The following is a 72089-nucleotide window of genomic DNA, read 5'->3' on the forward strand; positions in this document are numbered from 1 at the left end:
TCGATTATAATTAATATATATGGTTAATTCATTAAAACATTGAATTGGAATTTTGAAGTATACCAGCTAGTTAAGGAATAACAACAACATTTTAAAATACTGAGATTTTTATACCATTTAAGGAGTAAAATTCTGTGATACAAACTTAGCATGAGAACCACCCCCTTTTTTACCGTGAATTGTTAAGCAGAAGATTTATTTTGAAAAGGTCGATGCACCTGTCTGAATCGAAATTCCAACAAAGAACTCGTACCTACTAAGGGTAATAGTCCTCAAAATGGTTTTTCATAAAATGTAAAATGGATTAGTATATTTTAGTCAAGTTTTTATTATACTCAACAATTTTCACAAATTATAAAATGTTTATCGATCAATATTAATTAATATCGTTTTCAAATCATTTTAGCGATAGCCAAAATATCATTATTTACATAAACTTACTAGGTATATAATTACATGAAGTTAAATAGGTAACTGAAAAGCTGCTCATTCAAATTTTAATATAGATGTATTAATATTTTTCAAAAAGTCACCGGCTTAACAATTTACATTTAAAAATGGTGGTGTACGTTCGAAAAAAATTGAAGTTTACAACTATCGCTGCAGGACACTTCTTAAATGGCATAATAAATCTATGTAATTAAAAATATGTTCTCGAAGTCAACTATAACCCTAAGAATCGGGATGTGTTCAAATGCATAATTAAAAGAAAAATGAGGGTAAGCATGCTTGGTGAGTCGCATATGAAACGAATTATTATATTATCATGTATAGTTTTTTCCTTCGAATAATTGCATTCTTCTCAAGAATAATTTATGGATCCGTATTTATGTATGCTACACCAAGAAATGTATTGCACATCCTCCCAACGTGGTTTTAAAAATATAAAATAATATATGCCTTTTGCAAAACCCCCCTAGGATTAACATGCTACATTCTATAAATGAATTATTGAAATATTATAGCTATTATATATTTTCTCAACCGATAACTTAGCCAAAATCATTTTATATTTAATGCTTATATTAAACTTTTATACATTATTCTACCGTCATAAAATATACATTTTTTATTGATTATGACGGTATACGGAAAATTGTTTTGACATTTTTGTTTAATTTCTGATTTATTGAATTTATTTTAAATTATTATGCTTGCATAATGTGAAGTACATAATATTTTGTTTTGTAGATAAATCGTTTGTCATTTCAGACTACATTTGATTAAATATTTCTGAATAAATAATTCAAGACCTTTAAAATACTATCCTGGTCATTAATGTTTCTATTGACATATTTTTTTTTTTTGTTGTCATTGGAACAAATAAATTAAAAAGTATAATGATGACCATTAATCAAACATTGATTTAATAGAAATTTATTATTCCTAAAAGTTTTAATTTCAGATTAATTTTGTAAATCATTTTAAAAACAAAAATAGGCGCATTTGATATTATGTCTGTTAATATATTTTTTTCATTCTAAGTTGTGTCGTTTCTCTCTATAATAATATAGGTACCTAACAAAAAAAGCGATAAATCAACTGTAAATTGTAATCATAATTAGAGATATTTTTTCTACTGAATAATACAATAGGAAACATTATAGGTACTACTTATATGTTGGACAAAAAAAAATATTAGACAGATTGTATGCCAAATATATAATACGTGTATTGTGTAATAAAGAACGAAATAATATATAATATAATGTGCTGCGACATTTGTTCCAAGCGTAGAAGAACACGCAAAACAATAATCACGTCTATAAGAGTCACACCATTTAAGTGTTGCCTTGGAATAACATTGGAAAAGCTATTTTCGACCTCGAACGCGGGTAAATGTGAAAAGTTTAACATGGTGGTGGCCGCCGTCTATAGTATAAGTAAGTCAGAAGAGGATTTTTGTTGTTCTGTAAAAACTTTGTTATAGCTTTTCCGCGGCCGTTATTATGGCATGCGAATAAAAACAGAAGCCCGGCGGGTGTATTTAATGAAAATTCCAAAGATATAATACAATTTAATAACGGCTTCAAGCCAATCGGACCACATGTTTTGCGCACTCGGGTTCGGTTAGTTACTATTTTCCTATGGTGTGTCCAGAAACCATCACTTGGTGGCTATGGCGGCGGCGGCGATGGTGGTGCGACTGACGGTGGAGGCGGTGGCGGTTGTAGTGGAGGTGGTGGTGGCGGTGGAAGAACATAAGAGGGGGTCACGAGTTTAATAAGAAGCTTAAGGGCAGATATCCGTACCTCTTCTCATCCCCACATAACTTCCCACTCATGGCCCGTTTCGCATCCATTGGTCTATTGTGCCTCTAAATTGAGACGTATATACTTCATCTCTCTCTTTGCTTTGTCTCTCTGTCTCTGAGATGAACCGACAGTTTTGGAATTTCTATAGATATACACAATTATTTACAAAAGCAATATACCCGATTTCGAGTTATTGTCTTTATGCCATCTGTACAAAGTATTCATTCCTCACACAATATATAATAATAATATATAGACATGTCCTATAATAATATACAAGTCCCTTTATAATAATTATTATTCAATCATCCTCATTTTCATATAACCATGGAAATCAGCAAACCTAGTGTAGGTACTTAAAAATATAATATTTATTATTATAATGAATAAGAATATAATATAATTAAAGCAAGTTTGCGAACTGGTTTAATTATTAAACTTAATTTTATCACAAGTTTGTGATCAAGCATACTTTGTACTAATAAGTATATATTATATAGATAGGTACTAGTTACCCAAATCTGAGGAATCAACGAAACAAACCACAGACGTTTTTACCTTTGAGGGCTTCATTATAAATGTTCGTAATTATACAGTACTTATACTTACGTTATTAGAGATATATAAAGATACTAATATAGTAATATGATTCTTGAATGTCTTTCTTTTTTCTTTTTTTTACTCGTAATCACAGCAAATGATGTACATTTAAATGCTTACCTTTAAATGGTAATGTATGGTTATTGGTTATAATTCAATTTTAGTAGCAATAAATTTCAAAAATAAATAAATAATTAAATTACTATATTTTTACGCATATGTACATGTCAATTCATTCATTTTGAACATAATTTTTAATTAATACCTGTACCACGATATATTATGCCAAAATATGTATGAAATTGAATATTTCATGAAATCAGCAACGCTTATAATCGGTAATTTGGCTACCTGCAAATTCGCACGGAATCGGTAATGTCACTAATTCGGCGTCATAAATAATCAATATTATGCCATCGATTTACGGTCATATTTGTAATTTACCTAAATATGATAATAAATCTTAACCCTATTTACAATTAATAATTAATATCACTTTACCTAATTCGAAACTTGTATAATATTATTCATAGGTTCGAGATACATTTCATAATATGTATTATATTAACTATTGATTTATCATTATTAGGGATAGTATTAAAAAAAAACAAGTATAAAGTAATAGTTAAGATTAGCTGGGTTGGATATAAACTTTTGCACCCTCTCAAAGCTACACCAGTACACCACAAGAAAAATGAAAAAACCATGGACATAAATTATTTTCATAAGGTAATCTATTTAGTTTATTTGCTCAGACTAGTGAATATAATATATTATTATATATAACACAGGTGACGAATGTAAATAATAATATGGTACAGGTTATCCATTTGGGTACATACACTAAATAGTATATTATGCATCAAACGTTTTAATAATGTAGTAGGTAATAAGAAAAACAAGAATTTTAAAATATTTATAGTATTACAGCTGCTGCTGTAATAATATAATATGCAACTGAAAATAATAGAAATATACGATTTAAATTTATATATGTTGCGCTTTAGTTTATTTAAATTAATCGTAGACGTGACGTAAGGTAGCCATTTCCCTGCAGTAAGTTGCATTAAAGGAAGAGAGGCGCAAGCGCTTATTAAACCTCAGTTTTCGTTTAGCGCCGTTGGTGGTAGCACATTGTCGGAACACGCATTTTGTCTTGGGAAATGTATATATATAGTGCGTATAAATTATACCGAACATTAATAATTAAGTTTATGTAACATGCATTTTAATTTATTAGTTTGACTAAACAATAGTTTTAAACCCATTTTAGTTTTTAACCACCATCCATAACCATTGTGGTATACACCGCACACACACTCAATATTGCTATTTAGACATACGCGCGGCGTATACATCAAACGGTGATTAATAGTAGGTAAGGGATTTGTGTGCAATCGGTAATTTACACAGAATTTTAGCACTTAAAACAAATGGGTAAGAGTTTTATTGAGAAATTCGTTTATTTCTCCATCCCTACCTAGGTACCTATACCTATGTATGCGCCTGGTAAACGACGGTCATAATAATCCATGGTCGCAGTTCGACGCGCTTTGGTCGTTGGAATTGAAAAAGTCGTAAACCAACAGTATACCTAAGTACACACTAGAGTGAATATTGCTGGACGTCTTAGATAGGCGGGTACCTCTAAATAAACATATCATTTTCCTGACCAAATCGTCTGTATGCAATATATTTTAAGATTGCCGAGTTCATCTATACCTATAGCTGTTTGCATAAAATATTATTTTTGTCTCTGGTCCCATTTCGGTTTTAAAAATTACTCGACCCAAAATTTAATTTCACGTGGTGAAACCAAATGGGGCCTTATGAATTATTTTGGTGAAAACTGTAACCTATATATATATATATATATATATACATATATGGATGTACGTAGTATAAAATAATAATATATGATGCTAGAAAGAAAGCCAGCACTTTTCTTTGAACACAGTCTGGAAAAGAAAAAAACTCGTTGACGGCGCGCGGATCGGTGCAGTATAGACGATATATAAAGAATCAATCTTTCCCCTTGATATCCATCGTTTTATAAATATATATATAAATAATATATTGTGTATAGTAATAAGATCGAATTTGATTTTATTACGCCAACAACATTTGGAAAACGCGGTTTCAGTCCCGTCTATTGTGCAGCGTTAGTTTTTTTTTTTAACAAGGACGTATTTTTTATGTCCCATATTCTCTCATTCCATTACCTTTTCTATTTTTTAAGACTCTCTCTCTCTATATATATATACATTTCCGGGTGAGCAAAATCGAACTTCTCAACTTCTCCTTCCACACCGACGTTTGTTTGCCCATAGGAAGTTTATTTTATGTACTTGTGACTTTATCACATAAACAACATCGAGTTGTTTTCCTGCTGAGGGGTGGATACTGGGATACTCCTCCGCAGACGAAATGCATTTGGCCCTCGCTTTTTTTTTATTATTATTATCAGTAGACCATCGCACAGACATAACGATACTTCCCCGACCGATGATATTTTTTGAATTTTTTTTCATCCATTCAAAATGTATATCGTATTTTATGTTACTCGCGTGCATCGAAACTCAACGAATTTCACTTATCACGACACCCCTCCATATTATTATATTGACTGTCATCCGAATTGGGTACAAACAATGCAGTTTGGGACCTCTAACGGTGCTCATCGCGGTAATGTGATCCATTCCAATTGAATACCAATGTCTTATCGCTTTGCTATAAAAATACAAATCATTACTTTCAGACATTTATTGATTATCGTTGTGATATAAATTACGATTTTTTATTGTTAATATGTTATTTTTTAAATTGGGAACATATTATTCTGTATAAGACCTCTAAAAAGATAGGTATTTAAAATATTTTTATATTTAATTTAATTTAAAAGTTTTTATTGACATACAAATATATATATATATATATATAATATATAATATATATTACTTATATTTTAAAATATATAATTAAGTTTTCTTAAATACTATAAACTAAATTAATAATCATATAAGGCATACATTGATTAAATCCTTATAAATAGGAAACAAAAGCTAATATTTACTTTTATTTAGAACAAAACTAAAATTGCCCAAATATAAATTAGATAAGTACCTGCATAATATTATACATATAATCGTTTTATTTTTCATATCATAATAATTATTCACTGCGCACTGCAGTATATTAACTTATAAATTTTAGAAAAGTATTCTACATATATAAATATATTTTCACATGTTTTATTAATATTTTTTAAATATTTATTTCTATATATGAAGTGCATGCAACAATAGGTATATGACTATAGGATGGGTTATTAACTTTTTATTTATTTTCTAAATTATTGAAATGCACGAAAACAGCAATTTCTAGTTGTATTAATATATAAAACTCGTTTAAAACGTCTGCAGCAAAATTTCGTTTAAATTGCATTTTGTGTCGACTCGGCTTTGAATTGGTATCCCGATTAGAGTGGTTAAAGTTGAATAATTCAATATAACAAAGAGTATATAAAGATTAAGTAAAATATTAAAAAGGGTATTGTGGGTGCTCGAACTCTGCAGCGAGATAGAAATAAATGTATTAAATAATTGTATTGTTTTAATTCGAGTTAATACCATTACTATACTATATCAACCCATCAGCAGGTGTAGGAGGGTGTTTAATTTTAATAATGCCACCACCACTGAATTATTAAACTTTAATTATAAAAGTTCTTAAAATGTATTTAAAGTGTATTTATTCGAATGATAATATGTGTTCGTTATAATATAGGTAGGTATACCCAATCCAAAACGGCAATAAAACCTTTGTTATACCTCTGTAATTTTCACATTTACACAATGATTTTAATATTAATATCGTATATTTTTATTGCATGAAAATTGAAACCAACCGCACAGCGCGTGCATCTCATCTGCACCCTGCAGTTTTATTAAAATGCCCACTCACTTCCCCCCTTCCCCCACCCCCCTCCACATTACTCATTGTGTATTCGGAACGGGTGGTCGTTTTGATGACGTGTCGCGGACGACTGCAGCTGTCTATAATATAATTGAGAACAAACCAAATTGGCACTCTTTTATTTATCGCAGACCGCTGTCCCTTCCAACTTTCTCTAAACAACCGAACTCCGCCTGCAGTAGGCTTTCGAATTAACCTTGACGTGAATCCCATGGGAAATTCCCAGTTCCGGTTGTCGAGTATTTGCATTTAAATTATCCTTTTCATCCGACATCATTGCCATTCACCGAACATTTTAAGCGCGCGTGCATTTATCGATGCATTTTTACACGGGACTATCTGTTCGAAATGGGTCAAATTGTTTATTTAATGCCGGTACGTGACTTGGCGTATACGACAAAAGTTGTATAATTAGTTTTTGTTCACATATCATTACGTATGCTGTATTGTATATATATATATATAGGGTGGTTATACTGGTATAACATTAGGTATATACCTGGCTGATTAAAATAAGTTTCGAATGCGCGTTGTTTGGCGGATTCGTGTTATTTAACTATACGAGAATATTGTATAATATTATATGTGTACGTACCTCATAATAACTAGATATAATTTATACTGATATAGGTTAATAGGTACTTAATATAATATAAACACAATCGTTTTAAATTACATGACAACGTCTCATCGTATATTACATAAACGAATTTGAACGCATAAATCAGGGTAGATAGGTATGGTAAAATTAGTATATTCTATAAGCAAATATGTATTTTATAACTGTGTTATTAAGTTCGTGTTTTGTTTTACGATCATATTATTATGTGTATAAAATATCAATGCACAACAAAACAATATTATATTGAAGCAAGATTATTACTTCAAAATGTATACAAAAATATACATTGGATGTGTTTAAATGTTATAAATGAATTAATAACAATCTGTTTATCTTCTCACTTCTCAGTAGTCAGCACGATAGGTAAATTAATAAAATATACAGATATAATGTGATATACATTTGAAATACAAACTAAATTAAATATTTCCGGAGTGTTATCAAAATCGTTCTATAGATATTATTGGACTGATATGCTAGCAGAAAAATATGCGAATTTTAATTCGTTCGAATTTAGTGAAAAATTATTAGTACCTATAGGTAGTAATGAACTGTTTGAACTGTTACAAAATGTTGGCTGTTAAAATGTACATAATTCATAACTATTGTGTAGAGTTATACAACAAATGTATACAGCGTATAATAGAAATAGCTCTATCTACACATATATTGTTCAACTATTTGTTTTTGATTTTTAATTTATTGGATAAAATTCGCTGATTGAGGTACAGGGCAGTTAGAATAAAATGTAATTTTTGTAAACCTGTAACCGTTCATTACTCATTGTATAAAAATTATAATTTATTAACATAGAAATAAGACACTATTTCAAGTACGAGTACTCAACATATGACATTAATTTTTGACATGGTTTTATGAGACTTTGAACACAAGAGATTGCCTTGATCTCTACCATCTTTAAACATACATCATGGTTTATTAATTTTCAATTTCATTAATATAAACATAATCCATTTACTACAATTAAATCAATTCCTACAGGTTGTTATTGCCTTGGTAAGAATCTGAAATAATCTTAACACGACATCAGTTTAACGGGGAAAAAAAACTTTTAATTGGATTACTAACTGAAATTACAGTTTCTGGTGGATTTGTTTGATAAAAAAAAATTAATTCCCATACTACACTATCTAGAATTCGAGAAAGTAAAAAAGTAAATATTTTTAATGGCATAGTACAAAGAAAAAGTGAGTGTTGTCGAGAACAAAATCTGTGCCTTATCTATTTGTATAACTTTGTACAAACACTATAAACATTATTTTCTCTTTGACCATCAAAGCAAATATAATAGTATATGATTTCATGTTATAGATATAATATTGTTTGTTGAACATTAAATTCTTTGTAAAAGCTTTTAATTAATTATTCTGATAAAATTGATTTAAATAAATTGTACACTTTTTGTGTAAGTAACCGTCTTAAGTAATTGGTCATTTGTAGTACTTGATTACACATAGATATTCAAAACTTTAATATTCTTAACTATATAATTATTAATTATCATCCGCTGGTTTTATAAACACTTTAAATTATTTAACCTAGTGCCTATCAAATTTCAATGAATAATTAGCAAGTAGCAACAAGTGGAAATCACATATTTATTGCAGTAAAGTATTTTTGATTTAGTAGAGTAAAGAATTTAGGTATTTGTAAGCTTGTAACGCATTGATAAAAATATAATATAATATACCATTTATTATAATTTAAATAATATAACTTCCTAAAACGAATCATAAAAGAGTTGTAAACTCTGAACTAGTATTAAGTTACTATAAAAAGTTACTATATCCTAAAAAGTATACTTTAATCTCATAGCAAATTTCAGGAAATTAATATTATGGACACTTCTAAGTGATGGAATATTCTTAATAAATATCAAATTACAAACACCGTTTGAACTCCCAACTATTCCATATACTCAGCAGAAGCAATCGCTGATTTACTAGAAATTAAAAACAAAAAATAAAATAAAAATGCACAATCTTATGTGACTCGCTCTGACTTTTTATAACTGTATTTTATAGAAATTATAAGGAAATAATTTATTATCATTATAAACAGTTATTAAGAATATATTTTTTATTCTTATCTTGTTTTAGACCCTTGGCGGAATGGGCCTTGAGTGATGGAGACGATCATATTACAATTCTTATTATTGTTTTTACATAATATGAATACAAAAAATACAAACTACCTACAAAGTTATATGTAATATCTACATGGATATATAGGATGTAAAAAAAATATAAGAAAACATTTTTAAAATTGGTTTTGCAGTTAGACGGTAATTATATATATTTTGTTAATGGTAAAAATTGATTGAGGATGGTTGTTCAATATTTCAGTGAGTTGTTCAATTTAAAAATGTATTTATAATATATATTATATATTGACGATTTTAGGAAATTATGCCTGTACAAATAGTATAGCCTTTATGAGTATAAAATAGCCCGTGTCATTGTCATTGTTTACGCTGAAATATAATAAAAAATTTAACGTATTGTTAATATATATATATTATATATATTATTTACCTAATTGTATGATTTTCATTGTTTCATGTAGATTATATATTATGTATAAAATTGTTTGCAGGTGGGTATAATATGTAGTTTATATATTATGACTACCTAATTAAACATTTATATTTATACAAGGGTAGGCATTTCAGTGGCATTTCTTTTTTATATTAGGTACTTTAGAAAATTGTGGATTTAAACAATTCAAAGAAAAAGTTATTTTATATTAACAAAAGTTTAATGCATATCTGGAAGATAAACATACATTTCTTTTTCCAAATTAAAACAATGTATTATGCAAGTAAGGTATAGGTACCTTGTATATACTTTGTAGGTATATTCTATAAGACGTGGTTAGGTAATGAAAAAATAACTAACGAGAACATAAAAATAGTCTATTTACGCCAATTATATCCAAACCTTATAAAACGTTATTAGTCGTGCAAAATTACATTTATTTTTGTTTAACACGTTTTTGTTCCATTTTAATATAAATAAATAAAAAAAAATGGTATTAAAAAAAAACTAAATTAAATGAAAAATATCGCAGTCGGCCCGAGGCTTAAATATTATAGAGTATTTTTTTTTAATAAATGAAATATTATGCATTATATTTGTATAGGTACATAATATAGATATTATAAGTGCATATAGTTCAAAATTTTTTTTAACGAAATAAAAAAAAATATTTAAAAAACTTTGTAATTTAAGCCTTGTGTACTCCAGAAAAACCTTAACTAGTGCATTTTTATTCACATAATTATTACCTATCACAAATATCGAACTGCAGGTATTTTTTTTTATTATTTCCAATTTTATCAAATTTATATGACTTAGGCGTTTAAATATTCATCGATGAAAACCATATTATATAGTATTATTACATCAAATATTATTATTGGAATTTAACTAATTTTTTTGTACTTAGTTCATTTTTTTGTGTTTTTTTTTCAATTTTAATGAGATACTGCTTATTTATCTTTTTTATCTTTGTGTATAAAAAGAAAAAGAAACTTTACAAAATTCAGTATCTCCATAAAGATTAACACATAACGGTTGTAGTTAGTACCACGGTATCTTCTCAATCTCAATAAATGTTTTTGACCAAAACTTTTAGCATATGACGTATCTGATTAGTTCCGCGAGTCGCGACCATTCATTGATAAAATATAAAGTGTACACTTTACATACTGCAAATCCATTTTAGCTTAGATTACCAGGTAAATATGCAGTATACACATTGAGAAATTATTTTACTAATGAAATAAGCCGTATCGTGCATACTGCTTTATTCTCTAGGACATGCTACATAATATACATGTACATACTGTGTTTTCCCGTAGTATTTGACAACATTTTGGTTGATAAAATATTTTATAATGCATTTTAAATGCATTTCTAGTTGAGTTACGATGTATTTCCTGAGGGAAAAAACGCGGAATTATGCAACTATACCGAATATGAAATAATCTCAATTTTCAAAATTTGGTACTGACTGCTTGTTCCACTAGAAGGACAGAGTAAGTGTCTAGATAAGTAAATTTAAAAATTTATTGACATTTGTAAAAAAAAAAATTTTTAAAAAGGAAAATTTTTATCAATAGAACAAAATATTTTGAACATTTTTAATTTTCATGTATATAAAATAATAAATAAAAATATTTGGTGAAAATTGCAAGTACCTACCCTTGAGTTTTTGAATTACAATAAAATAAGTAAATTCCTATGAGATCTTGTTAATTTACGGTTGAATATCCAATGTCTAACTTCAGACGCTCATAAAAAAATACTGTGGATTTACGCTTAAACTTTTATTTTATTTCCACTAACAACAACTTATGTGAAACCTTGTATTAGATTTTTAATTTTTTTGACCAAACGAAAAAAAATTTTGTTCCCCGACACTTTTGTAAATTACTGAGCATTTTTCACTTTTGATCAACTTAACCCAAAAACATCAACAAGATTCACTTTCCTACCAGAAAATATGCTGAAATAGAAAATCAAAACATTTTTACTGCCCAAAAGGGTTATGACGGACAAAAAAAAAATAGACATCATTGTAAAATCAACAAGCAATTGCCGAATTCCGTCCCGGGCTGCTGAAAATGTCCGAATTCCGTCCCGGGGGTGGAGAAAGTATGTCCGAATTCCGTCCCGCGGGTGTAGCGGCTAGGTTCGAATTCCGTCCCGGTCAAGTATTATTGTATTAAACAGGACAGTTTAATAATAAGTATAAATCATATCAGTGAAAAATAATTATGAATATTCACCTTGTGTATCCCGTACCAAAACCTATTGCGAGTCATTTCATTCGAAATTCAACAGTTACTTTTATACTTCAAAACTATATTTCAATTAAAAACTAATAATTTATATTTTCATTTCCGGTTAGCTGATATATTTGGCCAGATTCTAGACTTCAGTAAAAAAAATAAGATAATTAGACATAAGACTATTTTGCCGGATTCTACATATTTAAACATGCCAGCAAAGCGGAAAGGAATTCGGACATAGTTGCTCCACCCACGCAAGGACGGCACCAGAATTTTTTTCCTAGGGGAGCAATAAAGGGAAAGTCAATTTTTTGAAGAGGCAAGCTCAACAATAATTGTACTTCTATCAATAGAAAAAAAAATAATGATTTATGTATCTGTGAACACTATTATAGTGAGTTTCTGCATTATATAATAACATATATTTAATGCGTCATAATAGAAATTAAAAAAATAAAAAGTGGGTAAGTGGATGTTGCTCTGCTGTACAGTAGGTTACAATGTAGGTCAATGTATAAAGGATTGTATTAAACTTGAATTCAATGATATAATTTCATTGTATAAGAAAAACGATTCTGAGCGGAGACGGTTTGTCAGTCTGGATATTGTTATTATTTATTATATCCTGTAAGTTGAATTTATATTATAATAGGTATTATTATTTTTTATTCGTTTCTATGGTGATAAACAAAGCGTTAGAAATTAAAATCCCATTTTTAGCGGTTTTTCGTAATTTGTCGGTGGTTTTTCCTGTGGCATTAAATAACTATTGAGAAAATTGAAAAATGACCTGTCTAAAGTACCATCTTGATCCAATTTTCTAAAAGATAAGGTAATATAATATGTTGAAATCGAAGCACTCCTTCTGGTAGATATTTTGTATACAGGATATAAAAAAATAAATAAATAAATAAAATAAACACCAATGTAAAACCACTCCGCTCAGAATCTAAAATGACAATATTCAATTAAGATTTAAATATAAAAATATTTTTAACCGTATAAGTGTATTTCTGCATCATTAACGTAACAGTCGTCGTTGGTGGCTATCAACCGTTAACGTTGTTGTTAATTTTTTTTAGTTTTTAAGATTTAACATTTAAGTGAAATCAAACAACATTTACACCGACGAATATTTATACCAAGTCTCAACGAATGAAGGAAATACGACCATGCACAAGTATACACACACACACACACACACACACACACACACACACACACACACACACACACACACACACACACACACACACACACACACACACACACACACACACACACACACACACACACACACACACACACATACACACACAATTAACAGAATGACGACTCGTGTGGGAAGTGGGAAACCCGACTAACTAATAGGTGAACGCCGCTATTTTTAAACATTTTGAACGACCACATTTACTGATTGAGGCGAGTTAAAAATTAAGATAGTAATCTCATTTAGTATATATGATTATAATATAATTTCTATCATAAAAACGGTAACACACCAGTAAAAATAGGAGTTAAAATATCTGTGGGACGGCGCCAAGGGGGAGAGAAGGGTGATAACTTATCCTGGGGGGGAAAGAATTGCCCACCCTTGCCCCCCCTTGGCGCCGTCCCTGCACCCGCGGGACGGAATTCGGACATAGTTTCTCCACCCCCGGGATGGAATTTGGACTTTAGTTTTGGAACCTATGGGGGTCCGGGACGGAATTCGGTACCAGCCAATCAATACAATTATCGCTACGCTCAGAATCTAAAAAAAAAAAGGCATGGGGAGGATCATCCCCCCCACCCCGTGTCTACGTCCATGGATTCCTTATTGTACCTACGAGATCATGTTTGTGTTTAAACTGCATTATTTTTTTTTTCCTATGTATATATGCACAATAGACGCGGTTTTGTTATTCGTATAAGGTACGCCTTGAGTATATAATATTATAAAGATCCCAGTGCACGGCGTGCAGTATACACATATTCACGCACAAACTGGCACACACCTCTTTATGTACATTGGTATATCATTGCGGGAAATTAGATGAGGAATAATTTAAGGCTTGGCCATGCATTACCGGCGTGAGATTGCGCATTAATAATTTTATACACAATTCGGCAGAGTATTTCAGAAGGGTTATGAATATTTCATAAACGATGAGCCCTTGGCGCGCGCACACACACACGCACATGCCGCCACTCGCAATCGGAAGACATCTCACACACACATATATATAAACGGGTAGTATACTTACCTACTTTTCTCCCTCGCAGATCATAGTTTTTGCGCCACTTAAATAATAATCAAAACGCTATCACTTATTCACACGTTACACTTTACACGCGTTCTGCAGCCCTTAAATAGCATTCGGCGTCTATTTATCAGTGAACCCTGCAGCCAGTATAAATAGTCTAACCCTGCATGCAGGGGTCGGCAATAGTCGGCCCGCGGGGGTGAAATAACTGGACCGCCAAAAATATTTTTTATTGATGCTGGTTAGGTTTCCGCTCATAACAGTTATTTGATCTATTTTTATGATTTATTTGGATGTGTTTTGGCTCCACATACATATGTGAAACTTCGTTCTCCAAAATTACGTCTATAAAGAATAAATAATACCGTTCAAGATTAACTTATCTCCATTACCTTGAAAACACTCTGCGCAGTAGTTGTTATCCAAGAGTACCAAATTTTAAAAACTAACTTATATTATATATTGTAATAAAAATTAAATAATTTTCTTTAAACTGCTTAAACTGTATTTTTACACAAAAATAAATACATTAATTATTAACATAAGTTTTTTTTTCAAATTATCTTAACCGCCATATAATTGAATTGCCGACCCTGGTTATAAACTTTAACCTTTCCAGTAGGTAAGTATAATAGTAATCAGTCGTCGCTTGTATAAGGTAAAAATCATTTTTTAAATAACATTTGTGAAGATGTGACTAAACATATAAAATAAACACAAGACGATTTTTTTTTAGCATATATGCATAACCCCAAAAATGTATTTATTTTTTGCTGCAATTTAAATTCTGAAGGAATAATAATATAAACCCTCAGGTAAAATATTAAAAGGATAGGATCAACACACATATATATGTATATTGTATATATTTATACGGTACCTACCTAATAAAATTCCGATGAAATTAGTTTCATACAAAATGTCCCCGGGAGATAAAAAGAGAGTTAAGCCCATGTATATAGAAGGAATTAGTTTTTTTTTAAAAGACATTTTTGAAGGAAAACATGACTATTTCAATAGTCCTTCTATATATAAAAAGTAAAAATATACAATATATTTTGTTAGATATTTCGGTATGCGGAACTAGACGAAAAAATCGTGGCTTCGTTACTTTGTGCGGGGGTAGGTATTTATTATTATTTTAATCAATTAATATTATGTACCGCCATAAATATAATATAAGACACGAATTTTCAAATACCAATGTATAGAAACAAATTATGTTCATTGTTCATATAACAATTAATAAGCGAATACGCAAAACGTCTATATAAGTATAACGACATTAACGTTATACGTTGAGTTTGTATCTATATATAGACGTTTTGGGTAGATAAATGAAAAGCCACTAACAGTTTGCGTACACAACGTTTAGTAAATAGTAATAAGTAAAATACATTAATAAAACATAATATAAGGTATGTTGTTTTGTATTGTTATAAAATTTCAAACCGAGATATTTTAGTGATTATTCGACCTAAATACACAAAGTGAAATCCGACAATATTTCCCGACAAATGACATCAGCCAGCGCACAATACACGCATGACTATAGGCGGTTCCTTCCAAGTAGGATTACACCTGTCTATAAATAATAATTTTAGTATACTACCGTATTGTAATATTATTATGAAACTCTTTCGGAGAATTAATCGTGAAAAGATTATAATATTATAGGGGATTTTCTTCAACGCATAAAAAATAATCCTTTCAACATTTTCTTCGACACTGCGCAAAATAATACTGTAGTATAGGTAAATAGACATAATACGTCCTATTGCATTAATATGGGGTATTGCAAAATCTCTTTAATTCGTTCTTCTAAAAATTGACACTAAAACCTATAAAATCGATAAATTTAGTATTTATGCGTAACACAATATAGATCAATAGATGAACTTTGGAATCCCAAAATTAATATCAAATGTCATATATATATATATATATATATATAGTTATTCAAATAATTAAAAATATCTTTCCTCGCAGTTAGGCTTTTAATACTTAGTCTTAAAAACTTGTCTAATTTCTAAATGATTTTTCCAACTGACTTTAAAAGATTATAAGTTGTTATATAGATATACTGTCCTGTTTATCATCATGACCATCCAGTGAACAGCTAATTTTAAAAAAACAAAATGTATTAAATCCTTTCTTGACTTACGTCCGAATAAATATTATATTAATTCTTTCCAAGATATTGAATTATAAATTTACCTTACAGTACCTAATCTTCCACTTGTACTGTTGATTGGCCAATGCTATTTGTTCTGGTGTTTGGAATGTTTAAGTACCTATACCAAAATACAATATTTTCAAATAGGTACTTAGTTTTGTTTTGTTATACCGTTTATGTGTCCTGAGGTGATATAGTCTGATGTAGACTTAATTTTTTCAAACTTGCACCGCTCTTTTTTACTGTAAATTATTAAACAGATGATTATTTCGAAATATTGATACATCTAAATCAATATTTGAACAACTAAATTCTATGCAAAGAAAGTAATTAAGTATACGAGCATTGCTACATAATGAAGTGTGCATAATACATTATAGACTATATAGTAATATTTTTTCACATTAATCTAATACTCGCACATATTATTGTAAATATAGTCTAGCGGCTTTTAACGGTAAAATATCATTTTTAAATTTTTCATATTACTTATGCACTTGAAAACTAGTTTTAAAACGGAATAGAATAAAATATAATAAATGTTTATAGTTTTGCAATTATTATGAATCAACTAAAAGACATTAAAAAGAGTATATTCATAGGTCGTGTGTAGAATTTTAAGTTAATTTCGTATACTTACTCCTCTGTGGCTTTTAAGTAACCTAACTCTAACTTTTACGTGATGTGTATATATATAATATATGTATAATGTGAATTGCGTGATATGATATAGTAGATACACACATATTATTTTATATATTATGTATGTGTGTACTGTGTATGTGTAGCGAATAAAAGTATAAAATGACACATGGAATAAAACAAAATGTAATGCAATTATAATATATGACTTATAATATGTATGTATGTCTATGAGTGTGTGTATAATATATATAATATATATATACGACTTAAATAATTTATGTATGTATGTATGTATGTATGAGTATGTATACTTAAAAACATATTGTTACATTTAGTTTTATTTCGTGTATTATTTTCAATTTACAATTTTATTCAGAACATAATACTGCTCTGTCTCTTGAATCATATTAAAAATAATACAATAAGGTTTTTTTTCAATGAAACACTAAAAACTATGTTCATGAAAAATATTTTTTGTGTTAACTTTACAAAAGTAATTGAATCGTTAATATATCGTATATATTACGGGCAAACCTCAGAAATGCTCTGGTACAACACAAACCTCCCGTGGTACTTGGGCAAAACGTCATATTTCGACTTTTTCCTGGGCAAACCTATGTAGTTACGCTTACGGCCTATATAATTTTGGATAAACCATACCAATTATACATTTGAGTATTTCACAGTAGACACAATCTTTTAGAATACATTCGTTGCGTATATATAAATAACTATAAAATAATCTATAATATTATAATATAATTCTGTGGCTTAGTGCAAGAAGAGCCATTGTCACATTTGGGCGGATTGGAGATTATTTGACCAATGTCATTAATATTTGATTATGTAAACATAATTTATGCTACATGTATTAAAACGGTCAATGGCTCTGATGTACTATATGATTAAATTAATACATACATTGGCCATTTTGACAATATTCGATACAAGTAGATAGGTACACTATATACAGTATAATATTATAGCCCTATCTCGACATTGGCCATTTCGAAATCAATCAATACAATATTTATAAATATATAAGTTACTAACATTATGTGCAATTTACTATTATTATTAGGTTTTAATAAAAAAATGAAGATGTTATTAATTATTAAAAAAAAATGTTTCTATAAGTTTTGGGCCAATGTGAAAATAAAGTAAAACATTTTCTGATTTCGTAAAGTATAAATATTTCGTTAGTACAAGAATGAAAAACAAATTTAGTCATTGAAATTCCAAAAATTTAATGTTAGTAGGTTATTCTGTAATCCAAAAAACCCAGAAATATAAAAACGCATTTTTTTTTATAGTTATTTTATGTTCAAATTTGAACGAAATTACATATTAAATAACCAAGAATAGCGATTTTAGTTATTTTGTTGTAATTTTATAATATTAATTCAACTTACCGGCTTCCGTATAAATAATAAGTCAAAACAATATATATATAATATAAAATATCTACACTAACAAAATGTCTCCGCTCAGAATCGTTTTTCGTACGCAATGACATTATATCATTGCATTCGAATGTAATACCATCCATTATACAGTGACCCATTTGTAACCTACTGTACAGCAGACCGACATCCACTTACCCACCTTTTTTCTTTTAACATTGACCCTTCTTGCATCAAGCCATCGAATTATTGTATTTTATTATGGCAATGGTAGTATTATTATGTAAATTTTAAAAATTGAAAAAAATCATAAAGAAATTCACAAACTAGCTATTGTATAAATTGGCCAAATAAAATAATACATACGTAATAGTATATCGTGATAAAATGTATCATGATTTGAAGAATAATATAATCATTAGTTTGTATATAGGTACTTATACTGCAATAATTTAGTATACACTTCCGAGACTTCCTAGGGAATTTATGATGACAATGTGATTTAAAATGATTTTTTTAAATTAAAGGATGGGAGGTTTTTAAACAAAAACATGGGGCCTAATTATTTGTATATATGAGTGCAGAAATGGAAGGTAGGAGCTCACTAATAAGTACCAGAGTATGTAATTAGTTTGGGAGCGAGTGTTTACAAGAGGAAATAATATACATCAAAATAAGGGGAGATTATGAAACCGAGGATGTTTTTGGGGTCGAGGGTGCGTGATCTCTTACTTTTAATGAAACCGCGAGGGAGTTGCACTGCACGTCTGCACCCATTGGTTGTTACAGAACAGACTAATTGAGTTGTTGGGAAATGATATGAAATTGGAGTATGCTAAGATGCCGTGGTCGCTGAGGAATTTTCTATTTAATACATGTTGGGCTTGTAACATTATGGGTAGGTAGGTCCCAATTTTTTGAATCCACTTCTTAGTTGGTGTATACCAGATACCAGCTATCATATAGTATACTATAGTATATTATATTATATTATGGTGCACAAAAGTACAGTACCTATATAAGTACTATATAGTATTATCGTATATAATAGGTATCTATACACATAGGCGCAATTTGGACAACTGATTTTGGGGGGGGGGGGGGGGGGGCTAAATTTATAAAATCAATACAGACCCGCTAGGGCTCCGCCCCTCCCCCCTCACCACTTGTTATAATTTTTACGGTAATAATATATTACAAAAACATTTAGTTTGGTACTCAACAGTAAAAACAAAATACTTGATAAATGAAATACAATAATATACCACTCAAGTACTCAACAACTCGATGCTAATTAATTATTTATTTTCAATTATAAAAATTAAAATAACATAGTTACCAAGTGTTAAATTTTATAATGGCAAACGGTGATTAGACACAGTGAATTTATTTAATTTATCTTCATTTTAATATTACTAGAAATGTCCTTTTCTTTATATGTCATTGAAAATCTATCTTGATGCATAGATGTGCGTATTAATTTTTTGTCTTCCTCATAGCTAAAAAAGACCCCTTATTTTCCCCTTTAGGGATTGAATTTCCAAAAATCCTTTCTTAGCGGACGCCTACATCATAATAGCTATCTGTATACTAAGTTTCAGCCCGATCCGTCCAATGGTTTGAGCTGTGCGTTGATAGATCAGTCAGCCAGCTTACTGTTTTATATATACAGATGACATCTCCGTAAATCCCATATTCTAAAAATAACTAATATGCGATAATAATATTTAAGCCCGCGTGTTACTACTATGATAGCAGGTTATCTATACTCATAGAACAATACTATACTCAAGCTGTCATTCAACGATGTATCAAATTATATTCATATCATTAAAACTAACATTAATAACAACAATTGATTATATATTTTATAAATTGATATTAATTATTACTTGTTACTTATTAGAAAACATACGTACACTGATTATCGAGTTGGCTAAAAAATTCCATATTTAATTTTTTTTTTTTTTTTTTATTTGATAATTTTTTTTATTAGGTGGATTTAAGAATGAATATATTTAAGAACTTAGGGGGGCTTAAATAAAATTAGAGGGGGCTAAGCCAGCTCTAGACCTTCCCTCAAATTGCGCCTATGCCTATACATAATATTATATTGTTCAAAATCGAAATTTCTTTTTTTTAATCGATTTTAAATTTTATAATAATACACATATTATAATATGACTTATAATAATATGGCGTATATGAACTCCTTTTCATAGTTATCTCGCAAGCGTGTTTGCAGCCTTGCAGTCATGCCATACTATATAATAATAATGTATAATAAGTAAGGTACTCGGAGCGTGATAATAATATTATAATCAACAATGCACTCACATGCAACGCGGCGTTTGCTTCGCATTCGACGACGAAAATAATATAATTTGATAATAATACAATAATAATATAATAATATATAAACCTGCTATAACCTAATGTATACTTTGAAGTATGAACGGGGATGGAGAACCTAATACTTATGTGGCTATATCTAGCACACCGTGCACTTTGGATAAATAATTTTAACAGCATGCGAAAATTTTTTTATTTCATATTTGTTCGATCTTGCATTTAATGAAAAATAATACTGAAAAATTCTTAATTATTTTTAAATAATATTCATACAATTTTGAAAGCTTATAACAACTCACTTCCCGATATATTTTGTACTTATTATAACAAGTGGCTCATTTTACATAATAATACGTAGGTACACTAATATTATTCGCATTGACATACAGTGTTATGAAAGTCTTTTGAAAGTCAAAGTTACCTCGGCGAATGCGATCAAATCAAAAAAATATTAAACTGTATAAATATATATTAAGGATAAGTAGGCACATATCGTACATTATATTTCTGTCAGTCGGATAACTACCACCTGTACGCTGTACCTACCTACGCCATATTAATGACGAATACGACTGTCCATTTTCGTCGTCGCCAATCCTGTCACAACATAATGCGTAATTCACTAATGCCTATTATATTCCATACCTGCCCTATTGTCTCTAGGTAATAATATAATAATATCATTGTAATATTCAGTTGACGAATACGATCTTAAAACTGAGCGCATCGCGTCACGTCATTTCTCCGCAAATGCATAATATAATTCATAAGTGCGAAATGCGATTCCTTGTAAACTGTCTATCTTAATAGTATTCGCACATTATTATTAGATACATATGACATGTTTTGTGCAGTGTGTATAAATCATGCATAGTAGTGCCGTAGGTAGTGTCATAGTTATGGGGTGGGATGGCGGGGATAGATCCACCACCAGAGATTTTAGATTCTGAGTGGAATGAAGAATACATTGTTACAATGATGTTTTTTTTAAAATTATTTTTTGTTTCTGTATACAGCTTTTACAACTTTATAAGATTTTCAACTTTAAGGATTGAATTTAGATCTAAATCTAAATCTATAATATTTATAACTTATAACTATTCAATTTTTAGATGACCGGGGTGACGATATATCGGTATACCTACCGCACAAAAACTTGGTAAACCATATACACTATACAATTTATCTACTCCATTCGTCTGGAAAAATGTAAATTCGTGTAGGTAACTACTAATTGTAACAGATCAGCTTTAGTTCTTATTTTTTAACACCAATACACTTAGACATTTATTATGTAACCTATAATATTACACACACTTACAATTATTTTGGTTTAATTTTGATATTTAACAGTTTTTAATTTAGATTAACAGAATTTAGATTTTAATTTTATGAGGTAAAAATAGAAAATTCTCAAAACTTTTTTTAAATTATCAGAAAAAAATAGGTAGGTCAGTGGGTGTCGCTCGGCTGTACAGTAGGTTATAAGTACTAAGTCACTGTAAATGATGGTGTTAAATTTGAATTCGATGATATAATATCGGTGTACAGGAAAAACGATTCTGATCGAAGATTGTCAGTCAGCCTATAATAATATATTACTAAGTATACTTGATGATGTTATTGTGAATATAAAGTAATTTATTTACCTATTTACCTATTTTCAATCCTTAGCTATAAAAGTTGAACATTTTATAAATTTTTAAATACAAAATCATTTTTATATTTTGCCAAAATTCGAACTTACAATGCTTATAAAAAAAATTTGGACTATATTAATAATATAAGAATACCTTAATATTTTTCAACTGATATTGTAACAATATAATATCAGGAGACTTGTATTAAATTTTCAAGGATTTTGACCAAACGAAAAAATGTATTTTACATTTATTAAAAAAAAAAACTAAAAAAATTAAAAATTGAAAATGTCGAAAAGAGTCGAAATATTTTAAAAATTTTTGAAAATGTTATCAAGTATAAAAAAAAATGATAAAATAAACTCATATGGTGTAAATTTCAAGTATTTATGGTTATTACTTCATTAGTCATTGAATAAAAACAAAATAAGAAAATTGTTGAATGAGAATTTGTTAGTTAATGGAAAAATATCCGATGTTTACTCCAAAATTTAATTTGACTTTCCGGTAGACATTTTTTTTTGATGAAGGTAGACAAACTTATGAGGAATCTCATTAATCTTATTAAAAAATCTAATTAAACATTTTTAGATTCTGAACGGAGCGATGAATGTATTGATTTTACAATGATGTGTTTTTTTTTTTATTTTTTTTTTTGTGTCTGTGTACATGACAAGTAGTCGAAATAAAGCTTCGATTTTCAACTTCAGTATCTTGTTCGATGAGAAAGTGAATATTGCTGGTGCATTGGGGAGGTCAAAATTTCTAATAGTTTTCAAAAGCGCTGAGAAAAACAACATAAAAATTAAGGAATAATGGTAATTTTCACGCAAAATCGGTTTTTCGCAAAATCGATTTTGGTTTTTGGTGTAACTCTAATACAAATTAACGTACCTATATACATCAAATGTTCACTGGTCGTTTATATATATTTTCTATACACGATAACATTTTCAAAATATTTTGATTTGTTTTGAACTGTTTAGGAACATTTTCTGTTTCCAATAGTATTAGTCTTTTTTCTACGAATGTCAATAAACTTTATTTGTTGGGAAAAATCTTAAAATTTAATACAAGGCTCCTGATATATTGTTACAATAGAAGTTGAAAATTATTAAAAATACATATGCACAATTTTTCTTTACAAGCAAATACATTTATAGGTAAATACATAAATTACTTTATTCACAATAATATCATCAAATATACTTAGTAATATCATAGGCTGACTGACCGTTTTAGCTCAGAATCATTTTTCTTATACCCACTTGTAATCTACTGCACAGCAGAGCGACATCCACTTACCCACTTTTTTTGCTTTTGCAGACAACTTATATGAATTATCAAAGCACAGTGTAACATTTAATTGTAACTTGTAACTTTTATATTAATAGTTACAGGAAAATTTGTAACTTGTTACAAGTTACAAGTTAAATTGTAATTTACAAAAGTAACTGTGTTACAACTTTACAAGTTACAAAAGTAACTGAGATACATAACTGAGTTACATGTAACTATGATATGGCCAACCATGTTGGTTACAGTATTACACCATAAAATAGCCACCTGGTACCTGCATGTTTATACCATATTAACCTAACCTGTGCAATTTATAGCTCATAAGTCAGGATATTTCTAAAAATTAGTAATTCGCTACACTAACATCGAATCATTATTCTCGGGATACGACTGTAAAAATAAAATTACACTTTTCATTTTTCATTTTTCAATGCTTTTATTTAATATTCTGTACCGTGCAGCGCCACACGAATTTATAGACTAATAATAATAATATGTAACATTGAAGAAAACTTTTTTTATTTTTTTTTTTATTCGTGCCAATTCTTCTAATAATTTATGTATGATCCAAAATATATGTGCAGAACCCCATCAAACATATTCACCCTTTATATTATACATTATACGGTAGGTATTCATGGTTACCATTAAAGGCAGCGTACCTATATACTTGTGTTGTTCCTTTTTTTGTAGTCGAGCGTATGTAAGAAAATATTTAATGTGGCAACAGCATCAAAACTCTACTGCTACAAAATTACGTTCAGCGAGTATTTAATTCTTTTTTTTTTTGTAGTTTTATTTTGAATATTTTTGAAGACCTATAAAAAAAGTGTGTATGTAACGAATATTATTTTAATGACACAAATAATGTGTTTTCATTCGTCCAATCTGAACGTGCCGTCACTATAATGTTATACACGACCATTAAACGACTACAACACGAGTCTTATTCTATTTTAAGATAAATTATATACTATACTGTATTATGATTTTATGATGTGAGAGAAAAAATAATTTATGGAAAACACCTTGTGTCGTTTTAATCCAATGAATTATTTTCTACAACAATAAGAAAACGCTTTAAATGCATATTTTACTATAATTTACAGTTGATAATATTATTCAAACACCTGATCGTAAAAAATAAAAAATATTGAAGCCCTGGGTATGCCACTGTCGAGGAGCACATATTTTATTTGCCTTCGTATGTAACCGATGAAAATGGCTATGATCTAACATAAAGTCAATGAAAAGAAAACATTACTTACTTACTATACGTATAATTAGGTTAATTGTTTCTCCTTGTTAGTATAGAAACCTTTGTTATTTTATAATGTTGACTGTTGTACATATAATAAATGTTATACACGGTAACAGATTTGTTGTACTATACCTACTTAAGAATATATATAGTGATGATGTAAAATTCTGTTTTACAAATGAGAACTCCTCTCTCCCTTTTTTATGTAAATTATTTTATGGATAATTTTTGGAATTAGTTGATGTACCTAATTCTAAATTTGAGTGAGTAATTTCTTAGTTATCAAATTGTTTGTACTGAGGATAATACTCCTTTAAAGTGGTTTTACAACAATATAAAATAGACGTAATATTGGACCATTTTCACAAATTATAAATGTTGATAGATTAATATTAGGTAATTATTAAAATGTTCAAGACGTCACCGTGGCCCCCATATAAACCAAACCCATTATAATGGACTTATTAGCATTTTTCCTTGGTATGTACAAAGTTAAATAACTCAAAAACTACTCGTACGAATTTTGATTCTGATAAGTCAAATTGTTCAGAAAAATTATCCACTGAATAATTTACAGTTGAAAAAGGGGGAGGGGGTTATCGTTTAAAAAACAGAGGTTTGTATCTCCACAGAACAACTTTTAAGTAGTACAAAATATGATGTTTAACTGTATTTCAAAATTTCAAAAATCATATTTTAAATAACTGCATTATTGCAGAAAAAAAGGTGGTGAACATGCTTGGTGAATCACTCTGTATATACCAGTTTAAAAGAAACATTATTTACTATGTAATTAAAAATTATGGGTTTATGTTTAATTGTTTATACTCCTCTAGGCTATAGGCGGTATGAGTAGCAGTGACGATATTATGTAATTTTAAATTCTGAGCGGTGCGCTGAATATATTTATTTTACAATTGTACCCACATAATAAGTGTTTTTTTTTCATATATTTAAAATAGAAAACATTTTGTAATTTTCAACTTTAATATAATTTTTTTGGTAGGAAAATGAATCTAGTTGGTACTTTTTGGGGGTCAAAATTAAAAACTTCAAGTATTTTTCAATATGGAAAACCTAAAAAAAAAATAGGGAAAACAGTAATTTGTATGCAAACCTATAGTTTTTGACCAAATCAGTTTTCTTATTTTCTTGTAATTTAAAGATGAATAGTATTGTAGATACTTTAAATTTTCACCAAATGTGTGTATTTTCTATACATGGTATAATTTTTTTTAAATGTTTTGGGCTATTTATAGACATATGATGACATGTTCTATTTTATAGCCTTTTTTCTATTTATGCCGATGAAAAAATTTCGTTCAGTCAAAAAGCTTGAAATTATTTGAATACAAGGTTTTTATGAATTTTCAGTATATTGCTATTTAAAAATATCAAAAATCTACATGCACGATTTTTTTTTATATACACTAAAAGTTCTAATTTGGACGAAATAAGAATTTAAACGAAGAATAACGATTTTAGTCATTTTGTTGTAATTAAATAATTTTTTTGTGAGGATTTGAAACTTTTGCATATAATAGGTATAATATATTATTATATTTTATATTTACAGTGACATTTTCAAAATATTCAGGACAATTGTACGCAACTGTCAATTTATTTATTTATTTTTTTTAAAATTATTCCTGACATTGTCATCTTAGCTTTTTGTTAAAACGTATCTATCATTTTTGGCATTTGAAAAAATAGATATCAATAGCTTAAGTCATCAAAAGATGATAATGTTACAATATTTAACAATATGGTCCGTAGTCTAGAACATTATAATATTTGTGAACTGTGAACAATTAGAAGATATAACAATAATTAATTATATCATAATAGAAAGTTAAGTTGGCGTACGCAGATGGTGGGTCACTTAGTCCGTAGAATTTCACACTGCTAGCGGAATTTCTGTGGTTGAACAATTTGATTACTAATTTTTTTCTATACTCAATTATTGTGACTAGCTGGAAGTATCCGTGAAGTGCGAACAAACCATGGAGGATTTAATATTGTCAGACTCAAGAACTCAGAACTTTAAATAGATGCATCTATTTATACCACAAACCATTTCACTGCGTTCTACGGCAAATCGGTATCGACTCAAAATTTAATAACACAATAATAGTACAATACAATCAAGATTAGATTAGGTTATCGCGGTTACAACCATTGTAAAATGTATGTAGGTACCTATACATTTTTAATTTTTCGCGATTTAAACAATCATGAAAGTTCTCAGTGGCGTACACATAGATATTTTCGATGGGAGGTGTTACATAAAAAAATTATATGCGTAAATCAAAATGTTTTTTTTTTAATTTTATAATTTTTACGCATCTATATAATATATGCATATAGTATAAAATACCAAGGGGGTGGTTTGAACAACCAATCTCCCCCCTCCCCCCCCAGTGTGTACGCGGCTGAAAATTCTATTATATATAGGCGCATAGCTGATAATATATTTAGATATTTTATATTTCTATACAATAATAATATTATCTATGTATATTATTGGTCTTATTATTAATAACTATTATAAATTATAAATTATTATAAATAGGTATATCTATATCGAGATTAAGGCCGTGGGTCGGTCTTAATGCCGACGCCCGACGGAGAGGTATCTTCGAATCCGTAAAGAAATTTTAGACTATACTATTATGGCAGTGTCATTTTGCACTGTCTGTTACTGACATTTAGATGCAAACCGTAAAAAAGAAACTCGTTTTAAAAAAAAAAAATGTACACCACCGCATCAGTTATGAAAATGGTATGTAAAACATATGTAAATCGCATCACCACAACGAGGGCGGTAGGAAGAACAAAGCGACAATATATATAATATATTATATTTATATGGGCGTATATATAGTCTAATTATTATAAAAAAAAAAAGAAAGAATATCGATCCCATCGGTTATAAATCGAATTTCCTATACGATACACATATACTATTAGGTATATATATTATATTATATAGGTATATATGGTAGGGATTATATAAATATTTACCATATTTTCATATAATATAGGTGGAAGGTGGTCGGTGCACGATTTTTTTAACAGTACATACCGATTACCCATCTCGGAAAGTGTTGACGTTTTTGAAAATAATTTTCAACATAACTTAAGGTCATTATAAAACTTAATTATTGGAAAAAAATCAGACAAACATTTTATCGTCACCGCTACCATTTTTTTAAAAAAAATATTTTTACTCTTGAATTAGGTAAAGCATATTATGCATTTTTTATTTCATTTTCCGAACCATATAATATATACATTTGACTACTTTTCATAAGTAATTATAGAATACCTATTCAACGTTTAGATGAGGATACCAGGCCAGGTACCCCGCAAAATATTGGACCACTTCCACTTCGACAATCAAAGTTTAAATACTAGTTGGTAACTAATAATTAACCACTCGCTGGAATTCAATTTTTATGCCTCCATAAAAATCCAAAGAAAAATAATCTATTGGGAATATAGATAGTAATATGCAGGTCATTAAGAGGATGTCAGCGCACTATTTGTTTTCTCTCTCTGGCCCACGCGCAACATAGACAAAATGCATTTACGCAGAACCCTCTTTCCTATGTTTTTAAGTAATCTTAGGGTAAAATTACCTATTACAAAAAAGATAGAGAATACTGTTTTGTAATAATAACTTAAATAAATGTAAAAAAAGTATTTTCAGTTACCTACTAAAACATTCAGATATAATGAGACATAATAGTGTTTATTGTTTAAACATACTGTATAGCCATTAGCCTGGGACAAAAATTTAATTTTCATTTTTATCGATTAAACTATTTTTTTCACAAAGATATGGAAATTTTTATTCAGTTGATAATATAATTATTATTGTTGTGAATTTGTGATGATAATAATAATAAAACATAAATTTTATTTAATTAAGCCATTAAGATTTTATATAGCTGATTAAATATTATGGCCCTCAGGCTTCACCCAACTATATTAGTTTAATTGTATTCTCTCTAAGCGTAAATACCAAACGTAAATATCTATTTATTAAATTTTTTATATGAATAATTTTTCTGTAAAGATTCTCGATAGGTACCAATATATAGATTAATTAATAATAAGCAATATATAGGCAATAACGTTGAACCAAACTAATAAAAAGTAAACTTTTAATTTTCTGAAGTCTGCAGAATTAAAAATATGAAATATAAGAGTTTTGTACATTAAATGTATTTATTTATTAATAGGTACCTATTAAGAGGATGTCAGCGCACTATTTGTTTTCTCTCTCTGGCCCACGCGCAGCATGTACAAAACGCATTAACGCAGAATCATTATTTGTTTTTAAGTAATCTTAGTGTAAAATCACCTATTACAAAAAAGATAAAGGGATAAATAAAGATAAATTATTGAGGGAATGACATATCGATTTTATATTTTATTGTTATTTGACTTAGTATTCGACTTTCAAAATAAACAAAAAATGTTGTAAATTTAAATTATGTTTAAATTGTTTTGGTACAATATTTCGAAAAATCGATATATCATTCCCTTAAAAATATTATTCTCTATTTTTTTTGTAATAGGTAATTTTACTCTAAGATTACTTAAAAACAGAAAAAATGATTTTTCGTAAATGCGTTTTGTCCATGATGCTCGTGGCCCAGAGAAAGAAAAATACTGCTCTTAAAGTTTAAGTTTATAAAAGAAATCATTATAAATTAAAGTTTTTCATTCCATGAAGAACTGAGCTATTTACTTATAGTAGGTAATCAGAAAAAAAATAAAACGTTTGAAACTATATTTATTATGTGACTTTATATAAAAATCATATTATTTTACATTTTAAGTTATTACCATTGAAGTAGCGTTACTGAACCGGATTTCACTCAAACTGTCCAGCCTAGTAAATTTGTATTTATTATATTATAACCATTGTACTTGACTATGCCGATTGATAATATTTATTTTTATTAAAAAAAAAAGTTATTGATAGGACCCGCTCGATTTTGTATCAAAATAAATTGTTGAAAAAGCATTTATTATCGCCAAAAAATGTATTTATTTAATTTAAGCTTGAAATATTATGTAATTTCGTCCAAATTTGAATTTGAAATGTCAGACAACATAATTGTGATTAATGTTTATATAATTTAAAGATTTTTTGGTTAAATTATTAACTATTTATGAGAATTTTTGTTTTAAATTTTCATTCCTTAGCTATAAAAATTGAAAATTTTATCATTTTTTTATTAGAATAATTGATCATTTTCGAGGTTTTGATAAATTATGTCAAAATGTCAACTTCAAAGATTTATAACAAAAGAACCGTGTCTATGGATCTTTAATATTTATAAGCTGCTATAATTATAACAACTTATTACATTTATAGATTGACTATTGCCATTTATAAAAAACTAAAAAAAAATTTTTTAATTTAAAATGTCTATAAATATTATATCAAAACTAGTCAAAATATTTTAAAAATTCTATCATGTATAGAAAATGACAAAATAAACATTTGATGAAAATGTCAGGTACCTACCTACAGTTATTACTTATTAGTTTTTGAAAAACGACAAATTCAGAAAATCGTTGTATGATTATTTGTTAAATTTTGGGTGATTATCCAATGTCTAGCTCCAAGATAATTAATTTGACATTCCTGTTTCATTTTTTTTTTATTAATGTAGGAAAACTTAAGACAAAGTTATATTACATTTTCAAAGCTCAGATAGAAATACTAAACATTTTATGAATTTCTAACTAGAAATCATTTGCTAATTTTCGTGATTTTGATGAGTTTTGACTTATTAAACTTCAGACGCTTTTTTCTACAAAAAAAATACAAATATCATTGTAAAATAATTCACCACTCCACTATGAAATTAAATACAATATAGTAATAATAATCAAAAATGTTGTAATATCATAATGTGTTATCTTGTTTTAAATTAACATAATTAATAGTTTTTGAAAAAAAATAATCATTAATAAAAATATTTTAAAAATACATTTTTATATTAACATTTCAAATTAAATACACATTAATACACAGTAAAATTAGTAAAATAAATTGACTTAACTAAAAAGTAATTAATTTTTCCTAAATATATTATACTTATCACTTATTCAACATTTCATATTTTTATTTTGAAGCATTTATAATATTTACTTATCTAAACATTTCTACAATAAATTAGATTTTGATTATGATTGAAAGTATTATTTTAGTATTCCTCCAATTTGTAACATTTCGTCAACATCGACAATTTTTTCTCGAGGTTTACCATGTTTTAGTCCTCTTTCCACTTCAACTTTGTCAATTTTCATCCACCCATTCCAATCGACAGTAATTATGCCTAAAAAAATATTTGGATATAAATTATTTTTTTCTATTTACTATTCCAGAAATTATGTTCAAGCTAATATGATGATACCTTTATCTTCTAATACTTTTGAAATGTAATCATATCCTGGCTTTCGTTCACCAAGCAGGCCTTTATCAAAATGTTGACCAATTAACGTAGCTGTTTGAAAAGCATTACTCATAGTCGACAATATTACTCCCACGGGTCCCGAAGACAACCAACCAACACTATAAACACCTTTGGAAATAAAATATATTTAATTATATAGTCAAAAAATTAAAATTAATCACTATACCTATACTTTGAGGTACTGTTGAAGACATTTTATCAAAAGGTATGTCAGGATCTGCTTGGACACTCTGATATCCAATACTGCGAAAAGCCAATTCACATTTTAATGTATACTTTTCATCTGTAACCATTGCTCTTTCTCCTAAAAATATTTTTGTTTGTCAAGAATTACTAATATTCATAAAACTACATTACAATTGTTGCACCTTCTAAATGGTTTATAGCTAGTTCAATTCCTTCTATTTTTGATGTACCTAATATTGAGATAGGTGTTCTCAGGAACAATAGATCAAACAATTTATTTCGAACTTCTGTTTTTTGTGATGCATCATACATAAGTTGTATTAATCGTTTACGAGGTCTTGGTAAATCTGTAATAATTACATATAAAATATAATATATATATATATATAAAAAATAAAAATATAATATAATATAAAATAGGTAAGTTTTAATTTATTTAAAAAATTACCGTTAATGACTTTATCTATATCATTAATTTGGTCTTCAAAAAAATGTGTGCTCACTCCAGGTAATTTTAACATTTCTCTTAATTCTTTAATTGTAAATGCTACTTGTAATGGACCTCTTCGACCCACAAGAGTGACTTTTTTTACTTTACTTTGTGTCAAAGCCTCTAAACTATATTCTGTGATGTCCGTTTTCTGAAAAAAAAAATAATAATATTTAATTTAATTTATTTAAGGCTATGATTAATAACATCAACTGTACCAACTCTAAGTTCATCAACAGGTGTTAATAATATTCTAGCAACATCCAAAGCAACATTTCCTTGTCCTACAATAACAGCATGTTCAACATCCAAATCTACTTTAATATTTTTATCTGCTGGCAAACCATTATACCACCCTATAAATTTTGTAGCTGATACAACATTGGATAAATTTTCACCAACAATATTTAATTTTCTGTCTTCGTCAGCTCCATAAGCCTAAATAAATAATAAACATTTTATTATAGTAATATATAAGATATAAATAAATTATTTAACTGTCACATGACTTAACGCATTATTGAAACTTACTAATACTACGGCATTATATGAATGTTTAAGTTGGGCTAATGTAATATGACAGCCAAGTGAGACATTTCCTATAAATCGTATATTTTCATTTGATGCAGTTTTAGTAAATGTGTTAATAACATTTTTTACTTCTGGATGATCAGGAGCTACACCATAACGTACAAGTCCAAATGGAACTGGCAATCTTTCATATATATCAATCTGACAGCCAGGAATTTTCTAAAACGTAATGAATTAAAAAAATTTGTTTAAATATTAATATGGGTTTTATATTACTTTTAGTAACTGTTGTGCACAATAAAACCCTGCAGGGCCAGCACCTACAATGCCTACTTGAAATCCGTTGACGTCTTTTGAATACTTCCTTATAGCATGACTTAAGTACCTCCATCGCATCTGTAATCTCAATTAAAGTTTTTATTGGTATTATATAAAATATTACTAATGTATTCTTTAAATAATAGGTAAATTAAATTAGATTATCACATTACACAATTTTATTATAAACAAATAAAAATTATTTTCAAGCATTATAAAATAAACTTTAGTAAACAGTTCAATATTGTACTAAATATCAATTACTTTTTAAAATTGAATGATAACATTTACTGAAATAATAGTAGGTGTTCACTATTTAGAAAGTATATACTTTCTCATAAAATGAAAACTTAATAATTTCATAATTTCAATCAAATTGTACGCAGTTTAGACTAATCATAAGATTTATTATGCTTGGTAACTAAATCTTCAGAATATATTTTTATAGTAAAAAAAAAGAAATCTTAATAGTTAATACATCCAACATGGTAAGCACTAAGTTTCTTTTGAAAAAGTTAGGATGTTTATCTTCAAACAAAACTCTAAACTAAAAATGTTGTTAATAAATCTTTCTGCTTTTCAAATTACTTATACTTAATTCAAGACAACTTATAGGTAAGTACAAGTCCGGATAGGTCATGAATAGGTTGAATTCAGTGGGCTACATAAAATGTTGTAATATATGGCCGAGAATAAAAATATATAATAAATATTAGTTACATCTTATTGAAAATTTGGCTGTTACCTTTTTTAAGGCCAGTTAATATCCTAAAACTCGGTGGTATCTGGCGCTGGGTAATTATAATTATTATACTTATTAGTCATTATGTAAAAAAGTAAAGTAAAACTAACTTTTTTTACTTTTGTACCTTATTACGTCACTTAACTATTACATGCAGTGGAAGATCCATAATATTATAATTGTTAAAAAATCAAAATTAACACTATTTAGATACAACTACCAGACTACCTACATACATTTTTATCACATTGATGAGAATATTAGAAATTGCTAAGTAATAATAATATGTAATTTACATTTTTTCTGTTTTGTGACTTGATACAGTGTGGTACTAATGTATTTTTCCCCGAACACTCGATGAGACACAAATAATTACAGTTTTATGAAAGTAATCGTTAAAAAAATTTTTTAAGAGTTCCATTCCAATAAAAATTAGGTATTGTATTCAATAGTAAAATAGTTTTTACTTACAATTCGTTGATTTAAAAATTCAATAGATATAAAATCAACGTATTTTTGATGGTTCAAATGAAAATGTTATTTATTTATTTGCGTCAAGTTTACAAGAAGCGATTATTTTAATGTGGCATAACCGCTGGGCAGTGGGTATTGGACAACTGTAGTTGGCACAATATACAAATGATGCGAGTGATGTGTCGAGTGTCCAGCCACAGAATAATATCATTATGGTTATAGAATATAGATAATAGATAATCTTTAATCCGTTATCGTGATGTGCATAGATAATATATTATCTATGGTGATGTGTAATTTGTTATCAAAGTAAATTGTAAACATCACAGACTGTGATAAACATAAACAACTTGCAACTATAATCAGTGCAAATATTGTTGATAGTTGAAAAATCAAAAAAGTCTGACGAAAAAATTGGCAATTGAATTGTTTACAGGATACTGTTAGCAAATAACATTATTGCTTGAAAATCGTACGACATGGAAAGACGAATCATATTCGTTTAATCGTTTACATCACAATGTTCAGTGATAAATTTAATGATAAATTATAAATGTTATACCTATTATTATACTTATTAGCTTCCAGCTGCACAGAACACTTTGCACTGTCTACACGGTAGACACTGTACTACGTCAGATTGATGGCGATGTTCAATCAGTCGCAGGTCTTTGCTGAAAACCATTGAACATGACGGGATCATTCATGTTTAGATTAATACCATTCAGTAAGTTACGCAAAAAGCTGGCCAAACTGTCCAACAGTGTGTCAGAAAATCGCAACCACATCCGTTTGTTTGCCGAGTCCATAGCTTATTGTGTGGTAACCGGCAGTCTGGGATGGCTGGCATACGAGTTTCACGAGACGGTTTTGACCATTGAACGTTGCGTACAGAAAGATCCAATGCTGTTGAACTACAAAGCACCAGAATATATATTTGTCGACCAAGCCACATTCACTGGTAAACTTTGTGTACTAAATACCATTTATGTTGTACTGCTGTGGACTATAGTAGATGCCATTTATCATCAGATGGTCTTTGTGTGTAAATATTATTTCACTTCTATTTTTATGATTTCAATTAAGAATCGGACATAGGTAAAACCTGAATCTATGGACTTCTGGAGAACATTTAAGCAATATTGTAAAATTACTGTCAGTTCATATATCAAAACACCCTTGTATTATGTTGTATATAAGTACCATACATCTATATTATATCTTCTGCTTTTTATGACTACAATAGTGCCTAATACCTCTACTAAATATTAATCAACAATGTTTTTAGCATTTCATTTGTAAAGATGAATTTAATTTTCTGTCGGTGGCACAAACTCAATCTAATTACCTAGTTATCTTTAGTAACCTATCCCGCAAATATACAGGCAATAAGAAAAGCACATGATGTACTAGGGATGCCTTTAAATCATCAAAGTATAATTTTTATAATTAATTTGTGATGGCCAATATGTATTTACCTCTTAATTAATTTGGCATTTGGAATAGGTACAATTCAATATTAGTTACCTTTTTTATTTGTTTAATATTGTTGTCATTTGATTATTTTAATTATTTCTCATATATTTTCATTTTATAAATAATTGTCAATAAGTATTTAAACAATTTAATCCAATTCAATATCAGCTTTCACAATAGATAAAACTCTGGATAAAACTAATACCTAGTTTTAATATGAAACATTGAAGTAGGTATACAAACACTATTCTGTGTATAATATATACTTTTATGTGTTTTTAAATATTTAATTTAATTTTTAAATGTAATTTTGGATTGTTATTTATTAATCTTATATAATTATTTGTATAGAACTCGATGAGTATCAAATTATTGATAGTAACAGTATAATACAGCCAACAAATCCTCCGGTATTTTTTTTACAAAAATGGAATGATTTCAAACATAAAAAGGCTTGGAAACTTTTGGAAATAATCAACAAGTACAAAAATTCTAAATTATCCTGGGTAGCCACTTCACAATTGACCACAATGACTGATCATCTAAAAAGTAAATATAAATTTGTAAAATAAATGTTTATTTTGCATTTTTTCTTTACTTAAAATTTTTTTTATATTAGATTCAGATTTCCAACATTTAGCACAAATGAGTGAAGCCCATACTTTGGTCGGTTTGGCTCGATCAACTAATGCTAATCCTAAATTCTTCTTACCACCTAGAAATTTAAGCTGGACAAAAGATGTATAAATTATATTAATAATAGTCATTGTTTTATTTTTCTGGAATAATAATAAATTAATTTTGATTTAGGAAATATTATACAAAATCCGTGATTTGTTAATTAAATTAAATGAATTAAATGAACACAAATGTTTATCTTACTTTATGGCATATGCATTTAAAGTAAGCAAAACCATGTTTTGACATTTAATATTTTTATTTTTATGTATTTTTAGTTATATTTTGTTACTTAATACTTATTTATTTTTATTAGGGTAAACAGCATGACTATTATCACTTGGAAGATGTACCGCCAGATTTTGGAAGTATGCAAATAGACAATGATAATATATTACAGTTAAGCATAAATGCTTTACGTCACCATTGTAACAATGAAACAAATGTTACTGGTAAATATTTTAAATCAAACCTATTTATTGTAATAATTAGAAATTAAAATTGATAAAATTATGTTATAAACAGCTATGGTAAAATTGGGAGGTCTTCAAATTTTGATGGCAATCTATCAGTATTTAAAACACGATGAACAAGTAGCAGAAGAAATCGGAAAATTGTTGTCAGTTGCTTCTTTAAATAGAGATCTTATCCAAGACATTTTCTCAACCGGTATAGTCTAACGAATATTGTTTCAATAGATATTTATTATAGATGTTCAAAGTAAATATCATATTTTAATATAACCGCAGTAAAAAAAAATAGAAAAACTATTCAATATTTATTATTTAGTTTATTTGTTTATTACTTATTCTATTAACGGTTAATATTGTTATACATGATTTTAACTTAATTTATAAATCATTAAGGATGGATCAGTATTTTGTTTGAATGGAAGAATCACAAAAATTTTAGAATTCAGTCATGGGCTAACCGAACATTATTAAATATGGATGATGAAGATCCAATCAACGGAAATTATATGTTTGGAAAGCAAACAGTATTATTATATCCAAAAAATAGATACAATAGAGATGCTAAAATTGATGTTGTTCTTGTACATGGCCTACTAGGTGGTGTTAGCTTTTCATGGCGTGAAAAAGATTTACATATTAATGAACCTCTTGGCCTTTTTGGTAAATATAATATTATAATATATGATCACAAATATTAATTATTTAAGGTTACTTATCTGTAGAGGTTGGATTTATATTCTCTTAAAATCTTTAAAATATGATGTTTTTATGTCGTTTAAAATAGGCAATATATTCTCTTAATATTCTTTTAAAATACCAGTTATGTTTTAAGTCCTTAAAAATGCTAATTATTCTTTCTATTTGTAAAAAAGTAAAAAAATAACAAAATTCAGTTTAAATCTATTGTTTATTAAATTTTATTATTAATTTGGTTTACAATAACATTTTTAATTTAATTTATTTTACAATAATAATGAATAACTACCTATATATTGTTCTATATGTTCCTGAGTCATTTTAGTACGCCGATTTGTGAGAATGTTTTTATGTATGCTGAAGGACAACTCGACATCAACAAATGTCACTGGAGAATATCGCAAGTCGGCTACCATAGTCGGTGAATAGTTTTCCGGAAGTTGTAATGTATTCTTTCCTCTAAGAACTTGTCGAATATTTTCAAAAATTTGTATCCTTGGTTTATTTGTTTTTCCTTTTTTACTGGTATCTGCTCAAATTGTGTAAAAGTATTTTTGATAATATTCATCATATCAACTAAGGGCGTATTTGATTTTTCCAAAATGTTGATAGTTGTAACAATTTGATGAAAGTTAGTTTTAATTAACATTAAATCCTTTTTTTACAGGGTGTACCTAAGTATAACATGTTTTTAAAAATATATACAAAAATAAAATCATCAAAATTAAAAGTATTTATAAAATATTCTCTAACAAATTGAATATTTTCTAACCCCAAAAATATGCTTTTTTATGCAAAATATATTTTTCCTATGAATTCTGTGTTTCATGAATAATTATGATATCTTACTCCCATTTAACTGCATACACTAGAAACAAATATGTAAAATCATAAAAATCCGACCTCTACAGTTATCTGGTTGTAGGTCCTTTACATATTTGTTTATATATACTTATTAATGATTTACCTCCTTATTCTTGATAATTGTTTTAGGCTCAAGCTTGTTTTATATATATATAAAAATCATAATAGTAACAATAACCAACATAGCAATTTACGTTTGAAGTATAAATTATATTTTATTAATTAATTTTTTTTTTACCATCTTGTTGATCATTTTTGGGAATATATTGGATTATTGTGTATTTTTAGTTTAATCTAATAATTTTAATTTTTACCTGAAGTTAAAGTTATACTATAGTATTACTATTTTAATAATAGATATGAATAACAAGAATGAATCTCATAACTTATCAAATACTGCTACACTAAAAGGACCAGTTGGTGAAGATATGCAAAACTATTTGGATAGTTACAAAGAAGTCAAAGCCAGAGAGTGGGACTTGATTGGAAGTGATTTTGAGTTTGTTTTGAACGACATACCACATAAAGAAAATGTTAAAGGAAACGGGCCTTACTCATTAAAAGGGTAATATTTTATTTTTACATTGATATTAAATTTTATTATATATATAACTGTTTCTGAAAAGGAATAATTCCACTGTACGACAAACTGCTCTCAATGAAGGTTATAGTCAATGTTGGCCGTCTGATTGGTTACCCACTGATGAAGAAGGTCTTCGGGTGATTGGTGTCGATTATAGTACTACATTATCTGAGTGGTTGCCATCTTGTCCTTTAAAACAAAAAAAGTATGATTTTCAAACTTGTTTCTTGATGAATATTTAAAAATTGTGTGTGTTCTTAGTCATCGTACACTTGAAGGGCGCACAGACAAATTGATGCATCAGTTACTAGCTATTGGTATTGGAGACCGACCAATTATTTTTTTGGCTCATTCTATGGGTGGTCTTTTAGTAAAAAATATGTTGGTTACAGGTAAAATGTCTACTTGTAAGAAAATATAAATGCAAATTAAATGTTTTAAAAAAATTATTTTAGCAAGTAACAGTAATGATCCAAATGTGAGAAAACTATTTGAGAAGACAAGATCTGTATTCTTTTTTAGTACTCCACATCATGGGTCACCATTAGCTACATTAAACAGTGCATATCGATTCTTTTTATGGCCATCAGTAGAAGTGGATGAACTAAGAACTGGTAATTTAACTTTTATTAGTCAATTTTAATATAATTTGTTAATTGTTTTTTTTTTTTATAGATTCACCTAAGTTAGTATCCCTCCATAACGATTTTCTAGAATGTTTAAAAGATAATCCAATGAAGATTGTTACTTTTGCTGAAAGCCTTCCAACAGAATTTACTGCTTTAAAAGTACCTATACTATGCGTACCTAAAAATGCAGCTGGTAATCTTCAATTATTTTATAAATATAATATAACGTAACAACTAAACAATTTTCCTATAGAAATAAATGAATCATGGAAAATATTTAGATACCTTAAAAACTAGTGTAGTTTAATTTAATTGAAAGCAAATATGCTCCAACTTCTAAGATTAAGACAAATTAATAAAAGTCACAAATAATGCATGATAACAAAAACACAAATGAATCACTAACTGCTGAAAGGGGACAAGTCCATTTTTATCAATTTCAATTTTGTTATCATTTTTTATTAAGCACGTGTAAATACATCGTTTATTGCAGAAAAGGGTCAAATTCCACTATCCAAACGCTAAATATAGTGTTTGGAAATTTCAGCTTACTACAGAAAAAGGACATGTTATGATTTTGTTTTTTGTCTCTCCTGAAAAGTTACAAATAATGGACCTATCCCCTTTCTGCAGTTAGTTATTCAGATGGGATACCTATCAAAATCGGTTGTTAAAAACTCACCTCACTTCAGTAACGCGTATCTAAGGTTTTTTCACGTGGGAGGAAGGGGGGGGTGGTAAGATATAAAGATTTTAATAGATATTCAGTATACATAATGTGTAACATATATTCATATTATTATATTATACATGTTGTATTGTGTACAACATTTGGTCTCCAGTGGTGGAGAGGAGAGGTATATCATCAATTTATTACAAATGTTTATCGGTCAAATCTTTATATTATAGACATTTTATATATTTCCTTTACTTTGTGATCACCACCCCCCTCAAATACGTGCCTGCTACTAAGATTATAAATTAAATGCAGGTATAGTTCTTTAATCATATTTGTGTTATACTTATATAATTCAATAATATTACTCACAATAAGTGTTGTCATGCAATTCATAATCATTGTCATTTAATGGAGCATAATATGTACATTTTACATTTTAGTAATTTATAAATTAAACATTTTTTAGTCTTATTTTATATAAATTTAAAACATTTTTTTATTTAGATCCATCGGTGGGTGAGCTTTACGAGTTGCCTTTAAACCATATGTCCATCTGCAAAGCCGACTCTAAGTAAGTATAAAATATTGTTTGTAATTATAATTTATTTGTGCTAAGTTAAAATGTATTCGTGTATAAGTGTATAACCCAACATCCAATATTTTTTGTATAATTGTTTTATATAAAGTGGTTTAAATGGTTCCTTTAAACATAGGCGCAACTCAGGAATTTTTCTGGTGGAGGGGGGTGGCTAGGTTAGGTTAGCATCACAAATTCTGATATATGATATTTAAAACTAAAATACGATTAAAAAACTGGGGGGCTATGCCCCCCAAGCACCCTTAACGGCACCCATGGCTTAGAACAGAAATTAGTGGTTAGTGGCAGTCTTTAAAGTAAAAAATATATTTATTTTTTCTTTCTATAAAGCATTCATAGATTGTGTTGACATAAAAAAATAATCAAATACAATTTGTTTTAACCAATATAACAATTAGTTATCATTGTTTTTACAGATTGTCATTTGTTTATCAAAAAACATTAGCTGTGATAAAAACAGTTGCTGCATACAGTAGTTAATTGGAATAGAGATTAGCAAAAATTCCAATTAATATGAATAATTTGTAATTATATTATATTGTTTATATCTGACCAAAAAAATATTAATGTATTATTTTTAACTAATGGTTTTGTTTTATATTAAAAATATTGTTGAATAATTATAGTTTATAGTTGATTGTATCTGACATATTGGTATTTATGACATATTATAATGATCTCTTGTTTACTTTTTATATGTTTAATATTTTTTTTTTTATCTTTACACCGTTTCTTCGACTGTTGATTGCTTTAATGATTGTATCATATTAACCAGCTCTTGATATAGAAAACAATTCCTGTAATATGTATTACTATATAAGTATTTTATAAGTGCTTAGTGTTTACCAAAATGGTAGATGATTAAAATAATCTTAAATTACTTATATGTTTTTATACTTTATATTATATATTTTAAAATCTAACTTTGTTGTAGTTCTTACCGGTTTTTTGGTTTGCAAATATTTCGATGATCCAACGGAACACCATATAAATCTCCAAATCCTGGATCTTGATAATATATAAAAAAAAGAAAGTTAATTTTCGATTAAAAAATATATACTATAATTAGTGGAGGGTTGTACCAGGGGGGGGGGTTCTATCCCACACCCATTGTCCCTTAAATCCCTTTATTTGTGTCTTTGGTACTACCACCACAATTAATTTAAACGCCACTTATAACACCCCCTTTCAATTAAAAATTCTTAGGCATGCCACTGAAAATAATATAGGAAGATATTTATTTTATCTTGAACCAAATTTTATGTTTTTATTATTGCTTCAGGACAAAAAAAGTATTGTACTCTGTGAATATAAATATTCAGTTGTTCATTAAATGCTCTACTTTCAATTTTTGTGTTTTATAAATTATTATTTGTGAATGTGAACTATAAAAAATGCTGAGTATTGAACCAATGGTTGATTATTTATAAGTTCAAACTTATGGAAAATTAGTGGAATTGAACACTACAACTAAGTGAGCTATTGAAGTCTAAAAGTATTAAAAACTAAAATACTTAATTAGGTATTTTTATCTTACATTTTTACATTTTCAGGACAAAATTCAAATGTTTGGATTAGAGTTTTACAGATGCAAGTTGCCATTTACTAAAATAAAAAAGTGCATTTATTTTTTTTAATTTAAATATAGTGATAAAAATGTAAAAAATATTATTTTAAAAATCACAAAAACATGAAGAAGATACTAAAAAATTGTATCTCATTAAATGACCTTGTACAATTATTTCCATGAATGTGTGTTGTGAAAAAAAATATCTATGTACCTAGCTAATATCATTGATTTTATATACTGTATAATGTATATATTATATTTGAAAATTTATAATCAATGTTAATATCTTGCGGTCAAACAAATCATATTTGTTTTTATGTTGATTTATTCTATTACGTTTTAGTATCTATAATAAAAGTGTAATAATAATATAATCGTAGGCATAGCATGATGCATTTATATGGGGGAGGGGGGAGGCTATAGCCCCCTTGGTCCCTAAACCATTCTACTCCTATGAGTATTATTATAATATACAATTTAAAAATATATGATTACTTTTACAGCTACATATATTAGGTGTTTAATTGTAGCTGAATATATAAATGATAATACAAAACATTTAAATATGTAGATGTACCTGCAGACTGTATAGAAACAATCCTTAAATAAATTAGTTTCATAAGTGTCAATTTGGTTTCAATAAAACTCTTCACTTGAATTTGTCTATTAACGTTCATCATTTCATGAAATGTTTTCTGAAGTTTTTGTATATCTTGTGTATCTGTAACAGAAAATAAAAACCATCATTAATCATTCCAAAGTTTATTATGTCATGTACCTACTGTACCATTTACTAACTCCTGTAATTCAATTGATCGTTGAAACAATGGTAGTTTTATATTGGCTAAAGGAGATCCGTTATGGGGAACACTATAAAATAATATTCCCCTGGTATTTGATATGATTTTGTGAGTTTGCTGGTTTTCATTAGCTGTAACAATAAAATTTATATACCTTTAAAAAAAACATTAATCATTAGTTTACACATCTAATGCTGAATCAATAAAATGAATACCATGAACTAATATTTGTTTTATGAACAATCCCCCTTTAGAATGACCAACCCACGTGATGGGATGCTGTCCGACATGCACATTTCTTAGAAGTGATATCATCTCCAAGCCTCTATCTTTCATGGTTGTTCTGTAAAAAATACAACAATTTGATTAACTATAATAATTAGAGTAATAATATATTATGGTGTATTATATTGCAATATAATATAATATTATAATATACAACTAGTCATTTTAGTCTATTGATCGTGGGTGTCATTACCAATCCACTATATAGGTACTCGATATTATAGGTGTGAGGTCTCTGTGGAAACGCTATAACTAGATGTCGAGCGAAGATGTGTAGAACAAATCAATTTTCATCTGGTCATGATGTGTTACCTTGTTGGAGGCTGTATAATTTTAGGATATACGGATATACCTTTAGAATGTAGGCTATGTGAGTGAAATTCTATTTTTAGATTTATATATTTAATAAATATTATTTATACTAGCTTGATTCTACACACTTTGTTGCCCGTAAAAGATGACAACTCTTAAAAAGATTGAGATTATTCAACTTATTTTAGGTGTAACTTGTAAGTTCAACTCAGCCACATTGGCGCAAATAGCGTTTGGGATTCGAGGGAGCTAAAGCCTTACTTTGATAATATTGAATTAGCTTAAAACAAAATGTAGGAAATGTCTGTGGGGGCTATGGACATTTTTGTGGGGGCTTAGCCCCTAAAGTCCCCCTATTTGCGCCTATGCTCAGCTACCCTGGTAAGCAATGTGTGAAAATTCGATTTTATGCATGCTTGTACCTGTTCTGCCCGAATAACTAATGGCAACCAACGATAAATAAATACTAATTTCTACTAATTATTTCTCCTATAGTCAAAAATGACCATTTATAAACAAAAATGTCCATCGTAAATATCAAAGTTCCTGTTGGAGCACCTCCCCGAGTTGTGCCTACCCCGCCCAATTGTGAATCCAAACCATTCAAAGACCCACTGAAGCACACACAATTTTTTTTTATCAAAATCTGTGCAGCTTATTTTGAAGGACTTTGAATACATACGCAGAAAAATTAATATATATATATTTAGATACGTTGAATGTTGATCGAAATTTTAGGTAAGTAAACTTGTAATTTATCATTATCACAATTAAACGATTAGTTGAACAAACTTGCCCCGTTGATGTGGTTGTAGGTAGGTAATTGGTACAAACGACAACACTGTGCCATGTATCAATTGTTATATTATTATTGTTATTAGTTCTTTGTCCTATAATAAATATATTACTGTCATACATTTTCGCGTGGTAGGTTCACAGCGAAAATGTATTTGAAAAGTAAAAACAAATACAAAATTGCTGGTCAAATAAATCATGTCACATTACTAATGTGTTATACAATAAATGGGTGTGATCGTGTGGATGCACATTTTAACACATTTTAATTTTAATTTTAACAACCAGTATAAAATAACAGGAAATTAGACAAATGATATAGTTGTGCACCTGAATAGCCTATACACAACGCCGTGTTAAAATATTATTATTATTAAATCTTATAATAATATTTGCAGTGAGTCTAGTGGGATATAATAATATACAATTGCTATGTATGGCGTTTAAGGCGTGTTTACGAGAGGGTCCGGGTGGGCACTGCCCCCCCCCCCCCTCCCCCAGACAGACTGTGCCTCCAACAAAATCATGGCCAAATAAAAAAAAATTCGTGTGGTCTATACTCAGTATCTACCTATAGATTTTGATTATTTGTTTTATATTTTGTAAGATTTGGTAGAAAAATTAAAAAGATAGTAGTTTTAACTTTTATTACAGGATGTTATCAATGAGTATGATATAAAATTGGAATCAGGTGTTTCTGTACGCTTTTATGAAGCATCAAAAATGTCTGGAAGTTTTTATCAGGGTTTCAAAGAAGATTTAAAAAGAAAAATGAAAAACCGTTATTTGTTCATTGCTATGGACATTGTAATTTAATATTAATAAATTCAATCGGAAGATAAAATAAGATAAGATTTAATTTTTTTTGAACATTTTCAAGTGTATACTCATTTATCACCCCTGTGGTGAAGGAAATTGTACTAGGCATGCAATTTTGAAAAAAAAAAACTGAAAGTACCTAGTGACAATACTAGACGAGCCGACGTAAGAGTCAAAGGGTTATGGAATCTTAAATCAAATGAAAACATTTGAATTTATGTTTTCTATGTAGATGTTAGATCATATTTTAAATTTAGTGTTAAATGTAAGCACTACCTATAAATCAAGATCGCCTGGATGGTTTATTAACCATCAGTATCTAACAAGAATTGGCAAGAAGTATTAACTTTGATGATGTCATTGAGTCTTTGAAAGTATTCAAACCATATGATAGATTGATAGAAGAATGGATTTATAAACAATTTATTTTTTAAACAATTCGAGAATCGACTGTATAATGTTTAAAGTTTCTACAATAACTATTGTATTATAATTAATATTCATTTTTAATATTTTTTTCGAATTACAGCAAAATAACAAAAATCGTTTAAAAGAGAAATCGTATAATTTTACCTGTGAATATATATGCTTTTAACTATCAAAAGAAATTTGTATCATGTACAAATCTAAAATAAACTTAAAAAAATTGAAAACATCATGTTACGTCCATAAATAGCATACAAATAGCCAAAATATTTTAAAAACTATATTTGAAAAATGCTAATTGTATAAAATACACTTATTGTACACTTGTTGAAAGTTGCCAGATTTTTCTAAAAACTGGTTTTTTCCTATGAATTTTGATATTTCAAATTATTTTGAAAAATACTGTGCATTTATTTTTCCTTTTAACCCACCAACGTACTAATTAAATTTCTCATTTTCTACCAGAAACCACTCAAAGTTGAAAGAGGAGTATTTTTTTTCATAGATTATTGTATTAAATATATCTTACCTAACTGGTTTGCTTAACCATATGGGTCTCCACAAATAAGGGTCGGTACTGTAGCTGATGGTTATAACTCGGACATATGGACAATCCAGTGGCAACCAATCTCTGGGCCAACAATTAGTAAACTCTTTGATCTCATTGCCGATAGCCAATCTTTCAAATTGATTCATTGTGGATAATCCGGAATTCCTGACAACCACGGGCTCAGGTTTCTGATCCACTTGTTTCCACACACCTTGTTTCCATGTCTTAAGTTTGTCACCCCTAAGTCCGTGTATAAAAACCACGTCCATGAAAGTTGATTCAAGTCCCGGGTCGTATAGTACTTCACATTTAACTTCACATCTTTTGGGACCATCGACTTCTGATTCAATCCAATTCGGTTTTTGATCGATCGTATTTAACGCAATATTACATTTTTCTATTGCAAATCTCGCCAACCACCAACTGTTATTCAAAAGCCATAATACAAATGAAATAATCGATGCAGTTTCATAGAAAAACATATTCTTGGTCTTCACCCAACATAGTACAAGCATTTGCTGGTATGATGCGATGTCAGGTTTAAAGTAACAGATGACATATGCAATATCTTGAGCTGTCTTCATAATATTCCTATTATGAATTAAATCATGTCTGTATTAGTACTGTTTAAAGAATAAATAATTTTTAGATTCAAAGTTATCTATGGACAGTGATATTTTCACAGCTAGTCAGACCAGCGCCCCGAAGCAAAAACCCAAGTCCAATTTGTAACGTAAATTCAGAATTTATAATCCAAAATGTCACTATTGTATCAATGGGTGCTGGGCGTACGACATATAATAGAAGCTCTGTAAGCATTCAATAAAGATCTACTTTTAATATACCTAGTAAAATCAATGGTAATACGACAGAATACAAGAAATAACAATGCGTAGGTGGTATAGGTACATAATAACATATAGGTACCCATATTATAGTATTACGGTAGGTAGGCTGAACTAAGAATTGCCCAAAACATCACGTAAGCGGTAGGTACCTATGGGTACTATAAAATTAATAATTATTAAAATACTATACATATAGGTACCTACTATATTATTATCATTTGAAATAGGTATATGATAGTTATGAACTTATACATTGATATCGACGCACAGTAGTACGGTGTATACTGTATACTTAGGTTTGTGGCATGAATAAATTGAAATTAGTTTAAATATTATTTTGAACATTTCGTGATCTGCGGAAAATGATAATATTATATTATGTAATAGCAATAAGTTTCAAGTCCCTACGGGCTACGATTAATATTTCTTGAATTAAGTAAGAAGGTACATCAAAATAACTAAAACAGTTAATGAACAATTTTTATTTTACTTTTAAATATATAGTTCTGACAAATTTTGAACTTCAAATGTGTATAAAAATATTTCTAGATTTCTGTAAGAAAAACTTTTGAGGTAACTTGTATTCAATTTTTGCAACATAAATCAAAAGTTTTTTACATTTTTAAAATTTTAACTTCAAAATAATTTCAAAAATGTTGTTTTATAATGGCTTCATATTATTATCCAATAATTTTTTTTTATAACACCTCAATTGATATGGGTGTTTGCTGAAACTCAAAAACTAATACTAATAGAGACTAGAAATCCCCACCAAATATTTATATTAACATTTACTAGAATAATGTACCTAATTTTCAAAATAATATATTATGTTGACTCTTTTTGTGCTATTAAATACAAAATATACTCTTAATTCGTAACCTCGTTTAAAAAATATTGAAAAATGAAAATATACATTTGATAAGCGTTTAAATTCATCAAAATGACAAAAAATTGAAAAAAAATTTGTTTGTGTGAAATAAAAATATTTTATTTTATCATAATCAAAGTAGGTATCAAACATAATATATTATAATTATAATTTAATCTAAAACCATTTAAGTTATTTTGTTGAATTAAAAACATTTTATTCGTATAATTACTTGTTACAATTCACTTACACTTAAATTATAAATTTCAATACACAATGACAATTTAAAAATATTTATGCCGGATTGCATGAACAATTGGTTGCTCTAAATGCTCAATAAAATGTAATGGACCAATCGTGGACCCCTAAATCATATTTAAGGGACCAGTAGGTCTTTATTGATTGTTTAGTGCGATTGGTTTTGCAACTCGGTAATACACTAATCGATTTTCAGCTAATTATAGATACATTAAATTTTAAAATATTTTTGGTGTTATTTCTACAAATATAAATCAACATTTTGGGTGAAAAATCTTGACAGTTTTAAACAAAACTCCTCATATTAAGCTGCACTTACCGCAATTCAAATATATTAAAAATATACATACACCATTTATTTTTATAATTGTTTGATGTTCAAATCTTTACGAAATTTGATACCTAGGTAATTAAATAAAAATTACATTTTTAATTTTTTTGTTGTTATTCAAAAATAAAAATCATGGGGACTTTAAACTTGTACGTTTATTATTATATTTTACTATATTATCTACACGTTAACTAAGAATTTTAAAAATACGTAATTATGAATTTAGAGTCATTATTATTTACCGTTTTAAGGAAGACAAGTCGGAATCGGCTCAAAAGCTTATAATAATAACATAATAATATGATACAAATATAATATACCTACTAAGTATTTGATTAATTAACAATATTATAATAAAATGCAAGGTTTTCGGCAAAAAATAGTTCAACCCAGGTTCTATAATATAATTTGTCCATATTACTGATAATAAAATAAATTAATAATAGCAATATAAATATAAAATAAAATATTTTCAATAATATAATATATTATGCTTACACGACGACAAATCTCTGAATTATTTTTCATATAAAATTACAAGGTAAAATCGACATACAGCAGGGTGAGTTCCCCAGTTTTTACTGTAATAACTTAAAAAAACCACTCAACGTAATATACTACGGCATAATGTATATAGGTATTCGTTTAATCCTCATAAAAAAATAACTTAAAATGGTAGATAACTTACTGACTCTGACACGTCAACGCAGCTTTTATTGCATTTGGAAAATACTTGAACCAGCTATGGTCGGTGCTGGAAAGTCGATCGTCCATTCTGAAATCACACATTTTATTTTGCTTACATGTACTTACTATTACGTACCTCAAAAAACATTCTCCAATAGTTTTTTATCTTAAGCTATATTTTATGATGTGAAAATATTGTACCGACAACATTTTAAAACTGTTATTAGTACTTATGTAGAATTATTAAATATTATTAACATATTGTTTATGAAAATCGTAAAGTTCTCGGTTAATTACAGTGCTTAATATAAAATATGATACCATGTCAGGTCTTTTACGATTGTTGTATTTAATAAATTGGCTTTAAATAAGACTAATTTATAATACTGTACTTGACTGCAACTCGCGGTTTTATTAATTTGACATTGAACTCAAAATGTATGGTTTCTTGCTTGGCTCGATATTATTGAGAATAGAAAAAGAAATTGCGTAGGTATTCTCTTGTAAAATATTTTTGAAATTCGTTAAATGCAGGTTTACAAATAATTAATGAAAATTTCAAAACATATAATCGGATAACTGGCAATCTTATTTTTTTTTTTTATATATATAATATATTTTTTTATTTAAGTAAAATACATTTTTATTAAAATCATGTTGATATATTAACCAGCTATAGGTTTTTTTCCCACGAGTAACAAATAAATATGTTTCCATGTAGCTGCACGACATTAAGTTAACACTTTATGCGTAAAAAACGTAAAGACTGCGTACAATTTATCAAATTCATGGAATTACAGATAATAAAAATAAATTTACTTACGCGTCATTTGCAAACAGTCACATGCGTACGAACGTTTAACAATAACTAACCGAGTGGCGAGCCAATAGTTAGTCTGACCTTCTTAACAGCTGTACATCGCTGCAATATGATGTTCTATAACAACCGCGTTAGTGCGTGACACATTGAAATTAATTGACAAATCGAACAAGTGACAATGGTGTTATTGTATAGATCACACGTGCAGCTGGAATATACTTGTGCAGTAGGTACGATTCCTTTGGCAACACTTGATTATATTATGTAAATCATAGCTATCTATGTTTTTAAAAACTTCAAATTGGTAGGTGGTTTTTATAAAAAAAAAAAAAGATTATTTTTGAACTTTCCGCCAGTATCGAGACTCTAGATCAATACTACCCATATGCAATGTGCCAATGTCCATGGATAATAATATGTTTCAACTTATTTAAATGAATTTAAACCAAACTATTTTATTAATCTTGATCTAAATAAAAATATATTAACTTTACATACCTATCTACTTACCTGGGTATGTTGTTATTATTATTTATTCACACATAAATGATTTTACGTATCTACCTACATTAAACATACAAACTTTCATCAAAACTGCACAACTACGCTCACGAATAATTCCTTATAATGTCAGTAATACCATTATTGATTATACAATATCAATGGTAATACAAATCCCTATACTTATATTATTCATGTCATAATTTTATAATATTACATTTTACCTATCTATAAACTATTAATATCTGGTTCGGTGTGGGGCGGTGGTTGCATCTTGTCACGAAAGTGTTCTGAGTGCAAACACCAGCTGGTGTCACCAGTTCCCGGATGGGTGACCACCGAGGTTTTTAGTGACACATACTTGCCACGCATACACACGTGTTCGAATACAACCATAGCCTCTCTACAATCAGATAATGACCATAGATGCCGCGGGCTCAAGTTCAATAAAAAAATAAACAAAAAAAACTACTAATATTATTTAAAATTAATCCGATACAAACATTTTTTTGTTTAAGCAATTAATTATTTATAACTTTTTAAACACCTTTATATTCTCAGTTATTATATTTACATGCAAATGTAAAATGCACATTATATTAAGTTAATCCGACAGTTAGATACATAGGTGTAAATGCATTTTTAAATGTGCATTCATTTTACCATAGTAAAATTGAAGATATCGATTTAACTCTAATTAAAATATAAAATAAAATAAATAATTCTAGCTTAAAGTTTTGAAAAAAAGCAGGTTATGGGCCCAGACACATTATCTGGATATACTTGGACTTCAAAGGAACTACTCTCTATTTAAGTAATTTTTGTTATTCTTCAAAGGTATATAAACAGGAAAGTCAGGATGAACGATTCAGTGAAAATAACAAAATTATCAAATATGGAAAAATTCCACTTTGGAAATTTCAAATGAAGGTAATTTTCAACTCATTTGAATTAACGCCAATAATTACGACAGAGTGGAAAATGCCTAGTTCTAGAATTATAAAGACAGAAAAGAAAACTGACAATGAAGCTAGAGTTAGATGGTAAAGGTCAACTAATGACTGGAATAGAGCCGACGGTAAGGGTCAAAAATTAATTGTTACTTCAGTGGACAATGGTCCATTACAAAATTTGATTAACCGTGAGTGTGCGTTTGAAATGTGGGAAAAACTTCTCAGTATTTACGTTAAAAAGTCCGTAGAAAGTATACATTTGTTTCAACAGAAGTTTTTTACATATTCAATGGATTCGACAGATGATAACCTGGGAACCAGTAGCTGACAATATGGTTATGAGGAAAACATTAATGACTTTACCTGATAGGTATTATCATTTTTACAGTGCTTGGGACTCTATTCCAGCAGGTGATAAAACAATTTATAATTTAACGAGTAGATGGTTAATTGAAGAATCAAGGGTACATCAAAGAAGTATGACAGTGATGGAAAATCAAAGGTCAATAGCGCTAAAGGCAAATAATCCAAAGAAATCTATCTTATCTGGGAATAAAAATAATGTTATCAGAAAACCAGGTAATTGTTATTTTTGCAATTTACCAGGGCTTTGAAAAAGTCAATGCAGAAAATACTTGAAGAATCAAGAAATTAAGAAAACACGCGGAGAAACAAGTAAAAGTGATGATGGTAGTGCATTTATTTCTGGAACAGTTAATACAAACGGTATTGAGGAAAGTTGGTTACTTGACTTAGGATTAGCATCCGATCATATGTGTGGTAAAATAAATTGGTTCACCAAAGGGGTGAAAGATCAGAAGAAAGACAGATAAACACCTACAAAGTTTAGATACACGCAAGAAAGGTACGCCGCGGTCGAACGCGAGTGTCTGGCAACAATCTGGGTGACGGAAATACTCACCCCCACCCCCAAATATCCAGTCAAGGTGGTGTGTAGGTGGTTGGTTGTCTGTCCATGGCCGTGCTCTCCTGCTTTTTACAGCAGTGCTTGGCCAGTGGTGGTGACCCGTCAACCTCAGTTCTCGTGTGCTGGTGACGTGGCGGTGGAGTGGAACGTGGCGTCAAGGTCCACATCGTCCTGTCGCAAGTTGACCTGTTCCGTATCACCTAGTACTACCATCTCATCATCCGGTGAGATTTCCATCTCGTCCGTTGCAATGTGACGGATCAGCCATGTTGCAAGAGCGTATTAAATAAAGTTAACTCTAAAAGTTACATACAGAGCGTCTCAAGCGACATTTTTAAATCATCCGCTGAAATGGAGGATAATCTCGTACCCAAAAGAACAGTAAGTACATCAAAGCGTAACTTTTCATCTACTACTTCACTTGAATTAAGGAAATCGAAATCGAAATTCACAACAGCCAACAGATTTGCACCACTCGCTACATCAGACGTTGAAGTCGAAAAAGAAAACGCAAATATCACACACGGTAGTCAAGTAAATGATACTGAACCTTAAGGAGATGAGCAATATATAAAAGCAAAACGTCCACCACCAATATTTATCCAAGGCTTATTGGAATTTATCGATTTTCGCAGCATCCTTATTAAATTAATCGGTTCTGACAATTTCATCTTCAAATCGTCAACAAATGAATTAAAAATCCAAACAGCTATCCTGAATCATACCGTAAAACAATTCGTTTTTTGAAAGTAAATTGGGCACAGTATCACCAATAAAAAAAAAGTCTTTTCGTGTAGTAATCCGAATCCTACATCCATCTAAATCGTGATCGTAAATGCCATCGAAGACCTAGGTTTTTCAGTCCGACAAGTTACTAACGTCTTTAAAAAAGCTACTAAAGTGAAACTTCCAATTTTTTTTTTGAGCCAGCCTTAATCAACAAAGATATTTAATATATCATCAATACTCAACACAAAAGTAAGAGTAGAAGAACCACACAAACGAAGAGACATTATACAATGTCTAAACTGTCAAGACCATAGGCGGAAATCGGAGGAGGGCTTGAGGGGACTAAGCCCTCCCCAGAAGTTCAAAGTATAGGTCTTAGACCCCCTGGCCCACAAAATTTTAAAGTGACTTAATATACAATAATTGTTATAATTGTAAAATTCATATTTAATAACTGAATTAAGAAATAAATTATAAAAAAATATTCTGTGATAAAAATTAAATTAAATTCGTAAGATTTTACTAACTTATTATCATAACTTGGAACGATTGTAATTTATTATGTAGTATTAATTTTAAGTAAATAAGTAATAATACCCGCATAGGTTGTTGGTCAGCAATCGTCCGCGTCGTCTCAGTTTCGATGAAATTACGTATTATTATGCTATGGGGGTTACCGACTTCATTTTAAGCAATCAGTAGAAGATACTAGGAACTACATACTAAATACAACGAAGGTCGAAGGGAAGAATTAAATAAGTGAAAATGTAAACATTTTTTAGTGTATTGTAATTATAAAATACTAGCTGATGCTGATCCCGTGCACTTCGTTGCCCGTTAAATGTACAAACTGTATACGACTCAAACTTTGTTGAATGCCTTATAATATTCGGTGTATGATGTTCTAGATTTATCTTAACTTTTCTGTTGCCCGGAATAAAAATTCTTATTCGCAGCAGTATATTATCAGGTAGGCAATCTACCTGCGGTAGATCGCGGACCCCGTGCTGTAAGTGTATGATTTAACTCTAGAGTATCAATAAGTTATAACAGGTTAATTAATTTAATAATGAATTGATTTACTTAATTCCACCTACGGTGTATTAACCACCGATACATATAATATCAAAACACAGCGTACAAAAAAATTAAATGCATTGAATGAATACACTGATTTCACGGCAACCAATAATTATTATTATAATAGCATTAAAACCCATATGGCGACCATTTATAAACTAAAATTTCCACCGTAAATCTGTAAATCCCCGTTTGAGCACATCCTCTGGTTGGACCTAGGGGGATGATTTGAGAATCTAAACCATCCGAGCGTCACCCAAACGTATACAAAAAATTCATTCAAATCGGTCCGGCCGTTCTCGAGTTTTAGCGAGACTAACGAACAGCAATTCATTTTTATATATATATATAGATTAGAACTACCTATTAAGCCTAGACGTTTTCAACCGTTTAGAGCAGAAAGAAGATCGTTATTTTTTAAAACTGCCTACGTCCGTAGAAGCACAAATATTTTATAAATGAAAATCCATTCTTACACATTTTTTTTCTTTTATATTTTTACACAAATTGACAATATACAGAGTCTGTATTACAGACATGTAATATTTGTGAGCGATATTGTTATTATTTTTTTTTCAATGTCATTTTATAAGATAAATTAATAAAAATTTGAATGTAAGTTAAACGCAATGAATATGATGAAATGTGCTATATTATTTGATTAATTTGTTAAATATAATTAAAATAAACCTTTAACTTAAATCCATTTTATTTATTTTTTTGAACGTCATTACATTGCAGATTATTAAATGATTATTAATTGCAGATTATTATTAATTAGCAAATTGAACAGTTATTTTAACAGTTTTTTTATGGACAACAAAGTGCGTGGAGACTGCTAAGGTAACTATTTATAAATGTGTAATTTAATTTTGTTATACTCTGTTCACGTTGAGAATGAACCACTTGGCCGACCAAAACTTGTCTTGTTCACCCATCCCCACCACATCATTCTCTGTATGCACGACGGTTGCCAAGGACTGTCAGCCAATCACAGAACGCAAAGCGATCGTCTGGGGGGGGGGGGGGGGGTCAAGCAGTGATCGTAGATCAGTCTTCGTGCGCGAAAGCGGTTCATTCTTAACGTGAACAAAGTAATGCAACAGGTAATCTTCGAGACTACTGGACCAATCAAGGTATGGATTGATAAGGTGTAAACACTTTTACCCACCCACCTAAGATAAAGTGATCGAGAATATTCCTCCAGTTAATTACGCCACTAGATTCGCTCCCTACCCGCTAGACTTAAGAGGCTAGAGGATAAGAAATGTTAGACATTTGTATTTGTATGGATCTAAATGGTAATTTAAATTTAAACTGTTGAAGTTTTCAACTTTTTTTGTATAATTGGCAAAATGCGTTACCTATAAAGTATGAAATACTACATAAGTATTGTGTACATAAGTATTGTTAATAAGCACACAAATGTCGTATATGAATAGGCTAGGTAATACCACTACCTACCTAACCTAACTTGTAACGATTAAGTAACTAAGTAAATATGGGCGGAAAGGCCTACCGGGAAACCGGACATTTCCCGGTGGGCCCCCATCGTATTTTGATAATGGGGCCCTTTTTATGGTTAACGCAATGACTCATTAATTTATATTAATTATACAATTACAATAGAAATTTGAAATATTATATTATATTATAATCTTATATCTATTTTACAAAAGATTTCTTATCGCCTATCGACCCGCAGCCGCCGCTCTGCTGCCACCAACAACTACAACGTGTATAATTTATACGCAAATACATATTGTGGCCTCCACTTTGCATATACATATTTTATGTTTACTTTATCCATTACACAAGTAGGGTGTGAACTAGATTAAAATTTGTAAAAAATTATTTAAGAGATAATACAGGTCAGAATGTATAGAGAGTATGTTGTTAATGAATGTAGAGAAAGATATTCTGAACAAAATTGATTCTGAAGACATCATTAATAAATTAGGAGCTAGGAGCCCAGTATTTGGTAGGATGTTATTATTTTAAAATTAAAAAATAAATAAATGATTTAAAAACGTGTTTTGTTATACATTCTTTTTTTTTCATGTGGGGGCCTCTTTTAATTATTTCCCGGCAGGCCAAAAATGGCCTACCCGCCCATATAAGTAAATACCATAATATACTATGTAATACGAATATTATAATTTTCAAACCTAACCTATTGACGAATTTGTTTGCTGTGACAGTATAATGATTATTATCAATATTAACCTTTCTAAATATAAGTATAATAATTCCGCATGAAATTAATTTGTGTTATCAATTATTTAAATTGTTATTTCAATAACAAATAACTGTTTATAAGAATCAAATATTTCGTTTTAATAATATTTAGTATGTAAAAAACGTTTTCTCAAAATGACTAATGTTTATAAAACAACTTTAAGGAATATTTTATATTTGTGCAAATTTATTGGTATCATTAAAATTTCGTACACATTAGAACCAGATGGATTATTAATAGAAAGTACAAACAGAATCTATAAATGTCTTGAATTTACACGAGTTATTATTTTTATAATATTCACGTATTTTATGTACTCAAATACTTATTTTATTGAACAAATACCATTATTCAAATTATGGACCATCATTTTTGCATCAAGGATATCAGAAAGACGGTTGATACAGTAAGATATATAACGCCATTCATAAAAATTCGCGAACAAATCAACTAAGTTGAAAAATATGTTAAAATAATAATAATGTTATGTTTAACTTATTTTATGTGGTATGTTTCATCTAGTCTTTTCAATCAATATCTTTTTAATGACAATCGTATATATTTTACCGTTTTCTGTTTAAAATATGTTTGTATTCAAATTTTGTAGGTATACGACAAATGCTTAAAAAAAATCGTGCACATTATCGATATTTTTTAATTGATGTAAGTGGGGAAAAGAGAGTTTGTATTGTCACATGATCATCCTTAAGTGGTACAAAAGTATGTAGGTATTTAAGTATATTTGAAAATCAGAATTTGAATTTATTCAAAATTTAAGCATTAAAATAAAGTGAGCACTAATCATACCTATAAAAACCATCCTGTATAGTATATAAATTGCAATTTATCAAAATACACTATCAAACCATAAAATCTCTCACACACATCCTAAAAGTTATTTTTAGAAACATTGACAAATAAATAAGTAACAATAAATATTATATATTGCATTTTTATTTTACGGTTTGACAATCATATTATAATTTTACGTGTACGCTGTACACAAAGACAAGTACCTACCTAGGTACCTAATCGCTTTTTTTTTGTATTTTATATTTTGTAGGTTGATGAATGGCATTATAGAGCATGACCAAAAACTAACATCACTTCCAAGGTTTTTATTGATTCACCAGCTTTCCCCAAAGAAATGTTATTGGAACATAATTTTCATTTTCACGTTAACTTATTATATTACATTTACAATACTGATTGTGCACCTATGGCAGCCAAAAACCATAAACATTTTATCTATCAGCCAATTTTTTATTCGATTTGATTTCATCTTGGACATTACAGTAGTTTTTTCAACAATTTTTTTCTTACAACAATTGGAGTATAGATTTCAAACGTTGAACGACTCTTGGGAATATCTTCTACCAGGATTTCTAGCCGTTCCTGGCGATTTGACACAATTTATAACTGGAACGACGCTGGATAAAATACGGTTGTTACACGCTGAACTATCGGACCTATTAAGAATATTCAGTGTGGGTTACGGACAAATGCTTTTAGGATTCTTTGTATTCAATTATATTAACATGCTGATCTGTTTTTATTTTTCTGTTTTTCGTCCTCGAATATTATATCACGATGAATTTAATTTTGACACTCTTACAAAACAAATTCTACCATACTTTTTCAACCTACAAAATGTCATATTGTTTTCATCTATCATCATTGCTGCATCACGAGTACATGATAAGGTAATTATTATTAATAATATTTCTATTATATTGATTATAATATCTTAATTGCATAACATATTTATATATTTTGAATTCATTGAGTTATAATTATTAATATGTAGCCTCATAATATAATAAATATAGCTACACGTATACGTAGTCGGCTACGCTTTGACCAGTTTGAAGCACTGTTGAGTGCGTAAGGTTCATACCTTTGAAGTGGCACAGCACCTCTGCGTTGTTTATCTAGTAGTGCCTACTTATCCGGCATGGTTTTGAGCAATGGAAATGTTACTATTTCGTGTTATAATCTGCTTATTATAATTGTATGTAGATATTGTATCATTGAATATTATAATTTGTAAACTCTAATGAGTATAAGAACTTAAAAAAGGTGGGTAAGTGGATGTTGCTCTGCTGTACAGTACAAGTGGGTCACTGTAATGGATGCTGTTAAATTTTAATTCAATGATATAATATCATCGTAAATCAAAAACGATTCTGAGCGAAAACAGTCAGTCAGCCTATGATATTACTAAATATTTTTGATATAATTATTGTGAGTAAATAGTAATTTATATTATATAACCTATTTACGTGGAACCTTGTCTTAAATTTTCAATCCTTAGCTATAAAATTTGAACATTTTATACATTTTTAACTACAAAATAATTATTAAATTTTAAGTTCAATAAATTTTGTCAAAATTTGAACTTTAAATCCTAATAAAAAAAAATTGAGCCTGTATTTTTAATATTTTTTAATTGCTATTGTAACATATTTATTGCATATTTTTAGCACATATTTAGCGATATTGTTGGGTGGATTTGTTGTTTTTATTGCATATTTAGCGATATTTAAGGTAATATTATAGCGCATATTAATTATGCAATTTTAAGTGGTAAAAACTCCCAACCCTGGACCTATTACTTATTAGTTACGAATTTTGTGAATTATCCAGATAAATTTAGTTAAAGCACAACACTGGTTAACAGAATTAATAACCTGCAAACAAACACCGTTACGTTTTCCTACAGCACGAAATGCACCAATTCATAACAAATTGATTACAATGTACTGTGTTTTAATATATATTTGCAGAAACGGAAGATGATATCTTATATACGATTAATAAGGATTTCTAATTTGTCACCAAATCTAAAAATACAAGTAAATAAGATAATATATGTAATTATATTTTTTAAATGAAATTATACTTCCCTAATTAAAGTGTTAATTAACTGTATATTAAGTTCTACCAAAGATTGGATAATTGTTATTAATTAACACAAGTCACAACATCATTGATAATAATATTAGCTTATATATAAAAATCCCGTGTCACGTCTTTGTCCGGAATAAACTCCGAAACTACTGGACCGATCTTGATGAAATATTTACAATGTGTGTAATTTGGCCGAACTTAAAAGATAGGCTAATTTTAAAAGGGGAGGATCAACCCCGGGAATTTTGAGATTTCAGATGGAAATTTTTGTTTATAAATGGTTGCCACGAGTGACGTCGTATAAAATGATTCGTTCTAGAAATTTCAATACAAAATTATAGTGAATCGTTTTAATTCGTTGCCAAGATAACAAACAAACCATTTATTATATACATCGACGATTTGTTATTGTACATATACGTCATATTCAATCAGTATTATTATTATTCTATAAGCAATTATGGGTTTTTAAGCTATATAATAATAATAATAATAAAAAACTATTTGATTTACTTTTTAAATATAAATTGTAATATAATATCCAACTAATCTCTGTACAGGCTAAACTCTGGAACTACTTATCAGATCTTCTTGGTTTTTTTTTTAAACGAAAGAGTATTTCACGGAGAAGATTTATATGAAATACAATTTTAGGAAAATCCACCGGTGTATAATATATTGGTTGCTATTGGTTAATCATGTTTGTTGATTTGTATTATTCTCTTTTGTCAATATACATATATCTGATAAATAGTTCCAGAGTTTAGTCTGTATACTAGTTACCTAATACCTATAGTCTGTGTATTTATATATTTAGATATATATATATAAATTAATGTTTGTGGATGGATTAGACCTCTGGGAAGAAGATAGGTTAATTTTCAAAGGGTTAAATTTGTTTTTTATTCATCGGGTTTTAGTACGGTTAGGTTAGGTTAGGATTTTGTATAAATTGATTATATAAATCTACCGTAGCGGTAGAATTAAGTAAAAACGACAAACTTGGTATAACTTGGATACTTTCGAGTTAAATCATACATTTACGTACAAACATCACGGGGTCCGCGATCTACCGCACGTAGATTGCTTACTTGATAATGTACTGCTGCGAATCAGAATTTTTATTCGGGGCAACGGAAAAGTTAAGATGAATCTTGAACACCATATACCAAATATTAAATAACGAATAGAACAAAGCTTGAGTCATATAGAGTTGATACATTTAACGGGCAACGAAGTGCACGGGATCACCTGGTAATATTGTAATTATAATAGTACTTTTGTTTTAGGTTAAATTGTTTATGAACCAAATATCAGTTTTCGAATCAAACGAAATCACGGCTTTTGGAATTTTCAACATAAACTTAAATCTTGTTATGTCAGTTAGTATGATATTCAGTAACTGTGTAACGATTTGTATTTTTTTTTTTTTAACTCATATGAGTACAATATTACATAACATTATGTACATATAATGAAAATATATTTCTTTGCAGATACTAACATTACTTATTACTGGTTTAGTAACAATTATACAAATGAAGGAACATTCTATGTTTTCGCAATTAAATGAAAATATAAATAAGTTTCTGAATCATGAATCGACTTAAGAAAATATCAGAATATTATGTAACATATTTTTGTAGTATAGTATAAGCTTAGATAGGTCTTCAACCTTTTTAATCATTATTCTTATTTATTAAGATTTGTAGATTGTATATATTTGTATAAGTTCTTGTACCATAAGCTTTTTCAGGTGTTCAGATTATTTTTTATTTATATATTAATTTTATTTACTAATTTTCTATAGTAAAAAGTTTTAGTTGTTTAAAAATGTCTACTTCCATTTTAGATTCTGAGTGAAGTTATAATGTTTTGATTTTACAATAATGTGCGTTATTTTAGATTCTGAGCGAAGCGATGAATGTATTGATTCTACAATGATGTGTGTTTTTTTTTTATTTTTTTTTTTATTTTTGTGTCTGTCATCACCTTTTAGGACAGTAAAAGTGCTTGGATTTTCTTCAACAGTAACTTTTCTGATAGGAAAGTGAATCTAGTTGGTACTTTGGGGGGTCAAAAGTAAAAATTTCCCAGTAGTTTTCACAAGCGACGTGAAAAACAAAAGAAAAATTAAGGAAAAACGGGATTTTTTACGCAAAATCTGTTTTCGAGAAAATCGATTTTGGTTTTTGGTGTAACTCTAAAACAAATGACCGTAGGGACATGAAATTTTGACTGAATGTTTATATTAGCATTTTCTATACACCATAAAAAATTTGAAAATATTTTGACTCTTTTTGAGCTGTTTACGGCCATTGTCAGTTTTAAATTTTTTTAGTTTTTTTTTCTATAAATATCAATAAAATTTTATCTGTTGAGTAAAAAAGCTTGAAAATTTAATAGAAGGCTCCTAGTTTACTGTTTCAAAGGCAGATGAAAAAAATTAAAAATCCTTAGTCACAGTTTTTAATTATAAGCATTTAAAGTTCAAATTTTGACAAAATACGGAAAAATCACGAAAAATAGCAAATTATTTTGATGAGAATTCATAAAAATTTTTCTTTTTAAATCTAAGATTTGAAAATGTAATATAAGATTACTCATAAGTTTGTCTACCTTTATCAAAAAAAAAATGTCTAGAAGAAACTTAAATTAAATTTTTATGAGCGTCTGAAATTTATATTTTTACAACATTTGATATTTACTCGATTTCTCATGTAACAATTTTCTTATTTTATTGTAATTAAAAAACGAATGACTGTAGATACTTGAAAATTTCACTGAATGTTTATATTAGCATTTTCTATACACCATAAGATGTTGAAAATATTTTGACTCTTTTTGAGCTGTTTACGGACATTGTCAGTTTTCAATTTTTTTAGTTTTTTTTTCTATAAATATCAATAAATTTTTATTTGTTGGGTAAAAAAGCGTGAAAATTTAATATTAGACTCCTGATATATCGTTTTAAAAGCAGTTGAAAAATATTAAAAATACATATGCACAATTTTTTTTTATAAGCATTTAAAGTTCAAATTTTGACAACATTTATCAAATTTATAATTTATTAATTATTTTGTGGTTAAAAATTTATAAAATGTTTAACTTTTATGGCTAGGGATTGAAAATTTAAAACAAGGCTCCACGTTAATAGGTTATATATAAATTACTTTATTCACAATAATATCATCAAATATACTTGGTAATATCATAGGCTGACTGACCGTTTTCGCTCAGAATCGTTTTTCTTATACAATGATATTATATCATTGAATTCAAATTTAACACCATCCATTACAGTGACCCACTTGTAACCTACTGTACAGCAGAGCGACATCCACTTATCCACCTTTTTTTTATTTTATTTTGAATCTGTCATCACGTTTTGGGGCAGTAAAAACGCTTCGATTTTATAATTCATCATTTTTTATGGTAAAAGAGTGAATGTAGTTGCTACATTGGACTTCAAGTAACTTACATTGTTTACAGAAGAGGATATACAGAAAATGGCTTCTCCCGATAAAAAATAGCACATACAATCAGGTACAGATACAGTTAGATCTTTTCTACCCCACTATTCAAATTGATTACAAAGTTGTACCTATTATAATATTATGGTTGTTATTTTAAATTAAAACTGTACCTATATATAATATAATATATCAATTATTTAATTAAACTAATAAATTGTATCAATAACTAGCGATAGATTGAATAATCAACCGTATTCCTGTCCTGTATTCCTGGACATCCAGTTTCACAGCGCTGTCCATAGTATGGTTTATAATAATGTAGTGTGTCCTAGCTCCTAATATATATATAAATTATATATATATACCTACATTAATTACTCAACAGTGAATATATATTAAATATCCAAAATATGTTTGGCCCCTTTTTACCAATACGCAGTATTGTATGATAATTCTGCCATCTGATCTTTTGTGTGGAATGTTATGTGATTTCGCTACCCGGATGTGTTTAATATACCTAACAAAATTCTAATCATTGCATTTTGAGAGTTCCAACTTAGATCATCTATATATTCTTGCTAATAATAGCTAAATTTAATTTTAAAAAGAAAAAGATTTATTCTTGTTTGCGATGCACAATATCCTATAAATTGACAAGTTACAGAAGTAGTTAGTAGGTAGTGTAAAACAGGTTCATTTCAATGGCCCCCCCACTTTCGAAATTTGAACTTCTGACCACGCCAAACGTTTGTGCATCGTTTGTGCAGAAATGTGCACCAAGTCCAATCGTTTGTGCACAAAAACTGAAAGCTCTATCCCTAAAACAAAATGGGGGGGCCATTGAAACGATAGCCCCCCCCCCCCACATTGAATATTTGGATTTTTGAATGTGCCAAACGTTTGTGCATCGTTTGTGCAGAAATGTGCACCAGGTCCCGACGTTTGTGCACAAAAACTCCCAGCGCTATCCATAAAACAAAGTGGGGGGGGGGGGGCATTGAAACGATACAACCCCTTTTTGGAAAATTGAAATTTTTAAGGTGCCAAACGTTTGTGCATCGTTTGTGCAGAAATGTGCACCAGGTCCCGACGTTTGTGCACAAAAACTCCCAGCGCTATCCAAAAAACAAAGTGAGGGGTATTAACACGAGGGTCCCCCTTTTTTGAAATTTTAAATATTTGTCATATTAATAAATGTTGTTTACGTACCTAATAGGTTTAATAGAATTTTACTATTGCCATGTAAACGTATGACAAATAAAATCTTCAAATATTTTTAATTTATCAAGAATTGATAAATAAATAAAAAAGTGGCATAGCGCTGGGCCAGCATCATTTTGTCCGGATCAATATCTACAAAAATGACGTCCCAATTATTAGAAGCTAATAATATAGGTACCTACTTAATATTTATTATAATATAATATAATATTAAACTCATTATACCCAGTTATTCCGATTAAGAAGAAATAATATTTTTCAAATAATATTACAGTGTCTTTGTCGAACAGTCAGCTGTACGAAGTTTCCGCTGTGCCACAAAACGGGTCGACGCCGGTCGCTGAACATGGGAAGTCCTCAAGTCCACCCAGCATCGTATTGATGAATCAACAATACATCTTAAATCTTACATCTAACATCTTACATCTTACATATATCATTGCAATCTTATAATTATTCACCTGAATGCATGTAATCCTGAATGTACAGTTAATTTATTACTACCCATCTACAAAGTCAACACTGTATTAATAAAAGTATTTATTGTTAAAATAAAATTGAGTTCTATATTATTTGTAGGTACTTAAAAATTATTTGGGTATAGAGGAAACATATTTTAATCATACAAAATTAGATAAACTAAAAGACAAAAATAATAAGTAAATACGTCGTGTTAAAAATAGTTTTTAATTAATATAGGTAGGACAGGTACCTATTATGTAGGTAGGTACTTATCCAAAACTCGTTTATCAGGAATTAAATAAAAAGGGAGGTCAATTGAAAAAAGGTGGATAAGTGGATGTCACTCTGCTGTACAGTAGGTTACAAGTGCAGGGTCACTGTAATGGACGGTGTTAAATTTGAATTCAATGATATAATATCATTGTATAAGAAAAACGATTCTGAGCGAAAACAGTCCGTCAGCCTATGATATTACCAAGTATATTTGATGATATTATAGTGAATAAAGTAATTTATATATAACCTATTTACGTGGAACCTTGTTTTAAATTTGTAATCCTTAGCCATAAAAGTTAAACATTTTATACATTTTTAACTACAAAATAATTAATAAATTATAAATTTGATAAATGTTGTCAAAATTTGAACTTTAAATGCTTATAAATAAAAATTGAGCCTATGTATTTTTAATATTTTTTAACTGCTATTAGAACGATATACCAGGAGCCTTATATTAAATTTTCACGCTTTTTTACCCAATAAATAAAATTTTATTGATATTTATAGAAAAAAAAACTAATATAATTGAAAACTGACTATGTCTGTAAACAGTTTAAAAAGAGTCAAATTATTTTCAAAATTTTATCGTGTATAGAAAATGCTAATATAAACATTCATTGAAATTTTCAAGTATCTACAGTCATACGTTTTTTAATTACAACAAAATAAGAATATCGTTACATGAGAAATCGAGTGAATATCAAATGTTGTACAAATATGAATTTCAAACGTTCATAAAAATTTAATTTGACTTTCTTGTAGACATTTTTTTTTTTGATATAGGTAGATAATCTTATGGATAATCTTGTATTAAATTTTCGAATCTCAGATTGAAAAAGAAAAATTTTTATGAATTCTCAACTCGAAAAAAAATTTGATAATTTTCGTGATTTTTCTGTATTTTGTCAATATTTGAACATTAAATGCTTATAAATAAAAACCGTGACTAAGGATTTTTAATTTTTTTCATCTGCCTTTGAAACAATAACCTAGGAGCCTTCTATTAAATTTTCAAGCTTTTTTACTCAACAAATAACATTTTATTGATATTTATAAAAAAAAAACTAAAATAAAATGGAAACTGAAAATGTCCGTAAACAGCTCAAAATAAGTCAAAATATTTGGAAAATGTTTTGGTGTATAGAAAATGCTAATATAAGCATTCAGTCAAAATTTAATGTACCTACGGTCATTTGGTTTAGAGTTGCACCAAAACCAAAATCGATTTTCTGGAAAACGGACTTTGCGTAAAACATTCCCGTTTTTCCTTTGTTTTTCACGTCGCTTTTGAAAACTACTGGGAAAATTTTACTTTTGACCCCCCATAGTACCAACTAGATTCACTTTCCTATCAGAAAAGTTACTGTTAAAGAAAGTTCAAGCACTTTTACTATCCTAAAAGGTGATGACAGATACAAAAAAAAAATAAAAAAAAAAACACACATCATTGTAAAATCAATACATTCATCGCTTCCCTCAGAATATAAAAAAAAAATTGGAAGTAACTCTGCTGAACAGTAGGTTACAAGTGGGTGACTGTTATGGATAGTGTTAAATTTGAATTCAATGATATAATATCATAGTATACGAAAAACGATTTTAAGTGGAGACGATTTGTCAGCCTAGGATATTGTATACTATATTTATATTGATATTATTAAATATTATTAATACCGTAGCCGGTTAAGTTGAATTATTATTATTTGTTTATTATCGTATTTGTATATGATAATATATTTTAGACGTTTCAATTACCCACGAATAATATTTTTAAAATAGCCATATGTATATATTACAAGTAACAACGAATTTGCAAAAAATAACTGCCGGAAATCATTAGTTTTTAACTGAAAACGACAGGGAAGTCTGAACTTGGCGGTCAGTCTTATTTTTAAGTAATATGTATTATAACTAATTTAATTTTTTGATATTTTCATATGTACCCGGTGTACCACACTGCGCTTGCTCGAACAATTAAAATCAAAAACATCCCTCAACTTGTTATGTAAAACCACCATGAGTGGGTGTCAGAATTATTTTTGCATCATCAATTTTAAAACGTTGATTTACCTAGATTAAAAAAAAAATTAATTTGTAATACTTAAGCTCGGTAAACTTTAAGCGTTGTACGGGTGCGTAAAACACCGAAAATCGTGAACTTCGTAAGGCTATACCATAAAAACCAATGATTTGCATGTAGTCAAGTTTTGGACAAGTACCTACATAGGTAACTTATAATAATTCATATTGTAAATTAATTAGGTACCAAAAAAATATAACTTCTCAAACACTGTGTCTATTGGCACTGGCGGGAGAATGTATTAGAATGTCTATAAACTTGCGGACCAGTATGTATAGTTAAATTTGGCATGCGAACTATAATTGAAATAGAAAACCAGAATAGGTGCATTGCAGATCACGAAGATTTCTGTAAAAGAACATACGATTTATAAATATACCGTATAGGTATACTGAGCACTTATATAATAATATATAAGTTCTTTGGATTTATCATAGTTAATAATATATTTAATAATATCTATGGCAATCGTCAATTGTCGAAATTCGTCGGCGACGGTTAACAATTCTAATAATTTCAGCAATACTATTGTATTATAAATATAATATATTGTATATTTTAATTTCAGTGAACAAAAAAATAATAGGCCACAAATATAAACGAACAGTTCGTTAAACCGTATTAGTTGTAACAAAAACTCGCAAATTTCGTTGGATCAGGTTATTTTCATAAAACATTTCGATACTTTCAAGTTTCAGCTCATCGGAGTGAGATGATTAGATGAAGATGGATGAAGATAGCTGTTTCTTCGGCGATGGCGGCACTCTAGCTACGTTTCACCGGAAGAGTAGATGTTTACGAGTAAGTTTGTTTTCATATAATTACCTACTATTTTACATTTACTTTTTAGACTTAAATTAAATATTTATTGCCACGGACAATCTGTTAACTAGGTGACGTAGAAGCATTTATAAGTTTAATCCCAATAGCGCAATGTATAAAATACGCGAGACCGTTTTCGTTTCACCACGCCAAGTTTAATACGCACCTTTTTGCATGTTATACTATACGCCGTGTATCACTTCGGTTTGCGCGAAGTATTTAAAACAATTTAATATTATTAATCTTTATATTTTATATTTTTATATACATAAATACATTATACACCTCATATATTTTATAAGCATACTTACACCTTTTTTAGTGTAGTTTATACCCTAGATGGCTATAGATATAGGTATTAAATGTCTTGCAATTATATATTTTACTATAATTATTAATTTCGTTATAATATAATATAACAATACACTCTAAATTAAATTAGTTGTTATCAAGACAGACAGTCTTAAAACAAACTCTTTTTTGGACGTTTTCAAAACGTATTATGCTTAAAAAAAATTGCACAGTTGTCGTAGCAGTCAGTTGCTAGATCAACCCGTGTGACATCAAATAGGAATTATTCTTGTTTTTTTAAATAGTTTTTTCGAAAAATATATGTAACATATACAGCTCATACACTTATGAATTTATAGTTAATGGAAATGCGGATGTTTATACTTCATAGATATTTTTTTAGTTTATAACCGTGTAAATAATTTGATTAAACAATAAGGTACTTACCTACTCATCACTAGTATCAATTTTATTATATTACGTGTAAAATCACCAACACAAGGTGCAGACTGCGTTTAAAAAATTAAAAACATAAAATAAAATATAAAATAATGTTGTTGTAGAAGCTGGAAACTGTAGTTTATTTAAATTTATAAACCAATTAATGTAACCGAGAATGTAAATATTAAATTCATCATTGAATGATTATTCAGAGATCACTTTGGGATAAATGTAAATTAAATTAAAAATAATTAAAAAACATTTTGTAAAAGGAACAAGATTACTGCTAATATTTAAGTCTTAATTATTATTAACAAATAAATACAAATAATAGATTTTTTAATAGCTTTTTACTATTAACATTCAGTGTAAATATAGTTTCTGATCGACTTACCAATATGTAATAAACCTATATGTAATAAAATAATTATTCATATCAAATAATCCTAACAATTTAATGCAAGGATTCTCATAAATTGATCTTACAGCAGCCTTAAAACACCAAAAATACATTTGTACATCATTTACAAAATTTTAGTTCCCTATTATGGTGTAGGTATTAATACAAACAATAAATTGCTATTCGAAAACACAATTTCGTATACCTATTATTATTTTCTAAATACCTACAATTAAATTAAACTAAAAATAAACATATGATTACAAATATATATGAAAATTGAATCTTTATTACGAATACTTATCGTTTACACATACCACAAGAAAAAATAATTAAAAATATTAAAAAAAAAAACACACATCATTGTAAAAATATAGTTGGTATTATAGTATTTGATGTATTTACTGTATACGTTTATGGCCTTATGTTAACTCTAAAATCCAGTAATCACATTTTTATTTAATAATTCATAAAATACAATATGCTCTTATAGAAATATTCTTGTGCTTCTGATATATATTCACCACCTTAATCAATAATTAAATTGATAAACGAAAATAATAATTTAAACAATACCTATATCATATTATTATAATTCAAATTCAAAATTATACACTATTTTGGTTTATTGTCATATCAAATTTCAATGAACAAATTGGCCCTTAACACAGAACTCTTTGATATAAAAAGTTGCGTTATATTATATCCGTGGATTCATCATATTGACGTACCTAGTATAATATATCAATCATTTATTTATTTAATCTATTGCAAATCTCAAAGTCGTTGCAGAAGACACAGTCGATTAAAAATTCTAAAATTCCAATAAGCAAAGAAGATATGAGCAAAAAACTTACTGCGTTTCGTATAATTTTATTTTTCATAAATCACAATATTTTAAGTTCTGGCTGTATTCTAGAGCGTTTCCTCATGCAACTTATTAGAAAAAAATTAGATACAATTAAATAAAGGTAATTTTTTTTCTTAATTTCTATTTTTTTACGTACCCATTATGTTCGATACTATAACTTCAGTCTCCAGTTATAGAAAACAACACTTGCCAATATGAAATTACTGTCGAATTTTTTTATTTTAAAATATTAAATAGCATCTGATCGACTGATGTGCTATAATGAAACTCAAAATATAACGAATACGTTACCTATACACTTATCTAAATTCTATTTTATATTCGTTTAAATTGGACTTTTAATTTTTCTGGCCATTTTATTAAGATTTGTAATATAAATGCATTAAATCGTATTTTTAAGGCATTTTTCTTATTATTAATGCATTTAAATCCACGTTCTATTTATAACTTAACGTTATTTTGTATATACCAATCGATTAGTGTACACAATAAAAAATATAATATTATTGATGGGTTAATAGGTAGGTTGATAACTATTATGTAGGTAGGTACAGTTTTGTACATTCAATGTATCGATCTTAATTCATAAAGTAGCTAAATGAGTCAAATGATTTTGTCAAGGGGTGGGGGGAGAGGATATGGCTGATTTTTTAACATGCACTATTTCAAAGGCTCTTAACCTAAGGGGCGCACCACTCTAAGGAGGAGTGACACAATTTCCTAAGGGGGGGGGGGGGGGGGGGCGTGAAAATGTTTAAAAAAAAACACGAATTTATTTAGTTATTTTGTTATTTAGGTAATACATATTAATTAATAGGTATTTCTTAAATTTGTTTTATTATTTTATTTGAAACATTATTTTTAAATATTGGGATCAATAAAACTATTTTTATATAATTACTATTTTATATCAATTAGAATTTGTTTATAAACCAAGTAATTAATAAATGGTTACCAAGTAAAAAAACCGTTATCTATATTATAAATTTTAATTCAATTTACCGCATTTGCGTCTAGTAGAAACAAATAAATGTTTTTTTGAAGATAATGTAAAAATATCCATCATCCATCGGTTAGGACCATATATATATTTTCTATGATTAGGACGGTGAGGTTATAATTATAAATAATCTATGGCAAATGACAATCGTTTGAGACGAACAGCGATTCCAATACGTACTCACATATTTCGTTCCATTCTGGTTATTAAGCTAGGTGCCTATTTTTATAAATGTCATTAATCTCAATACTTCCAGTCTGAACTTTTGGATCGGAGATATGAAGACGCGCGCTGCATTTTCCTTGACGGAGACGCACAGCTCTGACACTAGACAATATTATACACTCAAAGAGACCGCGTTTCGCCGGAAGAATAAATAATTACGTAAGTTTTGTCCTACTACTCTATTGACGCGGTAGACCTAATGTAAATATTTATTGTCAGACAAACTTATATACCCGCTAGACGTAGAGAAGTTTTTAAAATCCAGTTGTTATAGGTGTACAAAAATTAGGATATTATGAAAAATACCTTAAATTATAATACTTTGCCTACAACTGTTAATTTATTGTTATAGTAGAATAATTTTTAAAATTATAAATCAATGATTAGGTAATGCTTTTATAAGTAGGAAGGTAGGTTTTTATACCTACCTAACAAAATAAGAAAATACATAATGATTAATGTTATTTAATATGATTTGTAAGTACATAGCAGATTATACCTATCACTTGGTGACGATTATTTTTGTTTTATACGTTCTTCGTAATTCAGTTCCGTCACGATAGTTTTAGTTTTCGTTAAATGTGAAACATACATTTTCTATG

General features: G+C 28.6%; 3 protein-coding genes across 8 annotated transcripts; 1 reads left to right on the top strand and 2 right to left on the bottom strand.

Moving 5' to 3' along the window:
* Nucleotides 1-30891: 30891 nt before the first annotated feature.
* LOC132942618 (NADPH:adrenodoxin oxidoreductase, mitochondrial) lies at nt 30892-34743 on the bottom strand. Of its 3 annotated transcripts, none has more exons than XM_061011176.1 (9): nt 34529-34743; nt 33322-33393; nt 32998-33216; nt 32689-32904; nt 32425-32617; nt 32159-32323; nt 31957-32094; nt 31731-31898; nt 30892-31652 (listed from the first exon to the last, which is right to left on the bottom strand). In XM_061011176.1, exons 2-9 carry the CDS (start codon nt 33391-33393, stop codon nt 31516-31518), a joined length of 1308 nt encoding a protein of 435 aa, XP_060867159.1. In that variant the 5' UTR covers nt 34529-34743; the 3' UTR covers nt 30892-31515. The 3 variants fall into 3 exon arrangements, with proteins under 3 accessions (XP_060867159.1, XP_060867158.1, XP_060867160.1); XM_061011175.1 differs by having other exon boundaries at nt 30893-31652; nt 33274-33400; XM_061011177.1 differs by having other exon boundaries at nt 30894-31652; nt 33274-33393; nt 34529-34547.
* A 144-nt stretch (nt 34744-34887) lies between these two features.
* Nucleotides 34888-42087, top strand: LOC132942617 (protein SERAC1). Its single transcript, XM_061011174.1, has 14 exons — nt 34888-35492; nt 36359-36556; nt 36627-36748; nt 36818-36910; nt 37002-37137; nt 37211-37354; nt 37552-37818; nt 39076-39283; nt 39345-39506; nt 39563-39693; nt 39757-39915; nt 39977-40123; nt 41114-41180; nt 41624-42087. Exons 1-14 carry the CDS (start codon nt 35222-35224, stop codon nt 41685-41687), a joined length of 2169 nt encoding a protein of 722 aa, XP_060867157.1. The 5' UTR covers nt 34888-35221; the 3' UTR covers nt 41688-42087.
* On the bottom strand, nt 39075-50640 carry LOC132942619 (protein SERAC1). Of its 4 annotated transcripts, XM_061011179.1 has the most exons (9): nt 50583-50640; nt 49761-49847; nt 46744-47355; nt 43793-43920; nt 43565-43708; nt 43355-43498; nt 42149-42215; nt 41897-42004; nt 39075-39490 (listed from the first exon to the last, which is right to left on the bottom strand). In XM_061011179.1, the coding sequence occupies exons 2-8, from the start codon at nt 49844-49846 to the stop codon at nt 41929-41931; spliced, it is 1257 nt and encodes a 418-aa protein (XP_060867162.1). In that variant the 5' UTR covers nt 49847; nt 50583-50640; the 3' UTR covers nt 39075-39490; nt 41897-41928. The 4 variants fall into 4 exon arrangements, 3 of the variants coding, with proteins under 3 accessions (XP_060867162.1, XP_060867161.1, XP_060867163.1); XM_061011178.1 differs by lacking the exon at nt 39075-39490 and having other exon boundaries at nt 41726-42004; XM_061011180.1 differs by lacking the exons at nt 39075-39490; nt 50583-50640 and adding an exon at nt 50152-50353 and having other exon boundaries at nt 41726-42004.
* Between the last annotated feature and the right edge of the window lie 21449 nt (nt 50641-72089).

This window comes from Metopolophium dirhodum, chromosome 4 (genome assembly GCF_019925205.1).
Source record: "Metopolophium dirhodum isolate CAU chromosome 4, ASM1992520v1, whole genome shotgun sequence".
In the NCBI taxonomy this organism is placed as follows: domain Eukaryota; kingdom Metazoa; phylum Arthropoda; class Insecta; order Hemiptera; family Aphididae; genus Metopolophium; species Metopolophium dirhodum.

Bases quoted from the DNA above. Each gene is read 5' to 3' on its own strand.
- LOC132942617 (XM_061011174.1), top strand. From the start codon at position 35,222: ATGACGGGATCATTCATGTTTAGATTAATACCATTCAGTAAGTTACGC. The intron at 39,507-39,562 runs GTATGATTTTCA...GTGTGTTCTTAG, and splicing joins TGTCCTTTAAAACAAAAAAA to TCATCGTACACTTGAAGGGC. The intron at 39,916-39,976 runs GTAATTTAACTT...TTTTTTTTATAG, and splicing joins AGTGGATGAACTAAGAACTG to ATTCACCTAAGTTAGTATCC.
- LOC132942618 (XM_061011175.1), bottom strand. From the start codon at position 33,393: ATGCGATGGAGGTACTTAAGTCATGCTATAAGGAAGTATTCAAAAGAC. The intron at 33,217-33,273 runs GTAATATAAAAC...ATTACGTTTTAG, and splicing joins GTGCACAACAGTTACTAAAA to AAAATTCCTGGCTGTCAGAT. The intron at 32,905-32,997 runs GTAAGTTTCAAT...TTATTTATTTAG, and splicing joins CATATAATGCCGTAGTATTA to GCTTATGGAGCTGACGAAGA.
- LOC132942619 (XM_061011179.1), bottom strand. From the start codon at position 49,846: ATGGACGATCGACTTTCCAGCACCGACCATAGCTGGTTCAAGTATTTT. The intron at 47,356-49,760 runs GTAAGTTATCTA...AATTCATAATAG, and splicing joins GCGTTGACGTGTCAGAGTCA to GAATATTATGAAGACAGCTC. The intron at 42,216-43,354 runs GTACATCTACAT...TATATTATCAAG, and splicing joins TGTTTCTATACAGTCTGCAG to ATCCAGGATTTGGAGATTTA.